This window comes from Macrobrachium rosenbergii, chromosome 54, assembly GCF_040412425.1.
Source record: "Macrobrachium rosenbergii isolate ZJJX-2024 chromosome 54, ASM4041242v1, whole genome shotgun sequence".
NCBI classification, from domain to species: domain Eukaryota; kingdom Metazoa; phylum Arthropoda; class Malacostraca; order Decapoda; family Palaemonidae; genus Macrobrachium; species Macrobrachium rosenbergii.
The window spans coordinates 42795630-42867718 of record NC_089794.1 but is presented as its reverse complement, the minus strand read 5'-3'; the positions used below and the strand labels follow the sequence as shown (position 1 = coordinate 42867718).

Here is a 72089-nt window from a genome sequence, read left to right as displayed (position 1 = left end):
GAAGTCTGTATTTGAGGTGATAAGTTTTTAGGAAGAGACTTTTACTGTATTTCTCCTGCATTTAATATGTGTATGTATGTATGTATATGTATATGTATGTATATATATATGTATATATATGTAATATATATATGTGTAGCTCTCTGGGTTGTAGCTGGGTAAACTTTGTGGAGGAAATGCATCTACATTTGGTGATAGCCTCTGCTGCTGCTCTAGAAAAGCCTTTCATTCTAATGAGTCTGTAGACAGTCGAAATCCTGTTAGGGCCAGAGAGGTTAGTCCTTGATGAAATCTCCTGACATGGGGCTGTCTGAGCAGACTTGGAATTTCGGGAAGGAGCCTCGGAAAATCTACGAGTAGATTGATCAGGTCGAGAACTCACCTTCTGTGGCCAGAAGGAGCACCACGAAAGTCATCTTTACATCTTGGTGAGCAGCTTCATAATACTTTCACGTATCATTCGAATGGGGAAAAGTGTAAAGGTCTGAGTTGGACAGTCCAGTCATTGCATCCATTGCCCAAGCTGGGGATCCGAGAGCGAGAACAAAAAACACAGGAAGAGCGGTAATTCCTGAAAGTTGCAAATAGGCTTATGCTCGGTTGACCCCAAAGTTTCCAAAGGCTGGCACAGACTCAAAGACCTAACGTCCACTCCATGGGTAGAATTTGCTTGTGGCAGCTCAGCTCGTCCACCAGGACATTGCACTTGCCTTGTATGAACCAGGTGACTAATCGTGTCTGGTTCCGATTCGCCCAACATAGCAGATTTCTCGCTCCTTTGCAGAGAGAAAAGGAGTGTGTCCCTCCCTGATGTTTGATGTACGCCAGGACCATGGTATTGTCTACATGTACCGCTACAATCTTGCTGTGTACCTACGTTCCAAAGTGTTGCAGACCTAGATGTATAGCCTTCAATTCTCTCACATTGATATGCAGCCCTTTTTCTTCCGATGACCACTTCCCCGAGACTTCCAGGTTCCCCAGGAGCACTCCCCAACCTACATCCAAGCGTCGCAAAAGAAGTCTAGGTCGGGACTCATCAGAGAGAGTGACTTCCCTTCTGAAAGTCTGTCTGCAGACCTCCACCACTGCAGATCCTCCTTTACCTCTAGGGTTATTGGAAAGACGTGGCGGTCCTGATGAAGTCTTCCTAGCCTCACGAATTGTTCTAGAGAAGCCAACGTTCCCAAAAGACTCATCCACTGGGTGGTGGAGCAGGAACAGAGTGAGAGGAAGAGGTCTACTTTCCTGAGACAGTCTACTACTCTCCTGGGTGACAGAAAAGCCCGAAAACTCAGAGTCTACAAGAACTCCCAAAAAAAGAGTCTTCTGAGTGGGAGTCAACTGTGACTTCTTGAAGTTGATTGTTAGTCCTAAATCCTGGGTCAAGAGAAGAGTTTTCTTTAAGTCCTTCATGCATTTTATCTTTGTGGGCGAACGAATTAGCCAGTCGTCTAGGTACAATGATATACTGTACTCACTCCTGTTAATACCTTCAACTTCGTAAGGACCTTACTTTCAGTGGCTTTGTGGGTCGTAGAGAGACCGAAACAAAGTGCTCAAAATTGAAAAACCTGGTCATCGAAAATGAAACATAGGTATTTCCTCGAATCCGGATGAATCAGAATATGGATATAAGTGTCCTACATATCCAGGGAAACCATCCAATCCTCCTGATGGATAGAAGCCAGAATTGAATGGATGGTTTCCATGTTGAATTTCGTTTTCTCTATGAAGACATTCAAGGTACTTACGTCGAGCACCGGTCTCCAACCGCCTGAAACTTTGGGAACTACAAAAAGGCAATAGTAAAATCCTTTTGTTTTTGCCTTTCTCACTATTTCTACAGCCTTTTTGTTCAGAAGAGAGGACACTTCCTTCGACAAGGCCGAATACTTTTCTGAGCTGATGGAGTAAGCTGTCAATACGACAGGAGTGTCGGTCAATGACAGATTCTCCTTAAAGGGGATAGAGTATCCCTCCTTTAAAACTTTTACTACCCACTGATCCGCTCCTCTTCTGCTCCATCTCTCCCAAAAGAGACGAAGCTTGACCCCTACTGGAGCATGAAGGACTAAATCCTCACTTGCGAGAGGATGGTCTTGCTGAAGATTTCTTGATCACTCGGGAAGCAAATCTAACCGAACCTCGGGACCTGGGGTGCGCTCTCTGAATCCCTCCACAGAATGGCTTAGGATGTTTGAGCGGAGATGATAGTTTTGCCGAGAATGCAGGTCGATCCTTCTGGCGCTTCGTCGACTGAGTTAACAAATCCTGCGTTGACTTTTGGTGCAGGCTCGATGCAATCTCATTTATGGTGGACTGAGGAGACAAATGCTATTTATCCAGAGGATAAACAGTAGGGGCGATTTCTGAAACGATCACGCCATAATGAATGAGACCCGAAGTTCGCGCTACTTCACCCATGGCGCGCCGCAGTGCAGCTAATTCATGTGAGCCATCCCTAATGGCTGTATCTGCGCAAGACAAAAAATTATCCAGGTCTGCGAGTTCACTGCACAAAAGAGCTGGTTCTTGAAGTTTCTTGGCAAGCGCTTCTAACACCAGTCGAGAAAACTCAACACTTCAAAGGTCTTAAAAATACACTTCAAAAGATGATCCATCTCCTGTGCCAAGAAGAAGGTCTTTGCTGACGCGAGAGCCGATCTCCGTGCTGAGTCAATGAGCGCAGAGAATTCCCCCCTGGGAGGGGGCAGCCACTCCCTGGGAAGGAGCTTCTCCCGTTGCATACGACAAATACCTCATACGTGAGAGGCGAGAGGGAGGAATGCTAAAACAAGCTCTCCCTTGAACCCTCTTCTCAGAAATCCAGTCCTCAACAAGTTGAAAAGTTTTCTTTGATGATTTGGAGAGAACCATCTTCGGTAGTTGAGACGAATCCACAGACTGAGAGCTCATCAAATACGACGAACCTGGAGAGGATGGAGAGCTTGGAGAGAAAAATTCCGGGAAATGCTGAAGGCGCGAGGAAGGCATACGGCGTCGAAGATGTATCCTGCTCCTCTTCTTCATCCGCCCGAGATCGGAGAGTCATGCCCAACTAAATCCAGGGGCAGCCTGAGCTGTAGACTGCAAAAGGTTAAGGATGTTATCAACTTGCGTTGTAATGGTTCAGAGAGGGTCCCAACGCCAGAAGGCTGATCGGAAGCGGGCGCTTGGAGACTTGAGGGTTTAGGTATGGAAGATCGGCGCTTCAGGGCGCTCCGATGAAGAGGACATCGACCACCTCAGGCGCGCAATCAGGCGAGCCATGTCGGGGCGCTGAGCTGCATCGGGGCGCCTGGCTGCAACAGGGTGCTTGTCAGCTTCCTGGCGCTCAACAGGACGTTCCATCAATACTAAACGAGCCGAGGGAACAGGGCACTTACTAGAAGACTGACGCTGCTTGCCCGAGAGGAGAATTGGGCTAGAACCTCATTCCTGGCACAGAGGAGAGGAGAAACATTCTGGAGTGTCCCACTTGCTGCACGACGGCTGAGGACTAAAGGAGGACTCCTCAATCTCTCTTGCAAAGGGAGATGCAGGGGACTGATCCTTACCCAGAATCATCTTCAGAGGGCAAGATGCGTCCAGGGGAAAGGCTATGAAAGGCAGCTCTTTAACGAGCAACAACTCCTCAGAACTAGAAGAAAGCTGATGAACTTCGGGACGCCTTTCCAGCGGCTGTCTCTAGTCGCAACCTGGGATGCAACAAGTTGGACTGAGGGGATGACTGGCCTTGGGCAGACACCACCGACTCCCTTACACTACTGGTATGCCTCCTCCCAGGTAGCGGGGAGTATGGCAGGGACCTGTGCCTAGGAGAATCAGCAGGATGAACAGCCACCTCCTCCACGACACTTCACCTTTTGCACTATTTTCAAATTTGTCCATCAGGACACACACTGATGACCTAACTGGGCCACTGTTCTTGCAACAAGATTTAGCGTTGCTCAAATTTATTTTCAAACTGGCGAAGCAATCGGGTTTGTGAGCCAGGAGAAGAGGTAGGTGGTTTAGGATATTCTTTGTGCAGGTGGGAAAAGGGTTTACAGTTGGAGAACTAATAGATATGTCCTTATCTGATCTGGGAATTAAAAGCCTGACTAGCTACTCACTAGCTTGTGGCTTAACTTTCCTCTTCTATCTCTCTAACTTCACTAAATGAGTAAGGTCTTCCATTCTGTTCTCCCCAATCTGCATTCATCACAAGTCAAATCTATTGAACAAACCTGACCTCTGCAACTGGAACACAGGGTGTGAGTCATAGGTCACTTCTGTCATCCGTGTCTTGCAGCCCTTACTGCAATACCGGAAACTAGAACTAGCTAGTGTTGGACATTTCCTAACTAGTCAAAAAAGTCAAATCCGTGAAAAGTCAAATGAAAAAATGCCGAAACGGCTACAAATACTTCACCAAAGAAGAAAATACAAAGTCAATACAAATTCCAAAACTCTGGACTGTAGCAACACCAAGTGTTATTATTACAAGTAGCAAAAACAAATTGTCGTGTTGGTGAATTATTTGTTAACTCTTTCGTGCCAATTAGGCGGAGCATATTCACCTATACAAACAAAAGAATTGCTACTGCAAATTCAGAATTCTAACTGCCGTTCAAGTAGAAACTTTAGCTAAGTAATTTCTGGGTAAGTTGCATATATAAAAACATAATTTTCGCCGACAAAAATGCCAAGCATCGGGAAGGAGGAGCTTTCCTAGTAGCGTAGGAAAGAAACCTCCTACAGATTAAGCATGAGGGAGGAAAACTGAAGGAAGCCTTACTTTGCCCCCTCTTAGCAAAAACCAAGCTTCAATTTTCTTGAGTTCTTTCCCAGAAGACGGGGAAAGCACCATGTGGGGAGCCTAGGTCTGTTATCTGGATGGCTCCTCATCAGGAAGGTCAAGGTAGGCGAGACAAGGGATAGAAGGAGCCAAAAAAGGGTAGGAAAGCTCACCCACAAATACTGAAGGAGAACTGCACAGGCTAGGAGACCCGCGGTTGGAATCAGGCCCTTGGTGCTCCGAACAGAAGACTGATACTTAAGAGTTGGTGCCGGGCGCTCGGGAGTTAGTGTCGGGTGCTTGGGAGCTGGCGCCGGGCGCTTGGCAACTGACGCTGAGCAGTCGGGAGCTGGCGCCAGGTGCTCGGAAACTGGCAGCGGATGCTCAGGAGTTGGCGTCGGGCGCTTGAATGAAGAACACGGGTGCCTGAGAGGGATTGCTTGGGAACTTGGAGCCAAATACTGGCGCCCAAAAGAGGTACGCTCATGAGAGAAATAATCAGGACTGTCCCATGCATTGCAGAAAGGCTGAAGAATGCACCCGGCGGCTTAAACTGCTGACTGGGAAGTGGAGAAGAGAGACCACCATCACCTACTTGCCTCTTCAATGGACGAGATGAATCTAGAGTGATTGCAGAGCTTCCAAGTCCACGCTGAGTCTTGAGAATCGGACGACATCTGACGCACATCCACAGAGACGCCTCTTCAATGGCTGTCTGTCGAAGCCTGGGACCGACCAACAGGCAAACCCCACAGACCCACATGGACCTCCAGTATGACTCCTCCTAGGTTCAGGGAATATGACAAGGACCTTCGTCTAGGAGAATCTGCAGGACGAGCAGCCACCTTGTCCAATTCACTGTATCACTGCTAGGTTAATTTCTTGTTAAAACTAGTCTTGAGACTGGCAATGGCAAGGGTCAGAAGCAAGGGAGTAGGTAGACTAAAAATAGGATGGCTAGTAGCATGAGAAAATAGGGCAGGAAGGGGGGAAGAAGGAATAGCAAAGCTATCTTCTAACTTAGGCTAGGGTAGAATTCTAGGCTAAGGGAAGCTCATTCCTCAGCGCTAGAGGTCAATTTCCTTTCTATCCCTCTAACTTGTCTAAATAAGATTATGTACCTTCTACTCTTGCTGACTATAGCATTTAGCACAAATTTTCTCCCTACTATATTTCTGCCCCCTAGATTTACTGAAAATTGTATGAGAATCATATGAAGACTGATTAATCTGGTTTGCAACTATCACTACAACAGCAAAAATAGGAGACTTGAATCAGAAATAAAAACCAAAGAACTAGAAAAAATTATCCTGAAAGCTATTAAAGCTTGAAGGCTACTCAAATAAGTGATAATACTTCACCAAAATCTAGCCATACAACTGAAATTCAATAAACGAAAACTGCAGCCATCCCCTGATGTTACTCAAGAGCAAGCAAAAACTGAGGTTTTTTGCTATGTTGTCTCCAGTACCATCGTTGGTGGAGTTGCTTGTCACCTACACTAAACTATCAAAGCGCTACTTCAATTTTTTAAATAAAAGCTGCCATGCAAGTTAGAACTACAGGCAGTCCCCAGTTATCGGCAGCGGTTCCATTCATGACAGCTTGACGATAACTTAAAATCACCAATAACTGAAAATCACCAATAATAGTGTTGATCCCCGGTTATCAGCACTGAAAATCCAGTTATCGTTGTCACTAGGCATGTGCCATAAAACCAGATCGCCAATAACCAAGGTCGCCAATAACTGGGAGCTGCCTGTATAGCTATGTAATTACTTGGTAAGTTACTAATATGAAAACAGCACTTACATCCTGTTCTAACCTTTCAATACACTGTCCCTGAACAGAAAAGGAAACAGAAGGAGGAGCTAAGGAGGAAGTCTCAGCACTACCTAAAGCAATAGCAGAGGAAAAAGCCATAAACTAAGTCAGGATAACAAAAAAAAAAAAAAAAAAGGACCTGGAGGAGGGAGAGAAATAACAGGTATATGACCTGATCTAACTATTTGCTTTTGCTAGATCAGGTCATATACCTGTTATTTCTCTCCCTCCTCCAGGTCCTTTTTTTTCTTTTTGTTATCCTGACTCAGTTTATGGCTTTTTCCTCTGCTATCGCTTCAGGTAGTGCTGAGACTTCCTCTTTAGCTCCTCCTCCTGCTTCCTTTTCAGTTTAGGGATCTAACTATTTGCTTTCACAGTTCCTCATTGGGCCAGTCGGTAGAGTTGTCGGCTAGCACTCTGCTAGGCCCGAGTTCGCGTCTCCGGCCAGCCAATGAAGAACTAGAGGAATTTATTTCTGGTGATAGAAATTCATTTCTCGGTATAATGTAGTTCAGATTCCACAATAAGCTGTAGGTCCCATTGCTAGGTAACCAGTTGGTTCTTAGCCACGTGAAATAAATCTAATCCTTCAGGCCAGCCCTAGGAGCGCTGTTAATCAGCTCAGTGGTCTGCTTAGACTAAGGTATACTTAACTTATTTGCTTTCGCAATCTATCTGCTTCCCATCTCTTCCTATATCTAATTCATACAGTACAGTACTTCGAAAATCCTTACATTCCTCACACCCATTCTCAAGACAACACACTATACCCCTGTACAAACAGGATCTGGCTGCCCCAAAATTCAACATCCTGCTAACACAGTAATCATCCTACAGAACCTAATGCTCCTAGCCTTGATTCCAGTAGAAAGCACCCTAGAAAAAATACAAGTACAATATCATGAAAGCAAAAAACAGCCAAAACCATGAAATACCAATGAGCGCCTATACACAATGGCAGCAACAGAATTCTGGCAAAGAACTAAAACATTTGAAGCACAACTGGTGGAGAACAGGTGTACTAGACATTCATCCAGGTCAGCCATGTGATCTTTTGATTGACTGCTGACTTACATATTAGAGCAGAGATATAAGCTATCTTTAATAGCAGGTAAGATTCATCTCAAATAATATTACATGTACTTCAATGTGACATTCTTTCTAGAATTAAAAATACCAGCATTGATACACCATTCCAACAGCAAATTGTCTGAGGGGGATCCCTGAAATTAGTACCATGGATAACAGCAGCAAAAACAAGTGTCAGCTTCAGTCAACCGGAGGTACCTGTAGAAACCTCATGTGTTGGTGAAAGAGTAGTTTTTTGTTGATTTTTATTGACTTGTTGGGAGTAGGCAGTTGTTTGCCAAACCTCAGTACTGGGACTCTAGATTTTCAGGAGTTGTAGTTATTAGGAAGACTTTCCTGACAAAATAAGAGTGCCCCATAAAACTGAAACAGGATTTTCAGTTCTTCATTAAAGAATGATCCTGGCTTTACAAAACCAAGTTAATCTTTATGATAGATAGTAACTGAGAGAGGGAAGTGTCTAGAATAGTATCATTCTCATATCTGTAATTTGGGTGAAAAAGATAAAAATAAATAAAGCTTTTGTCTCTAAAATCCACAAGGAAACATGCTGAAAAAGTGCAAATTCCAATGACTCCCTTAATGAGAATTTAAACACAAAACATAAAAGAAAAAGGTGAAGCAAACTGCACAGTACACTGCAAAAACAACAGCCTTAATGAATAACTAATATCCCAGCATTAGTATGCTTCAATCTGCAATCAAAGCTCAAGGTATTATGTAAAATAGGTTTTGCACTTATCAACAATTTAATGCCCATTTTTGTACTTATCTGGTCTGATACTTTTCAAAAGGAAGAAATCTTTTAAGGTACTTACCGCTCTCCAACTGGCGAATTGCCTTGGCTTTGGCAAGCTCCAAAGCAGTCACCCACTTCTGACGTTCTACTTCTGATGAAGCTTTTAAATGGAATGTCTGTGTACCCCCATTACTAATAACAAAATTACATGAGTCTTCAGTGTGAATCACAGCTCCATGAAGGCTTATAGTGCCACGGCATGTATGTAGCATTTCTGCCTGCGATCTGAAAAAGAAAAAATCATATTGCAATGCTGTAATGTGTAAGTTAAATGGCAAATCTAATGCTATATAAAATAAACTATATTATCCAGAAAAATAATTACATTATATTTGTACCAAGTTTCATCGGTGAAATACAAGATATAAAATAAATCTTTTTTTTTTTTTTACTTGTCCTGGAAGACCTAAGCCCAGATTCCAAACAATCCTTTGCAGTAATAAAATAAAAAAATTGAAATGTCTTTCCAAAAGCACAAAAGGCTCTTGATTAAAATATTAACCAAATGTCAAAACCCATATGTACAAAAGTGCATGACTTGCAAGTGAGGTAAGCCCTCTAACAGAATACAGTATAGTTAATCCTAATTTTAAAGGCAATTGAAGACTACTGAACTCTGGTATAAATGGGCCTGGAAAATTTGTCTTGGAGACCTGACAGAAAAAGTACAAAACTTTCATTCAAGCAAGTTGTTATGGTTTGTCACTTCTTGGATACCTGTTGCTTTCATCTTAAATATCTGGGCACTGAACCACTCATATGCAAGTATTCTGGGCTTTGAAGTAAAAAGTAGCATGTCTTGAAAACTTAACACAATGAAGCTACCCAACAAGTTTTCATTATTCTCATTCCACTCTTCTTCTGCTGATCACACTCAATCTCAAATTATCCTATCTTCCTCTACCTCAGATCTAGTGAGCTCACTTCAGTGAGGATCCCATTAACTCGGCAAAATTCTACCCCTGCAAGATATACTTCCTTCCTATTTCTCTGTCTTATTTCTCAGTCAATTCCTTGATAATTTATCAAGAAAATTCAAATGACTCTCTTGGCTACATAGCTCAAATGGACTGATCCATCCCAGTTTGGAGTACTGTTCTCAAATTTGGGGTGCTTCTTTTTAAGTCTCCTTCCTTGATAGGGTTGAGAGTAGGGAAATTTGTTTGATAAATGATCACAATCCTGACTAATCTTTTGACACCCTTCCACTCCATTACACTGTGGAGTCTTGGTCTTACTTTTTTATAGGTACCATTTCTGCCACCCTTACACTGAGGTGTCACGGGAAAAATTCCTCCACCTGTCAGGTAACCTTGTAACACCGGTCAGGTTATTTCTTCCAACGTTTATTCTGTGGAAATCAGTAATCTGCAGAATGCACAGTTAAATGATGGCAGAATGCACAGTTTAATGACAATGTCTTTATGCCAAACTGAATTTTACTTTTGTTTTTCCAGAGAGAGAGAGAGAGAGTCTAGTCCAGTAGGAGTAGGTCTTGTTTCACTTACATTTTCAATACCTTCAATAACCCTGCTGTTGTTAATGTTCCTCAGGCATGACATTTTATTAATAACAAATTTAAAGGCATTTGCCTGTAAACCTGATTTTTAAAAATGATGCCTTAGCTAGCATATTCATAAAAACTAGAGATTTGTGCCACTGATCTTAAGTCCAAGAAGTCATATACTTCTAATACTGTAAGTATACCTTGGTTTAACCAGACCACTGAGCTGATTAACAGCTCTCCTAGGGCTGGCCCGAAGGATTAGACTTATTTTACGTGGCTAAGAACCAACTGGTTACCTACCAACGGGACGTACAGCTTATTGTGGAATCTGAACCACATTATACCGAGAAATTAATTTCTATCACCAGAAATAAATTCCTCTAATTCTTCATTGGCCAGCCGGAGAATCGAACGAGGGCCCAGCACAGTGCTAGCCGAGAACGATATCAACCTGTCAAACAAGGAACTATCTAATACTGTCAACACTGTAGTGTGCTTGAAAGAGAAACATTCATGGCCATGCAGCTGAGAAAGTATGATCAAGCAAGTATTTTGTTTACTGTATATTGAGAGTGAAGGGGAAATGTTGGCTATTTTCTTTTGTGGCCTAAGCCTTTTCCTGTAACCTAGGTTTGAATCCCCATTAAGCTACCGCTTTCACAACAATAAAGCAGCATGCTTGAAAGTATAATGTCACACAACTCAATTCCTTGCAATTTCAATGAGTATTGTAACTGTATAAGAATATCAATTTACCCTCTTCAATTGTAAATGCATAAACCACTGATACTGTACTGCACTATTTTTGTTCTACTGTATCATTAGTTTATTGTGGAGATAAAGCAGATTGTCCATTTTGTTAAATCCAGTCAGGGAAAAGGCCATCAGGGCTCAGAAAGAACTTACCTAGGACCTCTAGGCCTACATAAAATATGTGAAGTTCATGCTTTCTGTGCTTAAATTTATCACTATCAGCACTGGCAAGCTGAAGCTTCTGGCCCACAAAATATTAGGCAAACAAAATAATCTTATCAGCATCAGACTAATGACTGACATATTAATAAGTAGGCCTATCTTACTTAATAGATAAGCCTCAATGTTACACACAATAACCTAAACAGCGTTAAGTCTAGCTAAATTAACTTGATGACCAAGTAGGCTGCAAGAAAAACACTGTCACTTATAAACTACTTCAAAATGAATAAACTGGGCCAAGGGTTAAGATAAGATGAATATATTACCACTGAATAAATTATAAATATTGTAGTGTTTCCATTATATGGGATATGGAAACAAGTTCTTGATATTTACTGGTTAATGCAAACCAGAAAGCTTAGGAATAGTTCCAAGTCCCAACTAAATCTTCACATTAAGCAGTTCTAGTTCTTGTTTTTTTTCCATTACCGTTGTGCATGTGCTTCTAGATTTCAGCACTTAGCCTCTACTGATACAGGTCCACTGAGCATAAATGGTCAGAGTAAGCCCACAACTTATGCCACCTAAGACATCTCTCCCCTTCCAACAACCTTCACCAAAATACAGCTCTCTCTGACCTTTGGTCTTGGAGACTCTCTTCTCATTCATTCATTTAGCACTGATACATATCACACTTCACTGAGTTGGAGAAACACAAGATGACGCCCTGCTTAACTTTTGGGACGGCACAAAAGACAGCAATCTTTTATATTGGAGTTCGCACAACCACAGCTGTTACAAAGACATCAACCTTCATGCTTACATGAAATATCACAAACAGTGGCAGATTAATTTTTTGGGGCAGTAAATATCAAGCCAGGTAAGGAGAAGGCTAGTTTAAGCTATGTTAAGGTTATATCAAAGCAAATGGCTTGAGGCTGACATTTTCTCCATTTCCTCTTTTTTTTCTCCTTGCATTTTTCTGTGATAACAAACACATGAAGCATACATCTTTAATATGTCTCCTCTTGTGTTTTGAGTTATTTCTCTATTGCTGCTTTAGCTATTTACTCATACTTGTTTCCCACCACCAAAAATCAACCATTTCCCAAGCCCTGTGGTTCCCATAATTGTTGGATATACTGGTGAGGGTAACATACATACAAGTGGTTTTTCCTAACAATGATGGTCAACTACTTAACTCTGGATATTAAATCTTTCCTAAAGAACATCTACGCTACAACTGAATGTCCAAATGTGAAGAGCAGAGATCTCAAAATGTAGCCTACATTAGGACAGCCCAGCTCTAGGCCTAACTTTCACTTTTCATGACACTGATGATGTCATTTAGTGAACAGACAACAAAACAACTATGTAAGTACAAGATCACATCATGATGGTAACAAAATTTCCCAAATATCCAGTGCATGAGCAAAATTGACATAGGCCTAGGTCTAAGAGGCCCTCAGAAACCTCTAAGATGGCAGCAAGATGACAGGATATTACATGGGGACATTTAAATATGCAAGATAAGTAAATAATACCTATGGGACTTGAAAAAAACAGGGCCTTTGTCATTAACGATTAGGGTAAACATTTCACTTATCACCAAACTGTTCAAAATTAGGCCCACCCTATATTAGCCTATTATTACATGGGATATTCAGGAAATAAATGGTGCTGTCATAAAAAATCAGCCATTGGCAATGTTCTACTCTTGACAAGAAACACATCTATCATGCACTGACAATAACCTTACGACTTGCCAAAATTTCTTTTACGTCTACTGAAGGGAAATGGGCTTAGGCCTAGCCTAGCCTTCAACAAATCTGGGTCACAAACATCTCCACTGGCGACACTAGGCCTAAGAGCTGCTGCCGGCATCATTAACGAAATGCTGAAAGGAAACTTCAGAATAAGTTATGTCACATTTGGCTGGCGATGACACAAACGTCTATAAATTGCGAAACAAATCAGTCATAGTCGGCCTAAGGCACCCTAGACCTGTGTGGGTCTAGCCCTTAGGCCTAGGTTAGACCTTCCCTTACCTGTAATAAGAAAGCAGACCGTTGGAGAGTACGAACCATCTTTTCTGGTAGCCTTTCAGGTAATTGGTCCACTTGTACAACCAACCTTTCATGTCCGGGTCTGCCTGTTTCTCTGTAGACATTTTGTTTTTATGGATGAGATTTGCTTGTCACAACAATCATCATCTGATGGAGCCAAGATGGCACCTTTGGCAACACTGCCAAGTAGTCTTCTTCTTGGGATTTAAATTATCACTAGTTCTGAGGTAGCAGTCACATATCTATTTATTATTTATTATTCTTATCCCGTTATACATTTTCTCTGAAAATTAAGAATGCATTTGCCGATGGAAATTAATTATATTATAAAAGAAAATGGGAATTTTTGTTTCGTGGTACTTCTACAGAGAGAGCTGGGTCATCATATTTGGTTTGTTTACGTTTATCAACAAAAGCTCGATTATGCAGAGCAAAAGTTAAGGAAAAATTATGTAAAATATAAATTCTATTGATTTATTTTCATACGTTTTATAACTGATTATCTCAAAAAATATTTTGAAAGTTGTTGTAAAAAAACAAATAGTATGGACCAATCAACAAATGATAAGCTGCAACCGAGAAGCTGGCGTTGGCAACAGTGGTTTAAAACTAGTAGGTAAAAAAAAATAAAATATCTCTGTACAACCTGTTATCTAATTTTAATTAACAAGCAAGTCTTCAATATAAAATTTCCTTGTGCATCAGCATATAAGAAATCATGTTATTTGCCTTTAAGCCAACCTCAAAAAATTACGTGTCATGTTTGGTTTTTCCGCTTGAAAAGAGTGGATGGCACGAGGAGCATAAATACTGTATATATGCTAATTATGTTGTGTAACACGCCTTTTCTACCTATGACGGATAATCCTTTAGCAATGAGCTCTTCCACGTCATCGTACTTGACTAATATATTCATGGCATGCCATGAATCGTCCCTTCTGCAGAGCATCTAGGTGCGAAAACTAAAGATCGTAAGATGGAAGAGACATAGACGAAGCGCTCTGCCCCTAATGAAACGTGACAGCACGGACAAGATTTAAAAGCTGTTGAACGAAGTGAACCAACAGGAAGACTATTATTTAGTTCACACATGAAAAGAGCAAAGATCATGAAATCCCCCTTCCTTTTTATGGGGGAGGGATGTTTTAGTCAATTATGAAAAATCGAATTCCACGCTGAGGTATATAAGGAAAGCACTCGTACCGACAGCTACTTCAACTATTTTTTCCGACCACATCGATAAAATCAGGTGTAATAAATAGCTTCTTCTTAAGATATTGGGAGCTTTTTTTCAAAAGACGAAATAAAACATATCACGGCGAAGATTTTGCTTAATAGAGTTACAAGAAAACCTTTCAGGGGATAAAAAACTATAGAGTGGAAATATAAATATAATAAAAATTTTGTAGTTCCGTTAGTTCCAGAATTAGATAAATTTTGTAAAATATTAGGCGATGGGGATTACACATTTCTTTTCGGCTACAGCGATACTATGAGAAATACATCTTCAAAAACAAATACGAAACTGAGGACTCCACCATCGAGAAACAACCAGGAGTATGAGTGATCCCTTGTAATGACGGCAATAAATCCTACATGGGGGGAAATAGGTGGAGACCTACCTACTTTATCTGAGCACAAAAGAGTTACCATTCAAACTGAGTTAATAGTGCGGTTATATCTTATATTTTTAGAATGAGAATCATTAATATATAACTTGGGAAGGCGTGAGATTTATCTCTAGTAGCAGTGAAATAAAAACAAGACAGATCGTCGAAGAAGCATTCATTGACAGCATCCTCACTATAAATAGAAGCACATCCTTTGTTAAACTGGATATAGTGATCCTACGACCCAAAGCACCTCCCCAGGGAAAGGAACACCACCACATGACATCGAAAGTTGAGCGGGGATTAATATCACAAATCCACTGCAACCAGGTATGAGAAAGTCCTCAAGACCACGCGCAATGGAGCATTGCACATTTAGATCCTCTAAAGTTGTGGGAAGTTCCTCGAGAAAGCTGAATAGGCAGTTTTTTGTGTGTAATATTTCAAACATGTAAATTATTCACAATGTAAAAATAAAAATAAAATAATTCTTTTCTTCCCAACCCACTACGCACACATTTTCCAGCATTGTTTATATACTTGTCATCAGAGGTAAATTTTCAGAGTATTAGCACATCAACATCATACTTTAATCTTAAGTCCATTTAAATAAATTTTTTCAGTAAAATTTTCAGCCTTATGTACGGAACGTTACGTTCTTATTCTCACAGAAGCATTTCTCTCTCGAGAAGACACTTCTCTAAATTAGGAAACTTAACATTTTCCAATGTCATTTCTTTGTATTTTTTCGAGCGCTCCTATCATGCTGACTTTTAACTTGTTTTTAAAGGTAGTATTAACAGACCATCTCTCCCAGCCGTTGTGAAAAGCACTTCTTCCGTCGCAGTTTAGCACAGTTGTCCAACTGACACTGAGATATGTTCACTCCCGATTTGCCATGAGTACAGATTTCCAAGTCATTAATCCCAGGATGAATCATTCACGAAACAGTGGCAGACGAATCTTTTTGCAGGTTTAGTTCCGTTTAAAGTGTTGTCAAACAGGTACATTAACATCAATAAGTGAAGTTAGGTGTAAAGTTTATTGATTTCAATACTTATCATATGTGAAATATATTCGCAGACTGCCGATATATGCTCCCAAAAAAGGATATGTGGCATTCGAGAAAACGATGACTATTTGTAAATCATTCATATTATGCTCCAGCTATGCTCATTCTGTGTTAGCACACCCATCGGTTATCTCACAGATCTTAAATCTCCCAATTCTTCGCATATTTATTATTTTTTTATTTATCAAATTCCAAAATTTGTCTCTTTCTTGTATGACTAGCCTACTTGTCTCAAGTGGTTACTGTGCCGATATCTCACCAAACAAGCTGGCCCAATTTCAGTCACACTTGTACTGTAGATAATGAGGCAACCATCATTCCGTCATTAACAGAGCAGAATGAATTACACATCATCCAAAAGATATGATCCTGATTGTTAAAATAATTCATTAGTTATTAATATTAATTTAATTTTTCTTATATAGTTCTAAATATTCCGGCAAAACAAATACCCTTCATGACTCTTCCAACCATTCTTCGTGACCGTAACTTCTCCCCCCTCTGTTCTCGCTTTGAGAATATGTAAGCCTCTTATCCCTCTGTTCTCACTTTGAGAAAATGTAAGCCTCTTCCCCCTCTGTTCTCACTTTGAGAATATATAAGCCTGTCTTTGCCGTAGAAGTGAACCCTAGAGCTAGATGACTCAGGCTAGTGTAGTATCCACGCTTAAAACTTTATTTCTTGCCAATTCTTGGTTTGGCTGTCACTCTTCTTCAGTCATCTGTGGTCTGTCATTCCTAGAGCCTCATTTTGCCGCTACGTGTTTTTAAATCCTAGGATTTTTGCTACTTTAAAGGGAATAGATTTTGTCCTTATATAATCTCATGATAACTCTTAGTAGTTTTTTACGAGCAAAATTGCTCACACTTTGTGTCTTTCCTCCTCTTTTCCGTCCTAATAGATCTATAGCTTACTATTCAAGTAAATATACAACTTTATTTCCTTTCTACTTCTCAGTTACCTTCTCTTGACAGCAGGGATGGGTTCGAGTACATGTGGCAGTACTTGCGGACAAGTACAAGTACTGAAGAAATTTACAAGTACAAGTGCAGAAGATTTGTTTAGCGCTTAATGCCAAGTCCAAGTACTTAACCCTGTACTCAAGTACAAGTACAGGCACATTTCAACATGTATCTGATATCTTTATACACATGTTTATTTCAAATTCAGTAGCAAATATATAATGAAAAAGCATATAGTAATACTGCATATTACAATGATCTTACAGAAACAAATACATCTCTGCCCTTCCGTATAATCTGTGTACTTCAGATTTTGGATAGTGATAGTGAGAGCTACCCACAGGGCGTCAGGAGTGAAGGTGATCAAAAGTGAGCAGCTCACAAGTAAAGGTAATGATAAAAATTTTACTAAATTTCCTAGTTTAGTTGATGATACAAATTTCAATATACAGTAGATTTACACTACAGACAAAAAGTGCGATACTTCTAGTTCAGAAAAATATACAAGAAAATTATAATTTTTAAGTTCACAGTTAATGATTACCCTAATAGGTAATAATGGAACAAAATTAAACATAAAATAATTAACATATTGAGCTCAACCTGCGAGAGACAAGGTTGGATGGTACATTGAATCCCTCCATGTTATAACATTCTGTAGTTGTTCTAAAACTATTAATATTGGGGTCGTTGAATTTCGCAGCTTGTTATTGGACAGGTTATGTCAGTTGTCACGTTTATTTGACCTGGTTTAACACAAAGCAAAAACAAAAAAATCCACATATGATTAAAACATGTCTAAAAACAGCAGCACCTACGGCAGAAGAGTTGCCAGATAGTCTAGTACTAACTGCTGCACAATAATAGCTATAAATGACGTAACTTAATGTTATTACTATTATTTATTAATTTAAATACTTTTTATCTTATAATCTGCATACTCATAGTAAGAGCAGTTATAGCTATTTCATTATTTATGCTAATGTGCCTGTATAATTATACTGCACGGAACTTGATAAGTATAGGCATAGGTGTAGGAAGTAGGAATTATTTGGAGGAAGGGTGCAAACACCAAATTTGCCCGAATTTCAGAAACCCCCAGAGTTTTTTTAAATTGCCATATATTTGTGTAATATACACCAAACAGCTGTTAAATTATCTACAGTAGGTACGAATTTAAAGAAGTTTAGCAAACCATTCAGTGTTCATACATACATCTTATGTTTTAAGAGTACCAAAACTCTCTCAAATACAAAAAATGCAGGGGCAACTTTTAAAACCTTACGCAACTTATAAAGGAGCATAGTATCTACAGATTATTTTTACATTATTTTTCATGATATATGGCATGAATAACAGATCACCAACTACATGTAGAAAAGATATAAAAATGCAAATGAAAATCTGCATTACACTGGTACAGGTTACAGCGTATTTGGAGATAAATTGGAACAACAAAATTTTGTCTCTTTCCTCTTTGTGCCAAACACATTCACAATAGTGCTAATGTCTACCCTGTTGGCATGACCTCTCTCAATGCAAAGAAGTCCTAATGCTGAGAGCCCATCTTGCCCCATAGTAGATCTAAGGTAGGTTTTGAGTCTTCTCAAGCACGAGAATGACCTCTCTGCTGAACAAGATGTTGCAGGTATATACAGTTGCCAGGGTTTTGCCACCTCACTGAAGTGTGCAAGGTTTCACACAGAATTTGACTGGATATAGTTTACCACTGTATTTGCAGTTATCAATTCCACGCCTTCCAGATTGTGAAAACCGGCAGCTTCAGCCATTAGGATGTCTTGATCCACATTGTGGGAGATTTGTTTACAAATGGAGTCTCTCGCCTTCTCCATCGCCAGCAAGGATGAAAAAACGGAGTCTTGTATTCATAGAAAATGAGTAGGATGATTTTTGTAATCGAATGGGGATATTCTAAAGTAAATGATAAATTGATAATCATAATTCATGTGCAATTATTTATTACCTGGTTAACTTACAAATATAAGTTTATCATCATTTTTATTCTTATTGTTATTTTTCAAATTATAGAATTTTTCTTCCCCCGAATACCCGAACATTCCAACCAATTTGCACGAATTTTAGCAGATTCCCGAATCCAGGGGCCCAGTTGCCACCCTGGCCCCCGCCTCCTACGCCTATGCTTAAAAGTACTTGATTTTTACGAGTACCTTTTTGGCCAAAGTACAATTACAAGAGCACTGATTTTTTAAAAATCTGAAGTACAGTTACTCAAAATTCTGTACTTCAGTCCAAATACAAGTACTTGTACTTGGATCCAAGCATGATATATTTATGTCTGTATTTAAATACCTGAATCTACACAGTCTCTCTCTCTCTCTTCTCTCTCTCTCTCTCTCTCTATCTATATATATATATATATATATATATATATATATATATATATATATATATATATATATACATACATATATACATACATATATACATATATATTAATGTATTTGTTTATATCTACGCAACATATATTAAATAAAGGATATATATATATATATATATATATATATATATATATATATATATATATATATATATATATATATATATATATATATTTGTGCATATATTTACATATATCTACACAACATATATTTGTGCATTTATTTATATATATCTAATATACACACACACAACATATATACACACATATATATATATATATATATATATATATATATATATATATATATATATATATATATTCATTATACTGTATATATTTATATCTATTCACACACATGCATATACATATGTGTATACTAATATTTCTCTCTCTCTACGTATATATGTATGTAAATGCAGTAACTGTATTTGGAAAAGAGCATAAAGAATCACTGTTTATTTTCAAATAACTCCTTTTTCTCCCACTTCACCTCAGCTGCACTGACATCAAAGTCACGTTTCGGAAACTAATTCAATTCTTCAAAAAGCCATAGAAGACACTTATGATTTATGTTGTTGGCTCGAACTTAAAGGGAAATTCTAGAAGAACCTAAGAATGCGTAAGCAGAAGGAGGATTAACTCTACTTATGGAGACAAAGAATGAGGGAGCGGTGGGGGTAAGTAGATTCCGGTCGTTTCCATATAATAAAAAGGAACAAAGAATATGGAGAACGGATAAAATAAAGGGCAAGACTGCTGGGTAATGGTTTAGAATAGTTGTGCAATTGTCGTTCTGTTGTGTACAATATTAAGTTTAGGGTTCCAGAGAAAAGACTGTACCAGAAATAAATAAATAAATAAATATACATATATATATATAATTATAATATATATGTATACATATATAATCTCAACTCTCTCTCTCTATATATATATATATATACTGTATATATATGTATGTATATATATATATATATATATATATATATATATATATATATATATATATATATATATATAGAGAGAGAGAGAGAGAGAGAGAGAGAGAGAGAGAGAGAGAGAGAGAGAGAGAAAGAAAGAGAGAGAGAGAGAGAGAGATATATATATATATATATATATATATATATATATATATATATATATATATATATATATATATATATATATATATATATATATGGTACAGTCTTTTCTCTGGAACCCCCAACGTGATACCTATCGTACATAACAGAACGACACGTGCTCAACTATTCTATAACCTCATCTAGCAGTCTTTCTCTTTATTTTGTATATTCTTCATACTCTTTATTCCTCTTTATTATATGGAAACGACCAGTGTCTATTTATTCCCATAACTCCCTCGTTCTTTGTCTCCATAAGTAGAAGTAATCCTCCTTCTACTGATGCTTTCTTAGGTTCTTACATATTACGAAATTTCTTTTAAGTTCGAGCCAACAAACTCACGCCGTAACTAAATCGTAAGTTTCTTCTGTGGCTTTTTGAATAGTTGTAATAGTTTCCGAATCGTGACTTTGATGTCAGTGCAGCCGAGGGGTAAAGTGGGAGAAAAAGGAGTTATTTGAAATAAACCATGATTATTCTCTTTTCCAATACATTGTACATACAAAAAATTGACATACCTTCTAAACATTCTCCATCAAATCAATTTCCTTCTAAATCACAACGTTGAAAGCTCTACGGGAATTTACTTTCACCTAAAAACTAAGTGTCTTCCAAAGCTAAGCATATTTAATATACAGTAACTAAAATGCAGGCTGGTTGTTTAGACACTTCTTTCCTCTTTCATCAAAATTGTACTGACATGCTTTTGGGGTTCCACCTCCTTGCCTGCTTTCTTTGGCCAACATTCTTCAGTTCTTGTATTTCTTCTGTAAATCATTAATCTTGTGTCTTAGAATGGTTATCAGATCATTCTTCTCTTCTATTTATAAGCAGAAGGTTACTGTTTTACTTTAGTTTGTCTATCTTTATATCATTAAGTATCTTATTATACAACACAAGTATAATGACTTGGTCTTTGAGATTGTTTATTTCTTTGTTCATTCACTTTCCGAAGATGTTTAGTTCGTTTGAGAAACCTTCCACGCACACTTTCAGATTCTGTTCTTTATTCGTTTGTTTTCTTCCTTTAACTCACGAGCTTCTCTGTCCTTGTCCATCACTTGCGCTTGCAGATCGGCAGCCTGATAACGTAATTCGTTGTGAATCTTCATCCGGTGCACTTCATCGTTCCAGGCATTTACTTTATGCTTCAAAGCTGAAATTTCAAACCTCTCTTTCTCTTCTATCTTCCTTTGCCCTTGCTCTCTTATTGTGTTTGAGGTGATAATTACAAATATTAAAATTCTCAGCCTCTTTGGTCGTCTTTTCAAAACTTGGGCCTTTTTTAACTGCCTTTTCAAACTTTCGACGTGTCTCTATTGTCAACAACTTTCGTTCTCCAAGGCTTCAATTTTCTCATGGAGTTTGAGATTTTCATCAATCGGTCTACCTAAATGCCTGCTGAATTCAAGATGCTGGCCGATCTGGAACTGCAAGCCTGACGTTTGCAGTCCTTCTCCCTGAAGCTGGGCTTGCAAAGCAGCATTTTGTTCCGTCAGTCACATTTCTTCGCCTGACGTCCTTCAAGCAAGGCAGGGCAAGGAATGGCTAGGGGGAGGGGGCGGGGGGAGCGCTGCTTCACAAAGCCCGCCAGTAATCTTACAAGACATTATATATACTGTAGGCTCTGGTTGTAGTCCATTTCTTGGTGTCTTCTTTCCGTGATGACAACTGTACTTCCACTTAGTGAAGGAATCACGTCTCTGTCCCTCCACGCCTTGTATGTGTATTCATTCTCAAATTTGGCTCGATTTTGTGAAATTTTGACATTTTTGAAGTAAGAAATCGTCTGATGTTTTTCATTCATCCTGACAGATTCCAATTCAGTACTCCTGTGCAGGTGTGTTCATACTACAGGGAATAATCATGGAATGGAATATAAAATCTTGGTTGTTCTAAAACTATCAATTGGGATGGTTGAAGTTTGCACCTTGTCATTGGACAGATTACGTCAGTTATCACATTGATTTGCCTTGTTTTAACACACACACGCATATGACTAAAATATTGTCTAGAAACATATTTTTCTGTGTGGTGTTTTGACAAATTTGTAATTATATGCCAAAATACAGTCAGCCACGCCAGTAGCCACATGACAAAAAAAAACCTAATACAAAATAGAGGTCAAGACACTAAAGTTGTTCAATATGAAAGCAGAAATTTTTACATGTACAGGTCAATATCAAGCTAATTTATATTCCTAGAGATGGTAAAAAAAATTTTTCACAACTTTTAATTGAAAACCCCTCCTACCCCCTATGGGTGGTTGTGTTCAGCTAGGTACACAAGTTGCCAGATAGTCTAGTACTACTGCTGTACATTTTATTACTATTATCATTTAATAACCCACATACTTTTTGCACTAATTTAAGTAAAATATCTTACTGTAATCTTCTTAGTCACAATAAAAGCAGTTATAGTTATTTACTTATTTATGCTAATGTAACTGCCTAATTATTACTGAACTGTAGCCTACTTGATAAGTGCTTAAAAGTACTTGATTTTTCAAGTACTTTTGCACTAAGTACAAGTACAAGCACATATACACTGGTTTTTAAAAAATGAAGTACAAGTACAATTACTCAAAATTTTCTACTTCAAGTCCAAGTACTTGTAAAGTCCCCGCTCAAAGTGTTCTCTATAATGAACATCCCGTTTTCTGCGGTGCCTTCACATAAACCTGGAGTCGGCAAAATCATGTGTTGACCATCATATTTGTAAATTATATATTTTATTGTCTTTCCGAATGATCATACCTATGTACATGTAACGAAGTATTTTTGTAACACGTCAGACATTATTAATCACTATGTTTTCTATATGAACTTGTCCTGTTTTTGTATAGAAATAGTTTGACCTCAGGGCACCTGTAAATCTTTGTACCCGCGGTCTCTGCGATGTACTCAGACGTCCGCACGCCGCTTTATAAGTGGCTTTAATAAATCAACCTACCCATCTCACAGACTCATCATCAACGCAGAGTTACGGGCTGCTCTAGGAGCAAGAGCCCGTGCTGGCACAAGGCCAGCTAAATCTAAAACAACAACAATTAATAAATCAGCAGTACTTGTCTCCCTGCTCATTATTTCACACCTCTCTCACAGTGGTGACCCCTGGAGTGGTTCCCAGAAGCCATTAACAGACCCAAACGGCGACTAAGTCTTGGCCCGATGAACCTCACCTACGCCCCTAACGGACTAACTACAGTACTCTAGCAAAGCGTTCGGGCATTTACCGACACTCGCCGGCAGGTCGTCAGCGTCATTAGCGGACCCACACGGCACGCTCCCCCCGTTTTGACATGAGTACTCCCTCACTCCAGTAACAGCACAAAACGAGCATGGATGCGGACATTCCTAACCACATACAAATTACCGCGAACCTCTCGGAGGCAGACACCTCCCTCTTGCAACCCCCTCCCGCGTGCACCTCCGGGCCGGTACCTGCACCCCACACGATGACCCCCCTGACGGACCAACCAAAGACGGCCCTTAACATAAGGCTGCCGCCATTTATCAGGGAAAACACAGCGTCTTGGTTCTACAGGGCAGTTCAGGCGCCATCAACACCCTCCCACAGGAGATTTACAGGAAGGTCGCTCCATGGTTACTGACAACGTCGATCCCCACCACCTTCCAGGAACTAAAATCCACTCTCGTCGAGACCTGCTCCCTGCCGGTCTCCGAGAGAGTTGTCCGCGCCCTCAGCCTCGCCCTCAACCTCGCCCCCAACCCCGGCAGGAGGGTAACCTCTTGGAAATGTGGCATGCCCTCCAGGACCTCCTCCTCCTCCCCGAGACTGACAGGAACAGCAGGCGCAAAGAAATCAGTCTGTCGAGGGAGATCTTCCTGCGGCAGCTCCTGCCAGAGGTCCATGGACAGATCACAAACTCATATACCCTGCCAGTCGAGGACCTGATCAGGGTAGCGCAGCAGCGGACGGATTCCACGAAGGCAGCCAAGCTGGCGACCACACCCACACACTCTGCCAACTGCCTCCTGCCAGAGGACCCCACCATGGAGCCCATCAACGTCGTCGAACAGAAAAGGCCGTCCCACCAGCAGAAGAGGGAGGGGCTGGGTCTTTGCTATTACCACCGGAGGTTGGGGAGAGCTGCCTGGTGATGTGAGACCCCTGCCTTTTCTTCCCTTCAAAAAACGGAGGCGGCGGCGGCCAACTGCACAGGCCGCCATGGCAACAGCAGCAGAAAAACCCAGGGGCCCCCTACCAGTAGGGTTCTAAGTCTGTGACACCAACTCCGGCAGGATGATGTTGGTCGACACTGGAGCCGTGCATTCAGTGTTCCTGCCTTCAGAAGAGGACCGCAGACGCCCGCCGGACCCAACTGCCTACCTGATGGCCACGAACGGGTCCCCCATCCTCTCCTACGGCACCAAGCTCCCATCGATCTCCACCCTTGGCTGGAGGTACAGCTTGGAATTCATCATCGCCGATGTCAGGACCCCACTCCTAGGGGTGGACTTCCTCTCCCACTTTGAACTGGCAGTCGACGTCGGCTGCAAACACCTGATGGACACCGACTCCTGCCAGTCCCTGCCTTTGTCGCCGGGCCCCAAGGAGCCCGCCATCTGTTCCGTCGTGCCCCACCAATACGATTCCCTCCTGAAGGAGTTCCCGGAGGTCTTCAAACCCGAGCTCCGCCAGATGCCCGGGGCTCCTGCAAAACACGGGATATACCACTACATCAAAACAAAGGGCCGCCAACGCACGCAGAGTTCTGACGGCTTCCCCTGCAACGCCTTCAGGAGGCCAAAAAGGCCTTCACTGAGATGGAGAGGATGGGCATATGCAGGAAGGCTCCCAGACCCGTGGGCATCCCCCCTTCACATGGTGCAGAAAGCGGACGGCACCTGGAGGCCCTGCGGTGACTACAGGCAGCTGAACCTTGCAACAAAGCCCGACCACTAGCCCCTGCCCAACATGCAGGACCTAACGGCCTCTTTCCACGGGGCCAAAATATTCTCAAAAATGGATCTCTTAAAATCATGTTTTCAGGTACCAGTGGCGCCGGAGGACATCCCCAAGACCGCCATTGTCACGCCCTTCAGTTCCTACGTCTTCGCCTTCTCCACCTTCAGCCAGAGGAATGCGGGCACGACATTCCAGAGGTTGATGGACAGCATCCTGGGGGACCTGGACTTCTGTATCTGCTACATCGAAGATATCCTAATCTTTTCCAGATCTCAGGAGGAACACCTGCGGCACATCCGGAAGGTCCTGCAGCGCCTGCAGGAAAATGGCCTTGTTGTCAGGTTCAACAAGTGTACCTTCGGCTTCGAAAAGGTGGAATTTCTGGACCATGAGATATCCCCCGAAGGTATCCGCCCAATGTCGTCAAAGGTCCAAGTCATCAAGAAGTTCCCCACTCCTACCTCCATCAGGGCCGTGCAAGAATTCCTCGGGATGGTCAACTACTACAGAAGATTCATCCCAGGGATCATTCACACCATGGCCCCCTTAACAGAGGTCCTTAAGGGACATCCAAAGTCCTTAGTGTGGGCCCCGGCCAGCAGAAGGCCTTCCTCCTGACGAAGGTCGCCTCGCCAAGGCAACATCTCTGGCCCACCAGAACCCCAACGCTCCCCTCCAGCTGACGACGGATGCCAGCGACGTCGCTTTCGAGCTGTCTTGGAACAAGTCATCAGGGGGACCCCTCAGCCCATTGCCTTCTTCAGCAGGAGACTCAGCCCCACCGAGTCCCGCTACAGTACCTACAACTGGGAACTCTTTGCAGCATACCAGACGGTACAGCACTTCAAGTTCCTCCTGGAGGGAATGCCCTTCACAATCTGGACTGACCACCAGCCACTGGTCCACGCCTTCACGAAGTTGGGCGACGCATGGTCCTCTAGGCAGCAGTGGCACCTCGCAGCCACCGCGGAGTTCACCTGCACCATCAAATACCTCCCCGGCAGGAAGAACCCAGCAGCTGATGCCCACTCGAGGATGGAGATTGACTCAGTGCAACTCGGGGTCGACTACGAGGACCTTGCCCACGAGCAGGCTGTTGACCCTAAGTCCCCTGCCTACCATACAGCCGTCATGTTGCTGAAGTGGATGGACGTGCCCTTCGGCTCAGGAGGGTTGACATTACTGAGCGAAATTAGCACCAGATGCCCCTGCCCCCTGGTGCCCGCCTCCAGATGTCGGCGGGTCTTTGACGTCATCCACGACCTATCCCACCCCTCCGGAAGGACAACAGCCAGACTGCTGATGGAGAAGTTCGTCTGGCATGGCATATGAAAGGACGCGACAGCCTGGGCAAGGCAGTGTATGCAGTGTCAAGCCAGCAAAGTAGGACGGCACACCGAATCTGGCGTGGGCGAGTTTCCCCAGCCAAAGAGACATTTCAGGCACATCCACGTCGACGTAGTGGGTCCTTTTCCCCCCATCAGGAGGAGCCAGATACCTTCTAACAGTCGTCGACAGCTCTACCAGGTGGCCCGAAGCTACACCCATGGAAGAAGCCACCTCCAGTGCGTGCGCAGAAGCCCTCCTTTCCAGCTGGATCAGCCGGTTCAGTGTCCTGGACCACATAACAGACAGAGGACCCACTTTCCTGTCTGAGCTGTGGACCACCCTGGCGCATCTGTTGGGGACCACTCACCACAGCACCACCACCTACAACCCCACAGCCAACGAAATGGTGGAAAGGTTCCACAGGTCTCTAAAGGCGTCCGTCATGGCCCGTTGCTCCTCCGAGAATTGGAAATACCAGCTGCCCTGGGTTCTCCTTGGGTTAAGAACCGCGCCCAGAGCCAACAGCGACCCCTCCTCAGCGGAGAAAGTCTGCGGGGAGACCCTGGTAGTCCCGGGGGAACTTGTCGCAGAGGACAGGGATGACATAGGGACGCAGAGGCTCCGTGAAAGGATTGGAAAGTTCGCCCCCTGCCAAAGAACATTCAACGACAGGACGCCGCCCTTCATGCCCCCCGGACTATCCTCCACCACCCACGTCTTCATCAGGGATGACGCCGCGCGCCCACCCTTAACCAGACCCTACAGAGGACCTTTCCTCATACTGAAAAGAGACAAGAACGCATTCCGAGTAGCCGTCCACGGGCGAGAAGACTGGATATCTGTAGATTGTCTCAAACCCGCATTCCTGGAGGAGGACGTCGCAGGCGGTTCCTGGAGTCCTCCGCAGTGGGTGGCACCCCTGCAGACAGCCCCGTGCACAGGAAAGAGGCGTGGGTGTCCCTGAAAAGCCCAGAAACCAGACAGGAAGGCAACCCAACAAATCGCTCCAGAGGGTGCCAAGGAAGGCAAACACCCTCTCCAGTTGACATCCAGGAAGCGAGGTCCCCTTCGTCATCCCAGCAGATACCTGCTTTGATCAGACGTTACCCATCTGGGGATATTGTAGAGTCCCCGCTCAACGCGTTCTCTATAATGAACATCCCGTTTTCTGCGGTGCCTTCACATCAACCTGGGGTCTGCGAAATCACGTGTTGACCACCATTTGTAAATTATATATTTTACTGTCTTTCCGAGTGATCATGCTTATCTTATGTACATGCAACGAAGTATTTTGTAACACGTCAGACATTATTAATCACTATGTTTTCTATATGAACTTGTCCTGTTTTTGTATAGAAATAGTCTGACCTCAGGTCACCTGTAAATCTTTGTACCAGCGGTCTCTGCGATGTACGCAGACGTCCACATGCCGCTTTATAAGGGGCTCGCTTCATCAATAAATAAGCAGTACTTGTCTCCCTGCTCATTATTTCGCACCTTCCTCACATACTTGTACTTGGACCCAAGCCTTCTTGGCAGTTCTGATGCTTCGGATTCTGACCACACTTCTCTATTCACAACTCGGCAGGATCCTTGCTTCTTCAAATATCAGTAGTACATATAGCCAGGACTGTATTCCTGCTGGAATGAAAGAAAGAATTTACGGGTGAACTGGCTTCATTGGTTTGGTCTTCCTAATCCAATTGTTGATGCCTGTGAAAACTATGTCCCATAGAATGGCGACCCCCCGAGACCACAAAATACTGCACTCTGACAATGAACTTGTGTGTTGTAACCTCCTCAGACAGTGAGTCCAACTTTTTTTTTATACCTTCATACCTCTGAGATGATAGGCATAATGGTTAGTCAAACTTCCTGTTTGATGCCTTACTTTTTTCACCACTTTTCTTTTATTAATTTCTTAAAAGAGGAATTGTTTTTACAAATGTATCGTGTATTTATGCTTCTATAACATTTATTTCATCTGTACTGATTTATCTGGTCACTTAATCTGTGAAATGCTTGTTTATTATCTTTTTAAGGACAAAGAAATTCCACTATTTTAAAATCTGCAGTATTTTTTTCTTTGTTTCAATATAAGCATATACGCCCACCTTCTTTTATTACAATGATCGATTTTACATCACAATGTGTGATTAGGATGTTCTTGAAACTCCTTTCTATCACTGTCGTACCACTTAAGGCCACCTCTGTCAAGATTTCTCCTTAATCTTTTAAAGATAATATAAGATTTTCTTCCAGGGATATTAATATCTACATCTGTATCTCAGGCACTTTGTCATTACCGAATTATTGGAGCTTTATCTTGACAGTATGCTCTTATCTGATAACGTCCTTCTTCAGTGTGAGGTACCATTTCTACTGCTCGGATACAGATATACTATACTTATCACGTTATCTAGCATTTCAGTCAAAAATGCACTTCCTTTCGGCAAGTTAATAGACTTTTCGCTATCAGTACAAAAAACACCATATAGTATTTTCTAAAGGTGACGAATCTTCTTTGTCAGCAAAAGTTGAAATCTGGACCAGTTACTCCAAATTATGTAAAAGTGGGTAAATGATTACATTCTCCAATTCTTGATATCTGAATGTTCAAATATCTTCTTTAAAATTTATGAGGTTTCATGATTACAGGATGTACTTTAGATTCTTCACCAGATTTTGTGAGTATTGAAAGTTATAATCCTTTCTCCATCTAATTATGTTAGCTGGAGAAAGGAGTAATGAACCTTACAAATATTTATAAACTTGACATCATGTTCAAAATTTTTGGCATAGTTGCTAAGTACGCATGTAATAAAAACTGTGTCAATTTGTGTAAGGGCAGCAAATCGCGCCTCTCTTTCCTTGTGTTTCTCCTTTTCAGATGTACATTAATCACATCATGTATTTTACCTGTCTTTATTTCAGATTCTTTGTGTACCTCATCTTATGCATCATTGTACGGCCTTTCTGCCGATATGTTTATCTACCTTTTATATGTCATGTAACAAATGTTGTCCGTATTTTTATGCTTGCTAGAAAACACAAATCCTGTGAGGACGCCGCAGGGGGTCTCAGGTCGCCCGCTACCATTCTGTCCGCTTTTTGTCTTATAAACACCTGTCGAGAATAATAAAGAATCAGTCTTTCACTTCTGGCTTTTCTTGAAGCCTCACACTGGTGACCATCCTCAGGAACAGGTAGCGCTTGGCCCAGCCATTAACGTGACTAAAACAGCCTGTCATCAGAGAGCCTTTAGTGGACTAACTAAGTAAAGTTTAGGCCTCTGATAGCACCCTACCCGATGGAAAATTTTGCCATTAACATACTAAATGTGTATATAAAAAGGCATGTTTTGATACTATATCGACCTCTTGAACAAATCAGCGTCACTACGGACAGGGGACCTGCCTTCCTGTCAGAGCTTTGGGTCTCCTTGGCACACCTGATGGGTACAACTCTACACAGCACAATGGCATACAACCCTGCAGTGAACGGCATGGTTGAGAGGGCACACTGCACTCTTAAAGCAACTCTCACGGCACGCTGCACCGACGAGAAGTGGAAGTTTTGCCCTGGGTCCTGCTTGGTCTCCGCACAAAAATCGGCAAATTTCCCAGGATGAGAAAGTCCGGGGAAACACTGGCGCTGGAGAGTTCTTCCTGCCGTAACGGCGCCGACACACCCCTCCCGAGGTTGAGGGAACTCGCACAAAGGTTCGCGGCCTGCCACAAGACCTTCACCAACAGAACTGTCACCTACAGCCCACCTGCCTTACACTCCTACGCCTATGTCTTCGTCTGGGTGGACGCTCACCGACCGCCTTTAACCAGGCCCTACAGGGGACCCCACCAAGTTATCAGGTGGGCCAGCAAAGTATTCCCCCTCAACATCCATGGGCGGGAGGACTGGATCACCATCGACAGACCAAAACCTGCATTCCTGTTAGACAGCGAGATTTGCGAAGAAGTAGGCAAGCACCCCAGAGTTCCCCCGCAATACCTGCCTGAAGGCGCACCCGCTTCCCCACCAAAGCAGGGCCCAGGATGGCCCAGAAAATGCATCCAGCCATCCCCAGGTGTCAGCTCCACCCCGCGCCCACAGTTCTCCAGAAGATATATCAGCGCCTCCATGATTAATGTTGATTCATCCAATAATTGCTCCTCTAATTATTGTCGGGGAGGGGGGAATATTTGGACAAATCGCACCTTATTCCTTGTGATTCTCCTTTTCAGATGTACATTAACCACGTCATGTATTTTACCTGTCTTTAAAAGATTCTTTGTCACCTCATCTTATGCATCATTGTACAGTTTCTACTGATATGCTACCTTTATATGTCATGTAACAAATGTTGTCCGTGATTTTTATGCTTGCTAGAAACACAAATTAAAAGAATCCCAATAATTTTTCCTTTTTTGTCTTATAAACACCTGTTGAAATAATAAAAAATCAGTCTTTCACTTAAAACTTTTCTTGAAGCCTCACATAGTAATTCATCCTAAAAATGTGCAATAAGTGAGGAAACAGAAATTGCCTACAATAAGTAAATGGGAAGAAACGTGAATAATTTTTTCCTTAATATACATACATATATATATATATATATATATATATATATATATATATATATATATATATATATATATATATATATATATATCATGAAGCTACAAATATTGCTTAATATCAAATCCACGCTACCTCAGGAATATCCCCGATGGGGAATTATCACCGAAGGGGAATTTATAAGTGATAAATGGACGGGCATTGCAGTCTCGATCCAAAAAGACGGCATCCAGCGAATCCAGTCGACGCTAACCACTGATAATTCCCCATCGGGGATATTCCCGAGGTAGCGTGGATTTGATATTAAGCGATATTTGTAGCTTCATGATCGTATATAAATCACGTGATAAAAATGTCATATATATATATATACATATACACATATATATATGTATATATATATATATATATATACACACACACACACACACACACATATATATATATATATATATATATATATATATATATATATATATATTATTATCACTTTTTGTAGTCAAGGGCAGGAATACTTGGAGATTCACACTTCCTTTACTGCTTCAGTTTCGTGATTCATAATCACATCATCAGGGAATTCTATGGACAATGTAATAAATTAATAAAAGTACTTTCGGCTAAAACTGAATTACATTAAAACATTAGTCACTAAAAATCTATAAAGGCTGTTCAAAATTACATACACAAGAGCACACTTAAATACATAGAACAAAGCTTAAAATCATTACACACGGACACATATGGTTACACAAGAGCACATTAAAAATAACAAAATCACAAAACCTCCAAATAAATAAAAAAGAATAAAAATTGTCTAATTTAAGAAAATTCTTTTTCTTTCCAATAATGGAGAAACAAACAAAGACAATAATATACATTAAAAAAAAAAGAAGACGCCACCTCAGAATGCAAACGACAGAACCAGGTAACAGTAAAAGAAAAATATATACAGAAAAACAAAACAAAAAGATCAGAGGTACAAATAGTTTGACAAATATGGCAAAAACAATGGAATTGAGGTAGTTTCTGTTTAATGAGGAACCTTTAATATTTAAAGACTCGAGTATCTGCAGTTTCTGTTGGTTCTTAACGGAATAACTTTAAACCATCATAATTTATCTGTGTTTTCACTTGGTGGCATGATTTTCTTATGGAGGAAAGCTCTGGATTGGAAGTCGATCCAGTTCTATAGCTCACAGTGCATTATGAGAATCGACTACCCTGAGAAGCCGCCTGGTGGATCCAACATATGTTCCCAGACTGATCTGGGACAAGTGTTCATAAACAACACCAGACGACATCAAACCAGAGCCGATCTTTAAACCTGAAGAGTGAGCCGATTGTCTTTGGATTTTTTATGAGTTTGATGTCAATGGCCCCAAAGTTTCTGAACGATCCTAATTCCCTTATAAAGCTATCATCACGTGAAAATGGGAAAACGGCGTATATAGGGAGTTTAGGGACATTAAAGTTTACTGTAGGACTGAATGATTTGTTCAGTAGTCTGGAAAGAATTCTATAGAATGTTTTCTGGGGAAAGTTATTATTAAAGTATTGTTGCAGGAAAGGATTTCTTCATTGTTGTGATGATTTTAAAGTTATTGGCCGAGCACAGAACCAACAGAAACTTAAGATACTTGAGTCTTTAAATATTAAACTGCAGGTTCCCTCATTAAACACAAACAAGCAAATTCCATTGTTTTTGCCATAGGTCATTACTATTTGTACCTCTGATCTTTTTGTTTTGTTTTTCTGTAATATTTTTCTTTTTACTGTTAGTAATTCTGTTTTGCATTGTAAGGTGAGCGTCTTCAGTTTTTTTTTTTTTAAGTATATTACTCTTTGTTTGTTTCTCCATTATTGGAAAGAAAAAGAATTTTCTTAAAATTAGACAATTTTTATTCTTTTTTTATTTATTTGGAGGGTTTTGTGATTTTGTTATTTTTAATGTGCTCTTGTAAACATATGTGTCCGTGTAACGTGATTTTAAGCTTTTGTGTATGTATTTATTGCTTTGTGTATGTAATTTTGAACAGCCTTTATAGATTTTTAGTGACTAATGTTTTAACGTAATTCAGTTTTAGCTTCAGTACTTTTATTAATTTATTTCATTTTCCATAGAATTTCTTCTGATGATGTGATTATGAATCACGAAATGTAAGAAGCAATAAAGGAAGTTTCTCCATTTCCATGCCCTGAATTTACATTTTTGGTACTCAAATTGATTTAACTATAGCATAAAGTTTTTTTATATCTTGGTTATATACATATATAAATTATGTATATATATATACCTATATATATATTATATATATATATATATTATATTGTTTAATATATATTCTTTATCAAAAATTCCATATATACATAGATACTGTAACACTGTATATATACATATTTATATTCTATATATATAAATTTTGTATATAAAATATATATATTAAATATATAATATATATAATCTTTTACACATAATTTAATCAGTTCAATTAAAGTACTTTTCAGAAAATATTTTTATGGGGCTTGTCTAGCGACAAAATTGGCAATTTTTGGCTAAAATCTGATTTTAGCTTATCGTGACAACTTTTATATTGGCGCAAACCGGGAAAGCACTGGAAAACCCTGAACAACATAAGAAATGTGTGAGATCATGCACCCTCAAAACGGGAACAGTGGTATATTTGTACATGTTAGTGAGAACAATCATGCTATCAACTGGGAAGGGGCAAAATATATTGTATATTCTAATAATGCACTGGAAATAACATCATTGAATCTAGCTATCATAATATAAAGTTACAACCATAATATGAATATCAGTCATAGGGATGTATAAACTTGATCCTTTAATATCAAAAGAAATTTGTAAATTGTTTAAACTTTATATATAGGCATAGAGATATATGAAAATAGGATTATCATATTTGTAAACACAGTATATATATATAGTATATGTTAATAGTTTATTTACATATATATCCATGACACCTAATCAGGTGTGGATCTGATATAATGGTACATAATCTGTTTATCAGGAATGTTTACCCTGAGTTTCTTTCCATTTACTTATTATAGTCAATGGGCCATTTCTCACCAATAAAATCCTTGAATGTCAATTTGTAATCCAGTCACTGATGCCTGAGTGGGGGAAAATGGAGCCTCTAAGAAAAGTAAGATTAAAGAATCTTCAATAATTTTTCAGTATTCTGAGAAGATTCTTAAAGAGAAAAAAAAAAGTATAAACTTATTCATAAGAAGATAGTATCTTCAAACAATGTCATTAACTGAAATTGTGTAATCAAAATATGCCCAAACAGTGTATGTATTTATAATATACAAGTACACACAACACACACAGGACCTACACCCATATTTCTTATTTTTCACCTGTATAATATATGATATATATATATATATATATATTTTAAATATATATATATATTGTAAAGCATGTTGTACAGTCTCTGCTGAACATGTTTTTGTAAAGTCCCCGCTAAGCAAGTTTTCTTTGATGATGGCCCATTTTCTTTGTACCTACGATTCGTCACACTTGATGGGCCAGGTCACATAAAATTCAATTGTTCAAACTGTGTATGCAATTATTTATCTGTTCATCAACTGTGTACTGTGTATTTCTTCTTTCACAGGCATCAAGATTATACTCAACTTTAATTCTGTCTATTGTTACATTGTATATTGTACTCGTTCACTGTATTTATTTATTAATTGTTATCAACCTCAGGTCACCCTTGCTTCCATTGTCTTCCGCGGCCCGACGCCAGTCGGCCGCTATATAAACTGCCTGGACCTTGAATAAATCAGCAGTAACTTTTACCTGCTCGTTTCTTTTGCACCTTTTATAGTGGTGACCCTGGAGTGGTTCCCGAAGCCATTAGCAGACCCATATGGCGACTCAGTCTTGGCTTCAGGAGCTTACTCTTGCCCTTAGCGGACTAATCATGGCGCTGTACCAGCGTTTGGGCGTGCTGACTCTCGTTGGCAAAATCACCAGCGTCATTAGCGGACTCACACGGCGCGCTCCTAAGTGCATTTTGACGCGAGTACCCTACTCCATATAAGAGGGCAAAGAGCGAGTATGGACGCAGACATCCCCTCCCTCGTTCAATTAACCACTGACCTCGCGGATTCGGAGGTCTACCTCCCTCCCATATCACCCGCGCCCGTCCACGTGCCGAGGCTCTCACGCTCCTCCACACCCCTGCCCGTGCCCCGCACTCTCCCCAGCTCAGCGGGCCAATCCAGGGCCGCCCTGTCCATAAAGCTGCCGCTGTTTACGCAGGGGAATCCGTCGGCGTGGCTCTACAGGGTCAAGAGCCTGTTCAGGATTGCGGATCTTAACGAAGAGGTCCTGCAGGCGGATAGAGTACTCAACGCCCGGCCGGAGGAGATCTACAGTAAGCTCGTCCTGTGGGTGTCTGAAGCATGCCCCTTACCTACCACCTCCTGAAGAAAACCCTCCTCCAGACATGCTCCCTGCTGGTTGCTGAGCGGGCTGCCCGCACCCTCGACCTCGCCATCAACCCGCGGCAGTATCAGAGTGTCATGGAGTCATGGGGCATGATCCGAAACCTCCTCACCATCCCAGACACCAACAGCAGTAAAAAGAAGCGCGAGATAACCACCTGTCCCGGGAGATCCTCCTCCGTCAGCTCCTCCCGGAGGTCCGCACGCAAATCCCGGAGACCTACACGATGCCCCTCGAAGACCTGATCATCTCAGCACAGCACTTGATGGACTCCGTAAAGGCAACAAAGCGGGTACCAGCGCCCACACTCCCAGTCAGTGCCATCCAGCAGGAGGAGGGCGCAGAGGAAGAGGTCAACGCCGTCACCAGGAGGCACCCAGCGCCTCCCAACAGGTGGAATTCCCCGGGTCTTTGCCACTACCACAGGCGGTTCGGCAAAGACGCCCAGAACTGCCTGCCGCCCTGTTCATTCGTCTGTTCAAAAAACGGGGGAGGCGGCGGCCAGCAGGACAGGCCGCCATGGCAGCAGAAGAACCCAGGGGCCCAGAACCAATAGGCTTCTACGTCCGTGACACTGTCTCCGGCAGGATGATGCTGGTTGACACAGGGGCCGTTAGATCAATCTTCCTGACATCTAGAGAGGACCGCAAGCAGGAACTGGACCCGGCTGCCTCCCTGACGGCCGCCAATGGGTCACCCATCCTCTCCTACGGAACCAGGCCCCTGTCAATCTCCATCCTTGGCTGGAGGTACTCCTGGGATTTAGTCGTCGCGGACATTAGGACCCTGCTCCTGGGTGCGGATTTCCTGGTGCACTTCGGGCTGGCAGTCGACGTCGGTCGGAAACGCCTCCTAGATACAGACTCCTGCCAGTCCCTCCCGTTGGCAACGTGACCATAATGCACCCACCATCTGCTCTGCCGCCCCCACCAGTACACGCAGCTGCTGACGGAGTTCCCTGATGTTTCAGGCCTGAGCTCCACCAAAAGTCCGGGGCCCCAGCCAAACATGGCATATATCACCACATAAAAACAAAGGGCCCCAGGCACATGCGGTTCGGAGGCTTCCCCCTCGACGCCTTCAAGAGGCCAAGGATACATTCGCTGAAATAGAATGGATGGGAATCTGCAAGAAGGCCTCTAGCCCGTGGGCCTCCCCTCCACATGGTGCAGAAACCGGACGGTTCCTGGAGACCCCTGCGGCGACTACAGGCGACTCAACCTGGCAACGGAACCTGACCATTATCCCCTGCCGAACATGCAGGACCTCACGGCCTCCTTCCACGGGCCAAAATATTTACTAAGTTGGATCTCTTGAAATCCTATTTTCAGGTACCGGTCGTGCAGAGGATATACCAAAGACTGCCATCATCACGCTTTTGGGTCCTATGTGTTCGCCTTCTCTACATTCAGCCTGAGGAACGATGGGCGACTTTCCAGCAGCTCATGGACAGCATCCTGGGGACCTAAAGTTCTGCGTCTGCTACGATGACATCCTTATATTTTCCAGGTCCCACAAGGCGCACCAGAAACACATCCGGGCAGTTCCTGCAGTGCCTGCAGGAGAACGCCTCTGTCGTGACGCTTTTGACAAATGCACCTTCAGCGTACAGAAGGCTGACTTCCTGGGCCACGAGGTATCCCCAGATGGCGTCCGTCCACTCACATCCAAAGTCGCAGCCGTCACCAGGTTCCCCGTCCCCACCTCCGTCAAGGCCATCCAAGAATTCCTCGGGATGGTGAACTACTACAGGAGGTTCATCTCTGGGATCGCACACACCACGGCCCCCTTTGACGGAGACCCTGAAAGGCCGACCAAAATCCTTGTGGGGACCCAGCCAGCAGCAGGCCTTCTCCCTGACGAAGGCCTCCTCGCCGAGGCAACTGCCTTGGCCCACCAGGATCCCAGCGGCCCCCTCCAGCTGACAACGGACGCCAGCAACGTCACCTGTGGTGCTGTCCTGGAACAGGTCATCAACAGCGCCCGCCAGCCCATCGCCTTCTTCAGCAAGAAGTTCAACCCCGCAGAGGCCCACTACAGCACCTTCGACAGGGAACTCTGCGCAGTGTACCGTGCAGTCCGGCACTTCAAGTTCCTCCTGGTGGGCACGCCCTTCACATTCTATACGGACCACCAACCGCTGGTCCACGCCCTCACCAAGCAGGGGGATGCGTGGTCCTCCAGGCAGCAACAGCATCTCTCGGCCATCACCGAGTTCACCTGCTCCATCAAGTACCTCCCCGGCAGAAAAACCCTGTGGCGGACGCCCTCCCCAGAGTCAAGCTGAATGCGGTGCAGCTGGGAATCAACTACGAAGACCTCGCCAGGGAGCAGGCTGCCGACCCAGAGACCCCAGCCTACCACACCGCCATCACATCCCTAAAGTGGAGGGACGTGCCCCTGGCACCCGGGGGCCCAAATCTCCTCTGCGACGTTAGCACCGGTCAGCCCTGCCCCCTAGTGCCAGCCTCCCGCTGCTGCCAGGTATTCGACATCATCCACGGACTGTCAACACGCCTCCGGCAGGACAAAGGCCAGGCTGCTGTCAGAGAAGTTCGTCTGGCACGGAGTGCAGAAGGATGCGAGGACCTGGGCGAGACAGTGCCTGCATTGCCAAACCAGCAAGATGGGGCGGCACACCGAATCCAGGGTAGGCGAGTTCCCGCAGCCAGGGCGGCGTTCCGGCCATGTGCACATCGACGTCGTCGGGCCCCTTCCCCCGTCAGGCGGGTCCAGATATCTCCTGATGGTGGTAGACCGCTCAACAAGGTGGCCTGAAGCCAGCGCCTGCGCTGAGGCCCTATTCTCCAGCTGGATCAGCCGCTTCGGCGTCCCTGACCACATCACGACCGACAGGGGCCCCGCCTTCCTGTCCAAATTGTGGTCCGCCCTGTCCCAGCTGCTGGGGACAGCTCATCATACCACCACGGCCTACAACCCAGCCGCCAACGGCTTGGTCGAGCGTTTCCACAGGTCCCTGAAGGCGTCCCTTATGGCCCGCTGTACCGCTGAGGACTGGAAGTACCAGCTGCAGTGGGTCCTCCTCGGGTTGAGAACTGTCCCCAGGGCTGACGGCGCCCCTTCCGCAGCTGAGAAAACCTATGGCAAGCCCTTCGTGGTCCCAGGCAAACTAGTGACAGAGGATCGCCACAACCCATCGGTCCAGAGGCTTCGCGAAATCGTCGGCAAGTTCGCCCCCTACAAGAGAACATATACCGACAGGTCGGCCACCTTCACGCCGCCCGGGGCTGGCCTCCACTACCCACGTCTTCGTCAGAGATGACACCATCCGCCCACCACTGACCAGGCCCTACAGGGGGCCCTTCTGCATGCTGGAGCAGAACAGCAAGGCATTCCTGCTCGCACTCCACGGGAGGAACGATTGGGTGTCAATCGACCGGGTCAAGCCCGCCCTCCTGGAGGACACAACCGTCAGCACACTGCACCCTCCACCGGTGCAGCCACCGCCGCAACCGGGCCCTCGCAAGAAGCGGAAACGTGGCCGCCCCCGGAAAAGGCCGCCCACACCCACATTCAGCCACCCTCGCACACAGGACGTCCCTTTAATGTCTGTCTATTGTTACACTGTATATTGTAGCAGATACGCCACCAATCAGCTGTATTTATTTATTAATTGTTATCGACCTCAAGTCACCAGTCTTGCTTCCATTGTCTTCCGCATGATGGCCCATTTTTTGTGCCAGTCAATTCCGCTTGATAGGCCAAACCAATTGTTTAAACTTTATGCAATTATTTATCAGCAGTAAACTGTTTACCTGTATTTCTTCTTTTGCAAAGATTATAATATAATATGTATATATATATATATTGTATATTGTACTTGTTCGCTGTATTTATTAATTAATTGTTATCGATCAGGTCACCCTTGCTATTGTCTTCCGCATCATATAAACCGCCTATATAAATATATATATATATATATATATATATATATTATATATATATATATATATTTATATGCAATCCCTGGGTTAACGTCAGGTTCAGGTTACATTGTTCTGGACTTACAGCACTTGCCTCATGGCACTATCAGTGGATTTATAGCGCTATTCCCAGACTTTAACGGTGCTTTAAGTGCTATTTATTCCCATTATAATTATGATGTTTCAGGTTATGGCAATTTTTGGCTTATGGCGCGCTGCCGGGGACGGAACCCCTGCCATAAACCGGGGACTGCCTGTATATGTGTGTGTGTGATTTGGGCATATTTTCTCTTGCACAATTCCTGTTGAAGTTAATGGCACTGTTAGCAGATACTGTCTCATCAAGACTTTGAATCAGTCTATACTTCTTTTTCTCCTCAGGCAAGCTGCTTACAATTAAGGAAAAATAATGATTTTTCCCATCTACTTTTTCTAGTTGACAGATCATTTCCCCTCTCAGTGGTGTCTTCAGGACTGGATTACAAATTGACATATAAGATTATTATTACTGCATGCAGACTTTTGCATTTTAAACAAGGTGTCATTGGGTGCTGAATTTCTATTGGTTGGTGGGTCTCATTCTCTTGCTGCTGGTCTGGGTGGCAGCATGGGCATTCCTGGTGCTCCGTAAGATGCGTCCTATGCACTGGCTTGCAGCAAAGGGCATGAGCAAGGGGGGATTCTCATCTCTGGCTGAAAGTTTTGATTTGCTTCGTTGTCAGTACTAGTTGTGTCCAGGGGTGTTCTGTCGCTCATGTCTTCCTTTGGATTGTCACGGATGTCCTGTGGTTTCCTTGAAGGAAGGAAGGATGAAGTTCATGTTCCTCTGTACATTTAATGCATGCTGTTGGTGATTTATACTCAAAGCTTTAGTATTTGCAATCAGTGGAGCTGGGCTTCTGCATGCATTGCAAATTCTCTGTGCTTTTTAATAATTCCTCTAGTGTTGGTTTACAGTTGCACTCGTCTACGCTGTTTTGAAATTTTGCCCCTTGGTTGCAGTGAGCTAGCAATCACCTGCGTAGAATGGTATTGGTGCTACCTATGTAGTAATTGCTGAGGGCTTGACATGTCTCCTCAGTACATTTAAATTTGTATACATGTACTACACTGGTCGACTCTCCCTCATCTCTACAAGGGGGCCGTGCTATTTTGCATTACAAAGGCATTGACTAGTTTCATGTGGCAGAAGACACATAAGGAAATACTCTCTTCAGGAGAGGAAGGGGCCTCATTGGTGCAGATTGCAGATGTCATAGGGCACCTTCTGGTACGTCAAGGGGTGTGGCATCTGAGTAATAGGCTTTCCTAAAATAATATTGTTTCATCCACTGGCACGTTTGTGAACAGACTTTCTACATCCAGTGATGACATGGTACTGCTCAGAGATGTAGTGTTCAAAATACTGATGTACCTAAACTCCCATAATTTCCCCGTTGGCATCCAGCTTCCCCGACGAGTTCCTCCCAGATGGTACTAGAGAGGGTTACCTTTCCCTGAGCCTGGAGAGAGAGAGCAAGTCACATGGGTTTCCATTTCAATGCGCTTCACTTCCTCATGGGGCCTTTTAGAGAAATGGCAATTAAGGCCAAGGATGAGAAGCTGTTTTTGTCCATCAGTGAGGTCTATACCAGCCAGGTTAATGTATCTGTTGGTAGGCTTCTCATTACTGAAGGGGCCTTTATTCAACCACATTAATTTCTTAAGGATGATAATGGTAGTGACCCACTGATGTCGTTGCTTTGACTCCTGCAGGGGTTTAGAAGCATTCTCGATCGTTTATCATGCACCCTCCTTACATTCTTCACATGGATTCCTTCTTGTCAGTGGCTGTCTGTAGTCTTCCTTCATCTTCCCACAGTCATCTTTGAAGAGTCTTATTGACAACATTCCATGATAGCTGTGCCTGGCCACGGCAATGTATCCTATTTGGGCATACTTTCTCTCTTACGCAACTTCTATTGAAGTTAATGGCATTATTTGCAGATACTATCTTAACAAGACTTTGAATCAGTCTATACTACGTCTTCTCTTCAGACAGGTTTCTCAGGAATAAGGAAAAATTATTCAAGATTCTTTCCATTTACTTTTTCTGGTTGATGGACCGTTATAATTAAAATTTAACAAAATTACTTACATAAATTAACTACCACTGTCATATCCATTACTGCTTTGTTAGCTTCAGGAAACCAAACTATACGTTCGTGTATAATTATAGTACATACTGATCATGAAATTTAAGGTAGTAATACAATAAAATAATCATTTCCGTACAATTTTTACATATAACCTATGCATGCAAGAGCACAGGACAATTAAATTTCTTATACTGTATACTGGAAAATTAATCAGACAATCCAACTTAGCTTTGAAATTATATTGGCTGATGGTACAAGATTTCTTAAATTCAAATTTATTAATTAGCACATTTATTGTCCATGTTGGGAATTTATTTATCAGTTTCTAAACAAATAATTGACAATAGTAGATAAAATCTTTCACTATTCATAAAAAAATTTGCAAATCTGAAAATTACAGACATATGACTCCATAAGTCATATTAAGTGGCATCCTTCAGTAAAAAGCAGGCAGTCCTAGTATTACAAAATTAAAATCTCTTCTTTTATCATAAACTGAGGTTAGAAACTTATTAGTAATTTAATCATCCATGCCTATGAAGAATTCTGTTTTATAAGTCATTATTAGTACAGTATTAGAAACTCACAGCACTTTGGGATATATTGAATTTACATCAAATCAAATATGTTATTTAAAGATAATATATCATCTACATTTCTACATGCATTTTTATATCAAAGTCTACCTTCTCTGTGATTAAACTAAAAGTTCATTCATAAAAATGAGCACAAATTGGCAATGTTAGGGCTGTAATTAGCACCCAGAGATACCTATTACCTGCTGAGAAATCTGATAAAATCTAATATAGTTGTGGCTAATACAAAAATTTCAATATTGTAGCAAAGTTAGTTTTGCTAACTGTCATTCTGTTGTTTTCATAGTATATATCTAAATCAGCATGAATACTTTTACCAAAAAGGCCAAAATTCTTATTGTGAAAACAACCATTTTCATCCAAAGCCACTAACCATAATTTCTCCCTTTCCATCCCTCTTTAGATGGAAGATATCACTTAAGAATGAGAAACATTGCCTTGCACCCTGATGGAAAAGGCTGGCCCAAGTGCAGTGGGGTTTCTTTCAATCTCTTTTGGTGTGCACACACTGGGCTGCTTCACACCGAATAATGGCATTTATGGTTACTGGATGTTTAATTTTTTTTTTTTTAAAAAATGTTGCTTTTGTACAAATTTCTAATAAATTTTGTGTGGGTTTTGTTCAACTATTTTTTTCAGCTTGTTTAACCTTTTGTTAAAGATCACTCACCTCCTGATAGATTTTTTAAGAGGCAAATATGAGAGTTTTGACTTGGTGTCCTTATCAATATTTCTTGAATGGATGTTGTCGCCTTTCCAGTTCTGGTAATGATGTCCAATTACAGCACTACGTTTGTCTCAGAAACAAGAAATATAGTTCATTTGACATGCAAAAGGATCCTACTGATGATCCTGGATGATTACAGTACTAAGGAAATCTTGTGTAAGTGGGTAGGCATGGGGTGGTCCATACCTGCCCTTCCAGACAAACTTGCCCAGGTGACTGAGATCCTCTGTCTCTTTCCAAAAAGGGAAAGCACTTGTGTGAAACCTGAGAAGACTTACTGCAAGGGGCCTTACACTTCTCTTTTTTCTTGCTCCTGTGAGGGAGAAGAACAAGCACGATGAGAAGGGGAGGTGGTGGAAGGGCAGGATTTCCCCTCTTCACTTGTGTCTGGCTTTCCTCCACCGAAGTGGTTGCAGTAGTCTGTAGAAGGAAGACCACTACAAAAGGCTCAGCAATGTTGAGCTCCTAGCAGTTTCAGCAAAGCTGGTGATGTTGTAAGGTTTACAGCAACAGTAGACTACAGCATAAGAGCTGCCACAACTGCTGATGAAGCAGGCTGTATCATAAAGGCTGCAAGAACAGCAGACTTTATATACAACATCACAAGAATAGTTGTGTTCCCTAACCTCCCATGATACCCCACTTCTTGGGAGGTGGGTACTTTCAGGGAAAGAGAAAGAACTTTGACAGTGAAGGGGAGAGGTAGGCTAACATTTAAACACTACCTCTTCTACCAACCACTTTCCAACAACAGTAAAATCTCCCCTACAACAGCAACACTGCTTGAACTGCAAGGAAGCTTAGTATTAAACTAGTGAGAATTCACATTAAAAGGTTCTAGTCCTTCACATCTCCGGAAGGCTGTTAAAAACGCAAAATTCTGATAAACACACAAGTTAAACTTATAGCATTATGTCGTCACACAAAGGTGAAAAAATAAATGACTAATGATCACATGTGAGGGTTAGTATCCCACCATAACCACAAGTTAACTTTGTTACAAATGTTCAAAGACCATCCCAGCCAGCAGCAAGGAATGCTCTTCTATCACAGGTAATGGTCATTTCTTGATAGCTTATATTGCTATATGCTTGACCACTTCATAACCAATGTTCTCTCTCCCCAGAGCAGATTAGTTCAATTTTACAGGGAATAATTTTATATTGTAATACTCTTTATAGTTTTTGTATCAAAATTTAGTTGTATTGATTCAGCTATATTTTTTTCCCAAAATGTTCACCTAGCATCTTGTTTCTGCTTATGTTGCAAAATTTTCTCCGGTTATTTCTTATGATCAAGAATGTTTCCATTTTTTAATATAGAAGTATACCTTAGAAATTTGACAGTTGTGCTACATTTTCCTCTATTATTATCATACTTTCTGTGCAGGAGTAATTGCTATAGATGTCTTTTACATATTGCCTTCATGATATTCTTCCTTGCATAACCCTTATACTTTGCCAAGACTGTTGAATACTGCTGTGAGTATTAATTTCAATTAATATTGCAATCATCTATAAGGTAGTCCCCAGTTTATGGTGGGGGTTCTGTCCCCGGCAGTGGGCTGTAAGTCAAAAATTGCCGTAATCTGAAGCATCATAATTATAATGGGAACAATAGCACTTACAGCGGCAAAAGTCAAGGTAATGGCGCCGTAAAGTGGGTAACAGCGCTGTAAATCGACTTACGGCACTGAAAACTCAGGGATAATGGCACTATACGTCCGGAATGACATAAGCCTGGGGACTGCCTGTACTAAGTTTATTCCTTGTAAAGTTTGTGATTAATCAGTTTTGTTGACCTTTTGTTAAGATTGTCCAATCTTCTTCCAGGGGAATATTTTGATTAATTCTGATTAGAGAATCTGACCACCAAAGTACTTCAAGAGCCTTAGAATGAGGTATGGCTTTATCTGTGGCATTATTGATAAATTTTGCAGTAAAATTATTAGTTTCAGTGGTCTCCTGATATTCAGTGGGAGGAATTGTCTTGCAGGTAACTGGTAAATTTGCAAGTCAGCTTTATGAATATTACTAAAGGAATATGTTTAGTGGGATTACTTTGTAAGTGAAATTAACATTGGAAAGTGGTCACTATTATATAGGTCATCACATGGTCCATTTCAATCAGATATTTTGGATGAATAAAGTGTGACATCCACTGATAAAGTCCCATATGCTTTTGAGAAGTAAGTGTTTGTCAGTGCACCAAACTGAGTTCATGATCTACCCTCTATATCTCCTACAAGATCTGTTGATATCCAATTGTAATCCGAATCAGGGTTATGGGCACTACAATATGCATAAGAAATACATATTCTATGACTATCCTCAAGGCCCTCTTACCCTGAACAGGCTGTTCACAAAGGAACACAGTTGAGATCCAGGCTGTTATCTCTCCAATTGGGTAACATTTATGACATCCTTTCTGCCATCAAGGTTCTCCTTACATCCTTAAGGAAATGGCAGACAGGATGTTACTGGTTGGTTTCAAGAGATGGCAGCCTAACCTTTCTCATCATACTGCATCAATAATTCCATAGCATATCAACTTGACACAACAGAACAAGGGGTAATTATTTCTGCAACATAAAAACAATAATATTTTTAAACAGACATTCATGAAACCTGATGTCAACTGACTACATAGAATAACTTGCAAAAGTATAGATTCTATTAAATATAACCTGTCACTGATGTTAGTCTACAGTTGCATCATCAATCAATATACAGTACCTATTTCAGTTAAAAAAATCACTCATGACTTTGCCGTTTGTGGTTTAAGACATTCCTTAACTCTTCAATACTAATGAAATTTCTTAATAAAAACAACCTTCTAATACTTGTACATGCACAAGACAAGGAATTTTCTTTTCAGAAGAAAACTGCATTAGTTCTACTCCAAAATGCAGCATTAAAGTGTAATCTTCAAAAACTTTTGGAACCCTATATATCAACATCTTACACAGAAGACCCTTATTAAACTTTGTGTGGTAAACCCTGTATAATATGAGAGCAGGTTATAAAACAAATGTCTCGCTTTAAATTTATTTTATATCCATAATAAAGACTATACACAAAATATTAAGTTACATCTCACTGGAGATCCTCCTGAAAGAAACAGACATAATATTAGGTGGTTTAACCTGACCATCATGTAACATGAGGGTTGTGAGCAACTAATCAGGCTGACTTGACTTGATATAGCTTAAGTTTTTTTTTTATTAGCACGAAAAATATTAACTGTTTTTGGTGACAACATATGAACTCCACAGACTAATTCCCTGATTCACACTGAACAGAAAGCACGTTTCCAAAACTAAGAAAGGATTTAGATTGTCCTCCATCATCTTAAACCCAAGGTGCTTTGCAGCATCCCTTCACCCTAACCTGTAAAAGTCAAAGCTTCTGACACTGTCTTCTTATACCTACAGTGCTTTAGCATCCCTTCACCCTATGCTGTAAAAGTCTAAGATTCTGATTTTCCTCATTCTCCATGTCTCTCCCTACCAAGCTGCCCAACCTCTTTAACTTGCTCCTGTTTCCATCAAATTTCAAACAAATTTGTTCAGGTAAACTAAGTTACAATACATCAGTTGTCTGGAAATCAGTATTTTAATTGTGAAAGTTATAAAGGTGTCAATTTGTCATCAAGTATGTACAGTACTTGGTTTCCTCTAACAATTATTCTTCTTAACATCAGTCACCCCCTTATTCCTATGAAAAACAAAATATCCTTTTATAGAAAATATTAAAAACTGAGAACAGTTGAGTAACCCCTATATTCTGTACTGATGTAAAGCCTGTACAGATGATAAGTCAAGACCCCCTGAGCTGCTGCTTGCAACCCAAGAAACTAACTACAGTACTGTACAATATATTAAAATCAAGTCCGGTACCTCCAACTTAAAATCCATGCCCCAGTCAAAAGTTTCCACCTATCATAACAAGAATGTAAACAGCTGTTTCAATCATTTATCAGAAATGAAGAAATTCCATAAAACTGAACCTCTCAAATTCACTTTATTTTGAAAATGAAGTGTGAATACATGCGTTCAAATAGTTTCCCTGACGGGTAAATAGGATGTGCACTTTTAATTATGCCCTTCTGCAACAAACTACGTTCTTTCTCAATTAATGAATTAAGTTTTTAATATTTTTATAATTCACATAAATTGCATACAGAGCACAGCTGAGTAACATACTTGGTGTTATGTTTCTACACATTGGGACACTGTCTCCATTTAGATGACTGGACTTTACCCTGCTGACATCAATTCATCGATATTCTATCTTTACCACTGCTGACATCTATGTTCAATATTCTTCCTTAGTCTCTCTTGACATCTATATATTTAATATTCTGCATGTCATCTGCTGACATCTATACATCTAATATTCTAACTTCATGACCTGCTGGCATTTATATAATCACACACAAATTAATACCAATAAGAGGTTAACCAATTTTAATCAAATAAATTTAGTAAACACATGAAAAAGTATAGTTCCATTAAAATTAAAGATGTAAGGTAACAAATTTTAATAAATTTAACCAAGAACATATACAAATATAAAAAACAAACAAAAACTCATAAGCCACCAAAGATGCAAGTTTATTGGGGTTTGGAACTGGCAGTGGTTTAAAATTAACTTTCACTTAAGTACAACCACCACTAGTACACGTTGTATGCGAAGAACCAGTAGCAGACCTTAATGTAACACAATCAAATACAGACAGATCCTCCCAGCACTCGCAACTGCTGGGAAGAGGTCTATTATCATATACCGTATATACTCATGTGACGTGATCTCGCTTATCGTGCAAGCCCCAAACTTTTCACCCTTAAAAAATTATTTTATCATGTATCTTGTGTATCATGCGAGTTCCTTTTTTGAGACACCAAATTACAATAGCCTGACCTCTTTTCCTCCACCTCTTTATCTATCCCATCTCCTAGTTAAAGAAGTTAAAAAAGTAAACGAGAATGATAAAGTATCTTTACTAATGTTAAAAGTGTCTTCAGTAAAGTTGTTCTCGTTGCGTAAACATGTCCAGCCGTAAACAACCGAACGAGAAACAGCTGTTTTGCTATGAATAACTGAATCAGATAACAACAGTTGTTTTACTTGCATTTCAACCATTGTACGATAGTAAACAATTACTATAGTTATGTTACAAATGGCGTTAAGTAGAATAGGGCTCATATATTTTTGTCATACCCTTATTCGCTATGAAGAAAAGATTGGCAAGGATATACACTGGTAAATTTAAGCTGCACGTTGTATCTCAAACTGAGAAAACAATGTTCAAGCTGCTATCGACTATAAATTATCGTGCATCGGCTACATGGATGAAACTTCTGTAAACTTTGATATGCATCAAACTCAACCGGAAATAAAATGGGGGAGAAAAGTATTTTAATCAAAACTACTGGGCATGAAAGAACTCATTTTAATGTTATTTTCATGCCGATGAAAGATAAATACGTAAAGCCTGTATTATGATGAAATCAAGTGAAAATAGTGAGCAGAATCTGTTGATTTTTTTTACACAAAAAACATTCCCCCAATGCCATCTATTAATGAGAAAAAAAAAAAAAAAAAAAATTTAGTCAACAATGAGACATACTTAAGTCTCATTTCAACTTAAAAACACTTCATATAATGAAAAATTACCTCGTCCCATTTAAACAGAATATCTAGAGATTCATTTATGCTAATTAGAAGAAAGGAAATCCCTCTGAATTGAATTAAATATGGTGAAATAAACTTACCTCATAATCACCCTCAGCTGATTTCCAAACAAAACATTGATTGCTATGTTTGTATTTTATAATACAATAGTAATAAAAGAATACAGACAATATTATTGGATACAGTGGAGTAGAGCTTAACTTTTTAAAAGATCCATGGATAAGATGCATATTCGCATGCTTACATATTATAATATGATACTAATACTGTATGTGAATATTACATACGCTAATTTTATCTCTTGTATGATGCAACCCCCTTAAAATCAGCTTCAAAATTAGGTCTTCAAAACCACATGATATACGAGTATACACGGTATATTTTGGCCCAACTACTGCATTATGTAATTATGCTTCTTATAAAGACTTTGCTAACTTGGGGAAAAAAACAGAAAACCAATAAATTATTTACCCGCAAAGGTTCACGCTATACAAAATACAGTAATGGAATCATTCCTCTTCGCCATCTGGTCTAGCTGACTGGAATAATCCCAAATTCTTCATACGCTCGAACTCTTTCTCTGCATCATAATCTCTGAAAGAGAAAAATTGTGTCAATGAATGCCACCTACCATGGCTACAATTAGAGCATAAACAAATTAATAATTTATACATGCTTTCAATCACTAATAGTACTTAATTTCTAAAAGCAAGTGGTGGCACTGAACACTTATCTGAATAACTTTTAAATCAAACTGAAGCACGATGTACTTTGATAAACTCTCAAAATCTTAAATAATCTTTTTTTTATTATCTGGATTAATAAAGGCAAGGCCCAGTATAAACGCGAAATCCAGATAACGTAAGTAAACTCTACGGGTGTAAAACAGTAACTCTGTACTCTTGCTTTCCCTGCCTTGTTAATACGACATAACCATAAACTCTCAATATACTGATAAACAACAACCAACACATTTTAAACTGAAAACTTTTGCAAAAGACAGTTATCTACCCTTTTTCCCAACATTTGTAACAAACTATATACTGTATAAATACACTTTGAAAAAATGAACCCTTTCTTTTTCTCTCTCTTGTAAGACACAAAATTCAGTAGTTAAGTAGCCTACCTGTGTGTACCCACAGCCTATCATTGTTTCATCGCCATTAATGTATTTTTATACGACAACTTCCTCATCAGCTGTTGCCATATTGTATTACCATACATGAGATACAAAATAAAAAAATGTGTATGTGTGAACTATTGACCTATTCTGAGTATTACACTTTCAGCATCCATTTGCAAATAGCCTATTTCAGCTTAAGGTAATGGTAATGAAACTTATAATCTTACTGAATCCATTTATACTGTATTATTATCACGTTAAATCATCATCGTAATATAAAAACACTGATTATCTGCCATATGCATTCAAGTAGGCTAGGCTAATGTTTACCTTCTCAGAATCAGCTGATTCAGGCCTACCACCGAAGTAATTAGGAGAATAATTTTTTAGTTGCTAAAAGAAATGGATTATTACTGGAATTATTTTTTACCTTTGTACATAAATGTAAAACAGGTATACAAAGGTAAACTAAGGTACTTTATGCCAAAATAAAATCCCTTAAAATAACAAAAAAGCTGTTTCCAGATTCGTTTGTATCTGTACTCGATGTTGTTTATGTCAGTTCCTGAGTAAGTGGTGATCATGCCAAGTGGTTGCCAATTATAAGAGGTGGTTATGAAGTTACATAAGCCAGATTTTGGTAATCTTGTTTGAAAGCCAGCCTAGTACTATACAATCTACCAAAAGTGATATTCACTATACAAGCATAGCCTAGAACATCATGACCTAGTGAAAACGAAATTTGCTCCATGAGCACAGCCTAGTATGGTATAATCTACCAAAGTGAAATCTATTCAGTAAGTAAAGATTAGTTTTATTTTTTACTTTAATTCATTTAACAAAAAAGATGGAAAATTGCAGAGGAAAAGAGCTTAGCCTAATGTTATAGGGGCTATTGAAAATGCAACTCACATGGTACAAGTGATATACAATGAAATCGTGAGATTGCATGATGCATGAGTATATACAGGGTATTTAATTTGCTTTTACTCATTTTGCCCATCTTGGAAGCTGTGAAAAACAGTTATCTTCAGTATATTTGGCATTCCTCAATGACGACTGTCCAAAGGAAATTCATTTTAAGAACACTAAAAAAGTTTTTTATTTAGGTGACTAAAATGCTTATCAAACACATCATAACAGTACACATGAGAATATCTTATCATGGTTGATATTTCATCTTAAATATAAAGTTCACATTCACAGCAAATTATTAATTTAAAACATTTATATACTAATGCAACATTCATCTTGAGTCTTGTCACATATGTTGGCAACACGAGCTATTTGTAACTTGCCTCCCACCTCGCTCAACTGAAGGGAAGCAGTGTACGTCTGCTTGGGTGTCTATACGTGCACAGGCTAGGCATACCGAGTGCATTTCTGTCTCCTCTGGAGCCACTGGACGCTAGGAAATTGCTGGATGCTCGGGTGCTGGGCACCTATGTGCGCTGGACGAGAGTTTTGGTGCCAAATACTGGTGCTCCACAACTGGAAGTTTGGGAGACAAGAGCTGTGGACTTCCAAACCGGAATCTATATCACTAAAGCACATCATTTTGGACGCCTTTTCAGTGTTGTCCGCCAATGCCTGGGACCAGACAACAGGCTCTACTGAGGGAGGCAACTACCCAAGGGCAAACCTCTTCGGACTCCCTTGGATCGCAAGTATATCTTCTCCCAGGTTTAGGGGAGCAGGACAGTGACCTTTGGTCTAGGAAATGCAATGGGCCAGATAGTCACCTCATCACCTACAATTCTGGCAAGACGCCTTTTCAGTGGCTATCTGTCGCAACCTGGGACCGTGCAACAGGGTCGACTGAGGGGGGCAATTACCCAGCGAACTTACCATCAGCCCCCATTAGACTTTCTGACCATCAGCCTCCAATTAGACTTTCTGTATGACTACTCCCAAGTTCAGGGGAGTATGACAGTGACTTAGGGCTAGGAGAACCGACAGGCCGGATAATCACCACCTCCACTGCACAACACCACACTATCATAAGGTTAACTTCTGTTAACCCATACACAAGGCTGGCAAAGGCATGGGAAGGAAGTGAGGGAGCCCAGCGAGGGAGAAGATAAGAGAGCTAGTTGCAGGAGAGAAAAAATTAATGTGGGTAGAGTTGGTGCCAAACAATCGGGAGCATGGCGCCAGGTGCTCCCAGAATGTGAATGGCACCAGGCGAGCTAGTAGCTCCAGAAGCTAGTGAGCACTCCTGGGTGCTCGGCGCCGATTCTCGGCTCTCAAGAAAGTCTATTTAACCAAAAGCCCCTCGCCTCCAAAAGAAGTAATTTTTCTCCTTACTATGTTCTGCCCTTACACTTTTTCAGTTCTCTACAAAGGAAAGTGTGATAAGAAAATGTTCTAAATCAATTCTTTACCGACAACTGTTATGAAGTACACAAAGTACCATCACACAAAACATATCTCAATTTCTTATCAAACATTATTTGAGAATTGCTGATTTGTATTCGCCACCGAAAACATCAGTTCAGTAGCGAACATGTTATTTTCGTTATAATACGCTACTCGGTAAAGGAGAGTTAATCAATTAATTGTAAAATCGCTGTAAGGAAATATGATAAACTTGAATCAGATCTTAATAACAAAACAATAAAATACTAATCCTGAAAGCTGTAGGCTTGAAGGCTACGCAAAATCAGTGATAATATTTCACCGAAATCCAGTTATCTAACCAGCAAATAATAAACAAAGCTGCTGCAAAACACCCAATGCTTGCAGTGAGCGCATCAGAGAATGAGGTTGTCTGCTAAGTCGTTCCTAGTATTCCGTTAGTGGGCAGGACTGGTCACCTACACTAAACAATTGGAGCAATACAGAGAATTGCAAAATTTAAGCCTCTGCACGAGTGGAAAGTATAGTTATGTAATTACTTGCTACGTTACTTATATGAAATTACGTATATATCTTTTATCCCTGATCCGGCTGTGTCTGATAATGTCGAGGTCCAGAAAATGAAAATCTGGATAATCGAGAGATTACCGTATAACCAAAATCTTTACTTTCCTGAAAGCCACCAACGAAACCACTCAAAGATGATCCTGTAAATGGTAACTGATTAGTGTCTTGTGTAGAAACACTGTAGCACTACTAAACGCACTTTGCAGTGTCCCTTCAACCTTAACAGTAGTGGTTCTGACTGTTACATTTCATCTGTTCACTCACCAAATGCATCAATTCTCTTACATCCCTTCCATTCTGTTAAGAGAGCTGTTCCCATTCATTCCATTCTCTCACGACAGTTGTCCATACCCAATCCACACATTTACAATATTTAAGCCCACACTTTTGCTTACTACATAGCAAAAGTGTGCCCACACTCCTCTCACAGCATAGCTGTCAACACCCATTCCCTAATAATATAGCTAATCATACCCATTCTCTTACAAAATACTGTAGTTGTCTATGCCCATCCTCTAGCTGTCCATAACCATTCTTACAACTTAGCTTTCCCCACTTGTCCTCTTACAACATAGCTGTCCCATCCCCTTCTCTTACAATATAACTGCCCATACCCATTTACTTTAAACAAATAGCCAAACCCATTTGCTTAAGGCATAACTATTAACTTTCTTTAATTTTTAGCCTAAATCAAGGCCAAGCTATCAGGAAAACCAATTGAGTTTACAAATGTGATTCAGTGAACTCCACATTAAACAAATCTATAATAATGAATCCTACATCATACATACCAACGTAAAATTCAGCACTCATATTCAATTTTGTGCTTCAAGCAAACCATAATTGCAATTTACACTCAAAAGGTCTTGAAATTTGTTTTAAATGAAGGGCAAAAAACTGGAGTAGAGCAAAAACTGCAGCAGCTGGACAGGCAGGTGGGATGGGTGAAAGGAATGTATATTTAAAGTGAGACATGAAACAATATGGTAGGAAGCTTGAGAGTATATGCAAAGACCTAAGTAGTACCACTAGCAGTGCATCTCATCAAAAACACTGTCTATGGTATAATTTCATAAGTTCAGTAAAGTATTAACCACTAAAATGTTGAGCATCATAGCAGAGACATTACGAACGTAAACATCTTGACACAAATCAAGGTTCATGTTTTGCCTTTATTTTTGGATTCTGGGTTTTAATCCCTTCAGATTTTTTGGTGCTACATTTACCATACTTCCTTATGATGAACATTATTTTTTTAAATGTTCTAAAAAATTGGTCATACACTAAACCTAAGTTGTGTATATGAGGGGTACACTTTCTATTTCGTCAACAGTGTGATTTTTCTATAGACTGTACATGAAAACTCACAACATACAATGAAAAAAATAAATTAAATTATAATGGCATTATCAAAAGTGATTCCTGGACTCATGTTACAGGCTCTTACCCCATTATTGATACTATTTTTGGAATTGCTTGACAGAAGAGTAGGCTTTACACAAGGAGATGTGGTCTGCTCTTTTATGCTAGACTTCCTGGTCAAGAATGAGACACCCCCCCCCTTCTAAGCTGTGGCCTTGTTCTTTCACCATCAAGAATTTGATGGAAATTCTTGGACCAGAGGAGGAAGAGAGGACTCTGTCTGGTCTCTGTCTGGTCAGGGAACTAAGGTACTACCTTAATAGAACAGCGAAGATCAGACGTCCCTCAAGTAACCTATTGAATAGGCTGTCAATGCAATGGGCGTTGACACAAAGAGAGGATTCTCCCTGAATGGGATAGAGTACCCCTCTTTGAGTACTTTCGAAACCCACTGGTCTACTCCTCTGGCTTCCCTTGTCTCCAAAAAGTGCAGGAGTCTGGCGCCTACTGGCAAACGGAAGACTGGATTCTCATTTACGAGAGGAAAGGTTTGAGGGAGCCTTTTTGGCTGGGGTGCTGCATGCAGGTTGGAGCATGGTCTAACAGGGAAATCTTGTTTTGTTGCCCAGAAAGGGGTGCTGCTGCAAAGGAGGGGTCGACCTTGTAGTGAAAGAAGGAAGGTCCTTGGGGAGTTTGGCTGACTGGGATAACAAATCCTGAGTCGACTTTTTCTGTAGCTCCGACGCTATTTCTTGGACCATGGATTGAGGGAAGAGGTGCATGCAGTCCAAAGGACACAAGAGAAGTGCCGATTTCTGAGATGTAGTTACACCTTTGGTGGTAAAAGAGCACCAAAGTTCACATTTCTTCAGGGCACCCGTTGTGAATAATGAAGTCAATTCCATCAAGCCGTCCCTGATAGCTTTATCTGCGCAGGATAAAACCCCCAGCCACTCTGCAGACAAGTCCTCTGACATATCCTTGCAATCTTCGATTTTCTTAGCCAGTGCTCCGACGGTCCAGTCCAAAAAGCTTAGGACCTCAAAAACCTCAAAAACCTTAAACTGGATCATGTCAAGATTAGCAAACCCACTCACAGCAGGGTTAGCTATTCTTTACAAGAAGATTATTGGGTTCGTTATTCTTTACGTGGGAATAACCAGGTTCACTGTTCTAGACATGAGCACTTCAGTACCAAACATTTGATCCCTGGCCAGGGGCTAGTACTAAGCAGGCAAAATACATTTGACACCCCCAGGGGCTAGTATTAAACATGGTGAAAGTGTCCATGAATCTCTGTTTCGCAGTGTTTAGTACTAGCCCTCATGTCGAATTGGAGTTCGGACCGGAAAGGGTTGGCCACTCTTTACATAGGGATCATTTGGTTAGCTGTTCTTGACATGGAGATGTTGGGTTCGCTAATCTTGACATGATCCCTTAAACATATTCCTGATGATGTGGTGAAGCTTGGTTGCCAAAAACACAACATTAGCCGAAGCAAAGGCTGACCTCCTGTTAGAGTTAATCAGACAGGAGAAGTCCCTCTGGGAGGAGGCAGAGACTCCCAAGAAGGGAGCTTCTCCTGTAGCGTACGCTGGTATCTTTTAGAAACGAGATGGGCTGGTGGAATGCAGAAGGCTGCTTTGCCCCGCTCTCTCTTGTCTGAGAGCCAGAAGTCCATTTCCCTAAAGGTTTTCTGGAATAAGGAAAACAAGACCATCTTGGGAAGCTTGGAGATGTCAACAGACTAGTTCCTCATATAGAAGGCGGAGGCAGGGGAAGCTGGGGTTGCAATTAAGAAAGACAGAAAGGCGACCAGAAAATACCTAAGGAGGTTGGGGAAGGGTGTGGAAGGAAGCTGGTCTACTTCCTCTGAAGAAATTGGTGAAGGCGCCAAGTCAGAGGATCCTGTGATATTGCTTGATTTTTCTGGAAGAGGTTCATAATTTCGTCCAAACGGCGCTGAATAGGATCTGTCAGCAAAGTATGCTGTACGGGGCCAATAGCAGATGAAGGAATCAACAGTAGAGAGGGCGCCAGGTGCTCAGTTGGGTGCTCAGGGAGCGATGCTGAAGATTTGAGTTTGGTGCCAGACGAACAGGAGTTGGCGCCGGGTGAGCAAAAGTTGGTAGTGGGCCCTCGGTGGCCGCTGAGCAGTTTGTTGGCGTTGGGAAGTTGATGGGCCCTGGGCGCTCGGGAGCAACTAAATATTCCATATCCGTTGGGTGCTCATCAGATGAGGATGGGTGCTTCTGCGAAGGACGGACGCTTGGGCGGCAAATACTGTAGAAGGGGCAAAGATCATTCAAGGCTGGCCCAAAAACTACAAGAAGGCCAAGGACTGCGCTCAATATCCTTTGCACACTTGCAAGGAGGCGGGGAATGTAGTCAGTAACGGCTATGCGCCTCTTGAGAGGATGAGAGATCTCATAAAAGTGCCCTCGGCACCTCTTGTCCAAACTGGAGTCCAAAGAACTTGAAGAAAGGTTGTGCACTTCCTTATGGGCACCTTTCCAGCAGCTGTCCACCTAGTCCTGGGACTGCTCAACAGGCTCGGCTAAGGGGGCACCTACCCGTGGGCAAACCCACTGACCTCCCTTGGACTGCCAGTATGCCTTCTCCCTGGTGCATGGGAGCCTGGCAGTGATCTTGGTCTAGGAGCACTGGCAGGACAAGTAGTCACCTCCTCCACTAACACTTCACTTCTATCACTGGATTGATCCATAAGCACTTTAACCTAAGCACTTAACCCCTTCGCCACCGGGACGTACACATGTACGTCTTTTACGGTACAGTAATAAAAGACCGCGACGTACGCCTATCGTCTTTCATCCCTCCTCAAAATTAGAGCTGTTTTCTTCAGCTTGATGGGTTTCAGAGTATTTGTACGAGAGAGGTGAAGCTCCACCCACTATTCATTCTAGCCAATGAGTGTCCGATGGTCGTCGTGACGTCATATTCATATGGCATATAAGGGTATCGTCCAGCACATGTCAGTGCGCCTCAAGCTGTTATGTATGAAACATTGTCACGATCTTGTGAGCAAACCATCTGGAGAAGGCTAAACTTTTTCTCCTTTTGATTGCAGTTATTTTACAGGTTTTTTTTTTATTTTTCAGTATCATGATGTCGGATGATAGTATTTCAGATCCTGGGTAGGAATACCTGCCAGATCTGTCAGATGATTATAGTGATAGTTGTTATAGTTGCTTAGAGGATGACAGCGACACCGAGATTTTAGAAGACATTGAACCCATTGTCGATGAAGGTTGGCAGTTCATAATAGATCCATGTTGTGACAAGCGCCCAGACCCACCCCGATTTCCACGGAGGGTGACAATGGGATCTCTGTTTGCACACCGACTTCACCTGCCCACCAGATGCATTTTGTTTCTTTTTGTGATGATGATATTGACAGACTGTGTGAATGGATGAATGCTCGGGCAGAGGAGTATTTTCGGTCAACAGGAAAGAGTACTATGTTTTTGAAAACTTTTTCATTTTTTTACACTCACATGTAATTTTATTATCATTATTTTTCTACTACAAGTTGTAGTAGTAGTGGTATTACTGTTGAATTTTTTATTATTATTGTTATTGTTATTATTATTACGATTATGATTATTATTATTATTATTATTACCAATGCCATAAACATTCATTGATGTATACTAACTGTTTCCGTAAGAAAACTAGTATATACTGCTATTACTACTAGTACTATTTTACTAATACTTTACTACTTTTTCTGCTACTTTATTTCTACTACTTTACTACTATTTCTATTTCTGCAATTACTTTTTCCACTAAATATTCCTCTTTTCGATATATATATATATATATATATATATATAAATATATATATATATATATATATATATATAATATATATATATATATATATATATATATATATATATATATATATATATATATATATATATATATATATATATATATATATATATATATATATATATATATATATATATATATATATATTATATATATATATATGTATATAGCCAATGTGGTGAAAAAAATATTCATTGGTATGTACACAATGTTTTCACATAAGAATATAAATGAAAAAATATGAATAACAGAAAGTTTAGTGGGGAGCAAATGATGACTGATATACTCGCGGTCTCATGCGGTATGCAAGCGTTATCGGCAGTGCAACAGGCCAGTGGCGAAGGGTTAACCATTCCATAGTGAAAACAAGGGGCCCAAACTTCATACCAACACGTGCTTCTAGGCTAGCAATGGTGTTAGGCTTGGAAGCATAGGGGCCAGGTGGAGAGTAAGAGAGGGAGACAAAACAGGTAAATTGGTAACTGATGGTTTAGGAGAACATTCTACATTAACTACACGCCTAGCCTCGGCTCTAAGAGCCGCTTTCCTCTTCCTGTCTCGTTCTAACTTATCTACGTGAGATTTTAAAGTTTTCCACCTACCTTGATCCCAGTCCCTAAACTCAATACATGTCAATTTTTTAGAGCAAGTTTGTCCCCTACAATTAGCACCTATTGTGTGGGAGTCATAAAATGCTTTCTCAAGTCTAGTTTTGCAGCCTTTGCTGCAAAACCGGATACTAGAAGAGCTAGTGTCTGACATCGTCGTGAAAAGTCAAAATCAGGAAATAATTCACTATTACTGAGTCTAATGAATCCTAGGCTATTTGAAAACAGCTTCAATGCTACCAAAAGTTCAGAATACATCACCAAATGGAGACAGAGCAACCATCTGGCGACCAATCTCATAACAATAGCTGCCGAGACAACTGAACCACAGTCATTACATGGTAGAAACGGGCTGACGCTACTCAGCGGTGTTGTACCTTTCCTCGCCTGATTCCTCCCCCGATAGTGGGTGGGACCTAGTCACCTACACTAAAACAATCGAATGCTACTGTGAATTTCAAATTTTTAGCTGCCACACGAGTTAGAAACATAGGCTATGTAATTACTTGGTAAGTTATATATATAAAAATAAATACAGATATTCAAATATCATTATCTAATACATTCCCAAGAAACAATGTGTCATACTAACTTCAGATATACCATTCTAAAGTACCGAAAGTTCAAATGTATGATACACTATAAATTGGTCATCACTATTTTTTTTCTATTATGATCCTACCAACAAGTATTCAATAATATTACAAAATTTAAGGAAAAAATGTTTGAGATGTGGAAAATGAATTATCTGAACATACTTGTAGAAATCTGCATAACGTTGCTTTCTTGGATTCTGAATACCGAATTTGTAACCTGAAACAGTTATAATGCACAGAACTCCAGAAATGATAAGGTTCCTCTTGATCTGCTGTCCAAGCAGTCCACGCATAACTGGTTTAACTTGAGCCATGGTGAAAGGCTGCAAAAAAAAAAAAAAATTATGTTCTAGAGTTAAAACTTAACCTAAAAAGATCCATTTTTGAGAACAATTGTGGTTAACAAAATTCAACTAAGATTGTGGCAATTTATATTACATGACTTATGAATATTTCTTATACAGTATTCACCTAATTAACACAAGACAAATATCTATTCCACCCTCTATAAACACTAGAAAATCTACTGTCCACCATTTATAAAAGTATACTGACAAGCCCAACACAAAAGCAATTCTCTGATATTGCCCTCAACCTATTTGCCAGATTTTACCATAACAGTATATTGAGCACTCTCCACTCGTTATAAATTTCCTGCATATATTTCCTTATCTAAAATGTAGTACTTTCACAAAACCTTCCCTACTACAATTGATCCTTGGTCCTCTTTTCCTGCTCAGAGCAACCACATTTGCTGGACAGCAGTGCCAATAAGCAGTACAGTACTGTATAGGCTATGGGTCATGCTGTTGAACTTCCCAGTTCCAGAGGTCTTTTATTCTGAATACAGTTGGACTGTAGAAGTCTCCCTGAGGATGTTGTGCAATTAGAACCTCAAAGTTCAAGCAAAGATGCAATGCACTACAACCCTTAAGCAATTCATCTTGTACATGTTTTTTCTTTTTCTGTATTCCCTATTATCTTTTGGAACTTCTTTCACAAGAACACCATATTCTCTGGGAGCTTGAATTTCAAGTCAATGGACCCTGTAGGCTTGTTCTTTATGTATACAGTTTAACTTCTGAATAATAATACAATTATAATCTATCCAATTTCCAATTTGATGAATTCCATGGCCTCTCCCTTTGTTTTCAACAACATGTAATCATCTATATATATGAACTGCTAGGGGCTACCCTTTGTGAACCTGAAGTAATCATGTAACTGATGTATTTGAGTTTTGTAATTCACTACTGAAAACTTGGTAAAAAAAACTTTACCAACTAAAGGCCAATTCAATATGCATAACATCCAACAATAATTGTAACCATTTTCAAAGTTTTGTACAGTACATATATGTAAAACTGAAAGTTAAACTTGCTACTGCCAACATTCATTTCTTGTGCACTAAACTACAGCAATTGTCAGTTGCTGGATAACCAATGCTCCTTAATATCAAACAGGAAGGGATATTGCTTACTCTCAGCTTTTAAATAAACATTGCTAGGCTTAATGGTAGGTAGTTTGTTACACAAAATGCAAAGGCATCAGTTGAGGATACAGCTCCTCCCTTGTCATTGCTCTGGCCTCTACTGGTAGTTCCAAACTGTACATGAGCACAGGAACTTTTCTAATTGACTTAATGTGCTATGAATATGAATCTTCAAATGAATTTTGGGCAACTGTGTGTGGTGAGGTTCCCAAGAAATTGGACATTGTGCAGTGTAACAATGGACAAAATGCCACTGGAGCTGCTAAGAGGATCACAACGACACATGACCCTCTCTACAATCACCAGCATTCCCAGCTAAAGACTTGTTACCTCACCCACTAAAGACCATGCAATCCTTGATTTGCACTTCAATGTTTACCACAAAGTCACCAAAACAAGGTTGGAACCCAAGGATTTCAATTTCAGATATTCTGAGTAAGGTAAGAGATAATACATACTTTGTCTTTTGTTTAGGTAAGCATGTTAGAATTTTAATGAATAATAAAATAATGAGATTGGAAGCAAAGGGCAGGAAATGTATCTGGAGGAGAACTAACACTCATCAATCAACACATACAATAAAGGTACAGTAGTATGTAGGATAGTTTAATTAAGCCCACATTTTCATTATGGCTCATCCAACTGAGAAATACTATGGAAAAAAATTGTTCACCTTGCTCTGAAAACCCAAAATTGTACTTGGTCAATTATAACCAATTCACAGATGACCAATTTTTACTGATGCTAATATATTTTCTATGTAAACCAAGTTATGCTCCACCTTTCTCCAATAGTTCTTATGATTGCCATATAGTAGTGCCCTGAACGCTCAACTGACTGACCACATGCTAATGTGATTCATATGTCCATGTATACCCAAGTTTCAATCCAAATTCAGGTCTCACATTTTCAAGCCACCAAAATGGAAGTAATAACATGAGTTTTATTGACTGCATTGATATTGTTCAAGAATTCAGTTTTTAAGAGAAGCCAAGTACCAGCATTTAACCTTACTCATTAACTTTGAGTCTGGAATTGTTATAAAAAAGGTGATGTAAATTGTGGGGATTTCTGGAACAAGTCAAATTTCTATATATGTTATAGAAATTAATAAAACCTCATGACTGTGTGAACTTTAAGGCCTGCCAAAAAAAAAAAAAAAAAAAAACATCAATGGAATGAGCAAGACATGCATATGCTCATAGTACAAAAATCAAAATTTCCAAAATTTTCTGTGCCTGCCACAGGAAGTTTAGTCATTATTTCCAACCCTGTGTGGAGCCTTATTTCCGAGAATCTCATAACAATAAGTTAATTATACAAGTTCTTTCCCATATTTTTTTGTATGTTATTTTACAAAATTACAATTACAGCTTACATAATATTGTAAAAGGTAACTAAAAGAAGCACCAATCCCCAAGTATATTCATGAACAAATATGTTAGAGATGTACTGAGATGGGGGTTAAGGTACCTTTTTGTTCTCTACAGTACTTTGAAAAATTACATTTAGCCTATAGCTCACATATCAAATTTAAGAATAAACCCAGTAACAACCCCTGAGTATATTTATGGAAAAATATATGAGATGTGCTGGGATGGGGGGATGCAGTACCCTCCCCCATGAAATCTCATGTGAGATCATTCTCCTAGTATCGCTGAGGTGTGAATGCTGTTATTATTTATGGCCAATTCAAGTGATCTGAATGTTTTCCTACAAAAGTCATTCAAATATCAGGGCACAAACTAAGGATTATCATATACACCAAAAGTTTTCATATGCAATTACTGGATATCATAAGATATGTCACGTCCCTATGGGTTTAGAAGCAACCAGGCACTGTCTGCTCAAGACTTTTCTTAGTCTTAACCCAACACAATATCATCTCCCAAAGAAGGCTAAAGAGAATGTGGAATAGGGGAAGCACTAAATGGGTCATTTTTGACAGGTTATCTTGTTGATATGCTAGTATTTTTACCTATTACCACTGAAGGGTAGCAAGACCAGTACATACACATATTTGAATGAAAATTCTCCCACCCTCCCAATTCTATTAAGTATGTAATTTCACAATTAATTTTAGGGGTTCAAGAAAAGGGTAAAGTCCCCGTCCCCACCTAGGTATGGTCACAGCACCCTAGGTTGTAAACATAGGTTAAAGGAAGGTTGGTAGGGATGTATTCCTTCTGGAGTCCGACTTACTACCAATAAGGGGTAGCCATGGCCAATCCAGTAGCCCAAGTGGTAATTCTATAGGAAAGGGATGCACTGGTTTCTAAAAAAGAGTACAGTAGTTACCTAGAGTTACAGAGAATAGTGTATAGAATTCATAGATACTAGTCATTCAGCGAGGAAACGCTTATTAGTCCCCAAAAAAAAGTCACTTTAATATGTAAAAACTTGTGAAAAAAACCAAGTCGAGAGAGCTTCGTCTCTCACCGAGTCAACTACAGACTGACGTCTGTATCTGGGCGTGCATGCAAGGACCAAAAAGAAAAAAAAAAAAAAAAAAAGTGACAAACGCAATACGTACAAGCTAAATCTCTTAACTTTCCTATTTCCTATGATCCACTGTTACACAATTAATACTTAAAATTTTCACTCTTGCACGCCTATTTTGTTGTTCATCATCATGGCAGTAGCTTCTACAAGTGCAAGTGTTCCGGGGGAAAACTTACCTTTTAGATGTGAAAGCTGTGTCATGACTTACGGTGATTTTTGTTATTTTTATAGTTGTAACACTGAAAAGTTGATTACATACTTTCAAGACCATGGGGTAATTTTATCAGAAAAACATTGTGGTTCAAGTAATTGTCTGTAGAGTTGATATAAAAAAGTGTGTATTCCATTGTGATAAATCTTACATTACTGAAGGATGCTGCAGAAAAAGGTGTAATTTTAAAGTGTCTATATTCAAGAACACTTGGTTTTACCAACCCGAACTTGATATTGAGACTAATTTAAAGTTTGTGCTTCTGTGGTTGCAAGACTGGCTTGCCTATAAGGTAGTGCAACCTGAACTTAAATTAAATGTGACAATTTCTGACTGGTCGTCATTTTGTCGAGAGGTGGTAGTGAATTGGGTTTCAGACACCAAGAAAACTGGTGGTCCAGACTGCATCGTGGAAACTGACGAGTCAAAGTTTCAACGACGTAAGCATAATGTTGGACGCATAATTGAAGGACAGTGGTTTTTTGGCAGAGTTTGCCGAGAATCACAAGAATTTTTTGTAGTGCCTGTTGAACAAAGGGATCATGAAACACTACTATATGTTATTAAAGACAGTATTCACGAGGGAACTACTATTGTCTCAGACTGCTGAAAAGCATACAATTGCTTGGAGGAAGAGGGGTACAAGCACCTTACGGTAAATCATAGTACAGGCAGTCCCCGGTTATCGGTGGGGTTCCGTTTCTGAGGGTGTGATGATAACCGAAAATCGCCGCTAACCGAAAATTGGCGATTTCGGTGCTTTTTCGGGGGTTATCGGCGCCTCTGTTAGGTATGTATCGGTGCCAATACCCAATTATCGGTGCCGATAAGCGGAAATTGGCGATTTTTGGCACCGAAAATTGCCGATTTTCATCGCTGGACAAGCCCCATAAAACCGAATCGCTGTTAACCAAGCCTGCTGTTAACCGGGGACTGCCTGTATCAATTTTGTGGAACCCACCACAGGTGCCCATATTAATACAATCGAACAAAGGTGGTGCATCTCAAGGAGTTACTCCCCAAGTATGGGTGTCATAAGGCTCACTTCATAGGTTATTTGGCTACTGCATATTTCAAGATTCATCATAGTGACTGACTCCTCAACTCATCTGCATTCGTTCTTACACGCAGCAGCTACACTATATACTCCATCATAGTTGGGTAAGTCACAGTTATAATTCTAGGAACTAGGGGTAGTTTACATATCCACGGTACCTGTGGCGGGCACACGCAGCGCAACAGTACCGCTTGCCAGTACAAATGTGCTTGCCAAGAATCTTTAATTTCGCAGATAAGGCGTGAAGCGCCATTCTGCCACCCGCCTTGCTGACAGCAGATCCTAGGCTTAAACTTTAGTCTACATGTAGTTTTATTATTAACTTTTTTCCCCCTATATTCCCCAGCTTTTCATCAACTCTATCTCCCCTACCCAAAACCCCCCGGTTCCCACCTGTGGTCCCCAAGACTGTTGGTGGTTGTAAGAGTTTTCCTCACTTATTTAATGATACTGAAGCATAGATAGGTAATTCTATATATTAGCTCCGCACCTGTTTTTACCTTTTCAACTGGTTTTTTCTACACTTTTAGAGGTTCTGATACTGGCGGAGCATCTGTTTGTTGTCGGCCAAATGGAATGTCCCTTCGCCGTGTTTAGTACTGGCCCAGGGGGGTGTTGGGTACCCATACATTAACAAGTTATTGCACTTGCAGGACAGGATATGAACCATTCGAAACAGATGTACCCATGCTCTGTCTTGTGAAGATCGCTTATGGAAACCCCTTGTTGGATGGACTTCTGGGATTAATTAAAGGTTAATTACACTTGGGCGCCAAAAATTAAACGTAAATTCATAATTAGCAAACAAAAAACTATAGAAAAATCTAGTTATAGTGCCGTCGCCGCCGTGGAACTACTGTATAGTTCTACCCATAGATATGGTGTTGATTTAGAATTTTACGCTGTTTAACACACACAAACTAGTGCGGCCCTCTCCTATAGAATTACCGCCCAAGCACAAATTTCCTTTTGGTAATTCTATATAATAGCTCCCCGTCTGTTTTTACCTTTTCAACTGGTTTTTTCTACACTTTTAGGGGTTCTGATACTGGTGGTGCATCTGTTTGTTGTCGGCCAAATGGAACGTCCCTTTGCCGTGTTTAGTACTGGCCGGGGGGGGTTACCCATTCGTTAACAAGTTACTGCACTTGCCGGACAGGATATGAACCGTTCGAAACAGACGTACCCGTGCTCTGTCTTGTGAAGATCGCCTATGGAAACCCCTTGTTGGATGGACTTCAGGGGTTCATTACAGGTTAATTACACTCGAGCGTCAAAAATTAAAGGTAAATTCATAATTAGCAACCAAAAACCGGTAGAAAACGTTTACGCCGCTGCAGAGCTACTATATAGTTCTACCCTTCCTTTCAATATACTCTTTCTGTATTCTCAGTCTTGCTCTGTGTTGGTCCCACTGGGGGTGGGGGGGTGCTTCCCTAGTTCAAGCCTGGTTAATGGATGGTTTGGGTAAGACTGTCCTGATAAAATATATCTGTCTATAAAAAGTGTAACCAATGCCAGACTAGGAGCTGAATGAAACTTAGACCCAATGATATACATACAATAAGCTATAATTATTAAGAAAATTTGGGACAAGGCCCAAGGTCCCTACAACAACTATTTCTGATGTAATTTCAAATTTTACATGCTAAAACCATGTTTAATGACCATTTTGTGGAATTTTGGCCAGGGAAATCATGATTTAACATGTTACACTGGCACCATGGTAAGTTCATCTAATGTGTGTATATTACAGTATTAAGTATAGGCTAGGTTGGGAACATAGTTTGGGTTTCAATGTGGCCTATTATCAAAGCGTAATAGGCCAGGCCATGTATTCGATGTGAATAGGCTAGCCTACTTCACAGCCACAAACTTATATATTGCTAATGTCTTGATGATGATAAACCAGTATCAACCTCTGTCTGAAACTTGAAAAAACCACAAATAGGTTGGGCTAGGGGAACAAATATATCTAAAAGCCCATAGGCTACCATTTCGGAACATCATCTCCCTCTTCAGTGTGGAGATATCAAAACCCAATTGGGTTTAATGCCTTCACACTGAAGAGGTTGCAGGATGCAACTGTATGTGTTACAAAGTATACTGTATGTGTTCTCAAATTTGTTTTATTCAGTTTTGCCTACCGACAACTGCAAAAGCATATTCTGAGATGTTTTGTTCACTTTTTCGCCCACTCGACCTCTTGTCCCTACTGGTTCATCCTACAACAGTTCCACATAATGAGCAGGATAGGCTACAGAATCAGCCTAACGCACTTTGGCCCACCGAGCATTGGCTAAGGATTGACCAAATTGGGATTACACCAATCCAAAGCTATCCTAATACATCTTAGGGTAATCCAAGCATTTTTACGTCGTCAGGAACGGACGCCAGCAAAATACAAAACCCCAAATAAAAGGACGCATTCAACGAGAATTACGAATAGCCATGCAATCAAAGGATCCTATCCCAGGACAGGCCTAACCCAAGTCAGGTTTCAGCATTTTGGCAAGATTTACCTAATATACGGTAAGTCAAACGATAAGACCACTATAACACTTGCAACACAAGTGGGGTACTATGAAATGTGCCGATCAGCTGACTGTCTCGAGACATTACGGTAGGATTGGGAAATACTCAAAACATCCCGGAGCTTAAACCAACCGGTTCATAAATTACACCTTTTCCTACAATTTTGGTAAGCAATAAAATTACTACTTCACAACTTCGCTGATTATACTTACAACAGAGAAAATAAAATCTACCTCAATACCAGAATGGGGGGAAATTCAGTAACTTACTTTCTCCGGATGACAGAATCAGAGACGATTGCGTAGATCGTTGCCGAACGATGGGGCCTGGTTCTCTGGCACCATCTATCGGCGAGTTCTTGAACTACTGGCCCTGGGTACATTGCAGACAACATATATTGAGAGGCCTAAAAAAAGACTTCCGATGACAATTTATAAGCAGTATTCAAATAAATAACATTTAAATGCACATATTATTAGTGAAAAATAAGCTGAAATAGTATTTCTTCTTAGTTACGTAACAACGAAAATTGAGTAAAAGAAAAAAATCATTCACAGATATATGTATTAAAGTGTAGATAGAACACCGCTTAACATTTTATCAGCACCGCCTCTTTAACATCGTTTTTGAATAACCGTTTTTTCCATAACAAAATTGCTATTTCCAAAGTATTTTCTCTCTCAGTTTTAGTTGTTATATTTACATAATTTCCCCAAGATGTTTGCAGATAACACCTAGTTTTCTTTTTCCACAGACACCTATGATACAAATGAGAAACTTATTAGTGCACTTATCAGTTGTCTAGGAATGGGTGATATTTAAACGTCTAAAACTGAATGGAACTAAAAGTGAATTTGAGTTGGTGGGTGGTAGTGTACTAAAATAACTTGAGAAGCCTCGGTGAAATTCGGGTGAATATAAATAGTAATCTGGTCCGGATTACTAGTCCGTGACTTAGGTGTGCTGCTGGACTGTAATTTGTCTCTGTACTCTAATCAATATTGTTGTGAGGGTTACTGGCCGTCATCTTAGAAATGTTGCCTTTGTTCAAAAATGTCTTGATAGGTATTCAGTTAAAAAGTAGTAATTATGGTGTCATTAATAGAGCTGACCATCGCAACTCTATCAAAATCTACCTAAAATGCCACCAACGAAGCCGCAAAATATGATAACAGGACGGCAAGATTAATAAATGACGTCTCACCTCGGATTAGAACTACTCCTTTGTTGTTTGGATCGTACTGGTTGCCCATCAAAGCTAGTAAAATATGTAATATATGTTTTATGGCTCAAACATATATGTGCATGATACAATCGACGAATGAAGTCAACAGAAGAATGGAATGGGTAGCGAAGGTTTAAAAAATCTGAGCCAAGATGCCTTTCGAATGTTGGTTTCAAAGTCTGAATTTGCAGCCCTAAGATTGTTTAATAGGCTCCTATTCGACACCTGGAAGAATGAAAATATCAAGTCTTTCAGGAAAAAACTAAAGACTTTCTTTTCATTTCTGAGGGTGTATTTGGTGATTAATATAAGTCTACTGCAAGTGATATTTTTTTCGAAAAGATTTTCATTGTTGAATAAAGAACTTCGTACTCATGGTTTGTACCTTTCATTGTAGAAAGAAGACTATAAACATTTATCTCAAAATCTTATAATCAAACGTCCTAGTCTCTTCGACATGCTTTATCTACCAACACGGAAAGCATGACAAATAAAACCGCCCAGCACAAAAAAAAAAAAAAAAAACTGAAAACCTGTTTGTTTTTTGCCATCCACCAACGACTGGAAGTTCACCTGTCAATGCGTATCAGAAAAATACGTCGATTCTGGTGTTTATGTAGTACCAAGGGACCTTGCGTTGTACTATATACCAATTGCGATGTAGTTTGTGTGCATCCAATGAGACAATCTCTCGAAGATGAGGCCAGACAAATTCGTAAATCCTCGGTTCTGGACATCATGTCAGTCGTAGTCATACGAAGGCACCTTTCCTCTTATTCTACGATTGAATGTTAGTATAAGAAGCCCGAAAACCATGCAAAAAAGGTAATAAGAACAGCAGATGATATATGAAAAAAAGTAGAAGGAGGGGGTGATCATAGTTCTCCGGAACTTCGACAGAATTGTAGATGGTCATGAAGTGTCTACAGTAACTGCACTAGGAACTAAAAATGGGGAAAAAAACATAAGATATTGAAGATATCAAAAAGGAACTCGAAGAGTGTTATGCAGAGTTCTTGAAATTGGAAGAAGGAAATACCAAAGAAGAAAAGCAAAAAAAAAAAAGATTGCTATTTCGGTGGACTTTAAGAAGATTAACCAACAAGAAATAAATGAAATACTCCAGTCCATGAAAAGTAAGAACACTGGGGACAGAGAACAAATAAGCAAGAAAATTGCCCGAGAACCATGATCAGTAAAATGAACACAAACACTGAAATACCAAACGAAAGGGATGAATTAGATATATTATCATTTGGAAAATCCAAAGGTAACATGCTGAGTAACAGAAGAAGATTATTTTCAGCAATATACCAGGATTTACACACAAGGAAAGGGTGTCATTTTATCTTGAAAGAATAACATTGTTCTTCAGTTTCAGTTTCAAATATTATATATATATATATATATATATATATATATATATATATATATATATATATATACATATACATATACATATATATATATATATATATATATATATATATATATATATATATATATATATATATATATATATGTGTGTGTGTGTGTGTGTGTGTGTGTGTGTGTGTATAACTGAATCACGAAAATATGGAACGTGATGAATATATAAAGATAAAATCCACGAAGGAAAGAGAAACAACGGAGTGCTGCAAGGCCTTTCGACATTAGTCCTTCGTGGATTTTGTCTTTTATATATATATATATATATATATATATATATATATATATATATATATATATATATATATATAACAATACATTCCTATTGAGAAGATAGGGATTATGCTTCATCATCCACATACAGAACAGAAACAGAATACTTGAAAGTGAGAGTGGACAGTAGAGGGAGACAGGCAGTAACCGGCTAGACTGAACATGGATAACATGAACTGCCTGGAGGGCAAAAAAGGAGCTACAGATAGGAGAAGAAATAAAACAAAGATGATCGTGGGTAAAAAGGAAGAAGAAGCTAAGTGAAAACAGGAACTTGCGGACCACCAACAGAAATGAGGAAGATAAAAGACTACAAGAGTCTCTGTTGGCTTTGCATAGCCTAGATAGCCATCCCAGTCACCTTACTCTCTGTCGTACTTTTCTCCTTCATAGGTCACTTTAGGGCTTAACCGAAACCAACCCAACCAAAGACTGGAAAGCCAGGTATACGAGGATGTGTATAGCAATAAACAGTGACATACAGGCCTTTTGAACAATGAAACCAGGATCTCTGAAGCACAACGGAAGGAATGACAATAACTGAGCAGATCTTACTTGGCGATGAATATAAGAAGCTAAGAGCAGCATCAGAAATTAAAGCAAAAACATAATCTGACCAATTTTTGAAGTGGTCACCCTCCTTTTGAACTGGCTGAAGGACAAGAGTGGTAAGATTGCTCATTGGAGGAATTGGAAATGACCGTGCTGGTGTAATCCTGCTAGTAAATTACTCAAGGAACCATGCTGGAACGCAATCTACAGTAGTTTTTTTTTCAGATATGAAGAAGAGAAGAATCATACAATACGATACTTTACGAACATGTTTTCCAATATCCTGCAGCACTTTGCGTCAAAACTTTGCATGAAGTGACAATATTTTCCTTTCTATTTTTATTACATTGGCACGACTTTAAAGCTACCTATGTTTGCGAAGGCAGTTTTAAGCTGACACGGAGAAACACAACTCTAATGGAACTCTAATGAGCATCATTAAAGAAAATATGTTGGCAATGTGTGCGAAGTTTGCCTGAAGTTCATGGTAAAAGCTGCCTTTAAAACGTGCTCGTATGGCATCGCCATTAGATAACGTAGTGTAAATGAGTTTTCTTGATGACCAAATGATCATGAATCCATAGGAAAGCAGTTCTTGTGTTCATTGTTGCTGACGAAACCGTTAATGAAACAGCCATAGTATCCCAAGTTTGTGGACGGATGTCACGGTTTTCTATAATGCGCTCATCGTTAATTTCTCAGAACTATTCATATATTGAATTTTTTTCCAGCCTTCACACATACTATAAAAATAGTTCATGAAATGCACTTTAGTTAATAGTAATAATGACAGAGCATTTTCCCTTTTATTTAGTTAATGAAGGGGCAAATTAATTCATCCCCAAATACTTTCGGCGCTATTTTGAAATGGACATCCGTTGCTGAGACTTCTATCGTTATGCCTTCTACCTGATCTTGGTATTCTGATGGTTCGTTTCTGTCTTACAGTTTCTACACCCTGTCTTACAGAATTTATTCGAAAAATTACACCATTTATTGATTGTTTAGTTATTTGTACCGCAGGCTTTGGAGTACTCGGAACATCTCCGTTTTCCCAGAGTCCTGAAGCGTTTCTTCCTTCCAGAGCCGAGTCCATCATCACTTTGTGGTGAAGCTCCGCCCTTCCCTCCCTTTTCTTGTTTCCTTCGAGCCTGGGCTAGGAAAGGGCATTGGGTTGCCCTCCCCCACTGGCATCTGTTCTGAAAAATCAAAAGATCCGTTGATCCCATTCTCTAATAACAATAAGCCAATATAACTGCGTTGCAAAAACTCCCTGAAACCTTCCATTGTGTCCTTGTAATTTCTTAGCGGTGGCGGCGTCCCTCAGAGCTGCGGCTTCTCTCTCTCTCTCTCTCTCTCTCTCTCTCTCTCTCTCTCTCTCTCTCCTCTTCTTCTTCTTCTTCTTCTTCTTCTTCTTCTTCTTCTTCTTCTATACAAAATTATTGTGGTAGCCGATACTGCCGCCAGTAATACTCCCTCTTCCTTGGTACACATGGAAAAGATCGGTGGCCTTTTGTGGACTTGGTGTTTGCGCAAAAATATTAATTTAATTTATTATAGACATGTTATTCCTATTTTTTACAAATCTTAAATATAGACCTACCATTTGTATATTTGTCACAAAGTAAACAACATGTCTACTGTTTGGTCACGTGTTCATGCATTTCACGCCTTCATAATAACAAATGAATTGTTAAAAAATCGTAAGCAACGAATAACATATGAACTGAGCACAGTATGTAGTACGTAAA

General features: G+C 40.4%; 3 protein-coding genes across 12 annotated transcripts in view; 1 reads left to right on the top strand and 2 right to left on the bottom strand.

Annotated features, from left to right (window-relative positions):
* Positions 1 to 15455, bottom strand: part of Osbp (oxysterol binding protein) — a 420928-nt gene extending 405473 nt beyond the window's left edge. For 4 of the 10 annotated variants that reach the window (XM_067098129.1, XM_067098130.1, XM_067098138.1 and 1 more), the window contains exons 1-2: positions 12966 to 13180; positions 8515 to 8720 (exon numbers count right to left, since the gene is read on the bottom strand). In XM_067098129.1, coding sequence (XP_066954230.1) covers positions 8515 to 8720; positions 12966 to 13087 — 328 coding nt within the window. In that variant the 5' untranslated portion in view covers positions 13088 to 13180. Of the gene's footprint in view, positions 1 to 8514; positions 8721 to 12965; positions 13267 to 15398 lie in introns of those variants that run through there. The other 6 variants (XM_067098135.1, XM_067098145.1, XM_067098139.1 and 3 more) reach the window with 4 other exon arrangements.
* Positions 15456 to 24437: 8982 nt separating this feature from the next.
* LOC136834655 (uncharacterized) lies at positions 24438 to 25100 on the top strand. The gene has a single exon (XM_067097241.1). The coding sequence runs from the start codon at positions 24438 to 24440 to the stop codon at positions 25098 to 25100; it is 663 nt and encodes a 220-aa protein (XP_066953342.1).
* Positions 25101 to 45931: 20831 nt separating this feature from the next.
* On the bottom strand, positions 45932 to 67266 carry LOC136835032 (cytochrome c oxidase subunit 6C-1-like). Its single transcript, XM_067098109.1, has 4 exons — positions 67130 to 67266; positions 59226 to 59386; positions 49066 to 49188; positions 45932 to 46008 (listed from the first exon to the last, which is right to left on the bottom strand). Exons 2-3 carry the CDS (start codon positions 59375 to 59377, stop codon positions 49104 to 49106), a joined length of 237 nt encoding a protein of 78 aa, XP_066954210.1. The 5' UTR covers positions 59378 to 59386; positions 67130 to 67266; the 3' UTR covers positions 45932 to 46008; positions 49066 to 49103.
* Positions 67267 to 72089: the final 4823 nt, after the last annotated feature.

Bases quoted from the DNA above. Each gene is read 5' to 3' on its own strand.
- LOC136835032 (XM_067098109.1), bottom strand. From the start codon at position 59,377: ATGGCTCAAGTTAAACCAGTTATGCGTGGACTGCTTGGACAGCAGATC. The intron at 49,189-59,225 runs GTATGTTCAGAT...TTTCTCTTTCAG, and splicing joins CGTTATGCAGATTTCTACAA to AGATTATGATGCAGAGAAAG.
- LOC136834655 (XM_067097241.1), top strand. From the start codon at position 24,438: ATGATGTTGGTCGACACTGGAGCCGTGCATTCAGTGTTCCTGCCTTCA.